The sequence below is a fragment of the Ricinus communis genome, chromosome 5, assembly GCF_019578655.1.
Source record: "Ricinus communis isolate WT05 ecotype wild-type chromosome 5, ASM1957865v1, whole genome shotgun sequence".
In the NCBI taxonomy this organism is placed as follows: domain Eukaryota; kingdom Viridiplantae; phylum Streptophyta; class Magnoliopsida; order Malpighiales; family Euphorbiaceae; genus Ricinus; species Ricinus communis.
In genome coordinates, this window is record NC_063260.1 from 9,067,827 (window position 1) to 9,135,903 (window position 68,077).

At 31.3% G+C, this 68,077-nt stretch overlaps 5 protein-coding genes and 1 pseudogene across 7 annotated transcripts; 3 read left to right on the forward strand and 3 right to left on the reverse strand.

Annotated features, from left to right (window-relative positions):
* Window positions 1-19,408: 19,408 nt before the first annotated feature.
* On the forward strand, window positions 19,409-20,407 carry LOC125369997 (annotated as a pseudogene).
* A 2,184-nt stretch (window positions 20,408-22,591) lies between these two features.
* Window positions 22,592-26,293, forward strand: LOC8285068 (probable LRR receptor-like serine/threonine-protein kinase At3g47570). The gene is made up of 3 exons (XM_025158600.2): window positions 22,592-25,404; window positions 25,509-25,879; window positions 26,024-26,293. Exons 1-2 carry the CDS (start codon window positions 22,728-22,730, stop codon window positions 25,862-25,864), a joined length of 3,033 nt encoding a protein of 1,010 aa, XP_025014368.2. The 5' UTR covers window positions 22,592-22,727; the 3' UTR covers window positions 25,865-25,879; window positions 26,024-26,293.
* Window positions 26,294-26,378: 85 nt separating this feature from the next.
* On the reverse strand, window positions 26,379-27,162 carry LOC8285069 (receptor homology region, transmembrane domain- and RING domain-containing protein 1). The gene is given in 2 exon segments (XM_002526069.2): window positions 26,379-26,540; window positions 26,542-27,162. Coding segments are annotated over 2 exon segments (699 nt in total). The 5' UTR covers window positions 27,154-27,162; the 3' UTR covers window positions 26,379-26,453.
* A 106-nt stretch (window positions 27,163-27,268) lies between these two features.
* LOC8285070 (UDP-glycosyltransferase 83A1) lies at window positions 27,269-29,121 on the reverse strand. The gene is made up of 2 exons (XM_015723527.3): window positions 28,498-29,121; window positions 27,269-28,392 (listed from the first exon to the last, which is right to left on the reverse strand). Exons 1-2 carry the CDS (start codon window positions 28,976-28,978, stop codon window positions 27,506-27,508), a joined length of 1,368 nt encoding a protein of 455 aa, XP_015579013.2. The 5' UTR covers window positions 28,979-29,121; the 3' UTR covers window positions 27,269-27,505.
* A 3,116-nt stretch (window positions 29,122-32,237) lies between these two features.
* LOC8285071 (UDP-glycosyltransferase 83A1) lies at window positions 32,238-34,334 on the forward strand. Its single transcript, XM_002526071.3, has 2 exons — window positions 32,238-32,940; window positions 33,323-34,334. Exons 1-2 carry the CDS (start codon window positions 32,442-32,444, stop codon window positions 34,198-34,200), a joined length of 1,377 nt encoding a protein of 458 aa, XP_002526117.1. The 5' UTR covers window positions 32,238-32,441; the 3' UTR covers window positions 34,201-34,334.
* A 14,173-nt stretch (window positions 34,335-48,507) lies between these two features.
* LOC8285072 lies at window positions 48,508-56,221 on the reverse strand. 3 transcript variants are annotated; one of them, XM_015723532.3, is made up of 9 exons: window positions 55,854-56,221; window positions 54,769-55,051; window positions 52,535-54,546; window positions 52,309-52,445; window positions 50,165-52,054; window positions 49,808-49,856; window positions 49,479-49,726; window positions 49,235-49,342; window positions 48,508-49,111 (listed from the first exon to the last, which is right to left on the reverse strand). In XM_015723532.3, exons 2-9 carry the CDS (start codon window positions 54,959-54,961, stop codon window positions 48,889-48,891), a joined length of 4,860 nt encoding a protein of 1,619 aa, XP_015579018.1. In that variant the 5' UTR covers window positions 54,962-55,051; window positions 55,854-56,221; the 3' UTR covers window positions 48,508-48,888. The 3 variants fall into 3 exon arrangements, with proteins under 3 accessions (XP_015579018.1, XP_015579017.1, XP_048229609.1); XM_015723531.3 differs by having other exon boundaries at window positions 54,769-55,077; XM_048373652.1 differs by having other exon boundaries at window positions 54,769-55,077; window positions 55,828-56,221.
* Window positions 56,222-68,077: the final 11,856 nt, after the last annotated feature.

The window sequence follows — 68,077 nt, forward strand, 5'->3', positions numbered from 1 at the left end:
TCTATTAAAAAATTCATTTAATGAAATGATAATTTTCTTTTTCATATATAATTCTTATTTCTGAAAATTAAGTGTTTATTGATTTTTCACTCAATGTTTATTAAAAATTAATATTTTATTGGGATAAAGTATCTGCCATTTTACTCAATGTTTATTAAAAATTAATATTTTATTAGAGGAGTCTTTTAATGATGAAGTAAATTAGAACCATATACATCATTAAAATTTCCTGCACGGATAAAGCGTTTTTAAAAGAAAAAAAAATGATGTCGAGATAATGAAAAGTAGTCTTAAGTACCAAAAAGCATGTCCTCCTATTTTATAGGAGGTGGTAAATATAGCTCTAAGACTTTGTTATTGAATTACTAAAATTATTCTTGACTCGTCGGTGATTAATGATTTCTGATTAGACAGAGAGGAATTCTTATCAAATCTAAGTATAAGTCTCTATTTATACGTTAAATTGATAAAATTAATTTTAAATAATTAAATATATATTAATCATTCCGTACCGAAATATAAGACATTTATTTATACATAGGAAATTAATTATTAGAACACAAGAAATGCTATTGCACTCCACCTCCTTCTCGTGTTCTTTAGCGCAGATATTAACTGTTCCCTTAGCTTTGCTCGTCTTTATGTTAATTTCTAGTGAATTGGCGCCAATGAATGAGCTTCTTCCCATTACTCCTGCACCTATCTTTACCCCTCACAATCACATGCTAAATTCAGGACCATGTTCCTTCACCAACAGAAGAATTTAGGATATCACATTAAACTCTTTTGTGTACTTTTTTCTGTTCAATCATGCATATATATAACCATATTTGATGATATTGATTCCTCAGTACATTACTATCATTATTGTGAGATAATTACTCTAATCCAAACAGATAATTGTGTACTCTCAATCATCCAATAAAAGAGAAAGCAGAGAAAAAAAATAAAGTCCCTTAAAATTTGGCTTTAGCACATGGGTTTTCTTTAGCAGCAGAGTAAGTTGTCACTATCATCACAATCACAGTAGTATGGCAGTTGTGCCACACCATGAGACAACAAGGGCAAAACTGGCCATTTTTCACTGAGATATTATGCCATTGCCACCCACCACCCACACTCTTTGCACTGCAGTAGTAATCATCTGTTAATATGTACAGTGACTGTCACCATGCTTACCACCCATACTTATTATACATACAATAACAATTCTGAAATATTTCTGCCATTTCATGCCTGTTGCTTGCTGCCCTTCCTCTTTTTTAAATCAACCTATTTAAGGAGAATAAGAAAGAAGAAACTATTTCCAAGCTTCAGACACTGTAGTACTATTATCATAGATGTGTGCATGTAACAGGTTGCACAAAAATAGAAACAATACTAGAACTAGAGTTTATTATTTCTTTTGTTCTTTTTTTATTGGGGGGCCTTAAAGATATAGAATCTACAAGCACAAACTAATAGAATTTCTAATAATTAATTAATAAACTCTCAAATCCCGATGCAAAGAACTGGGATTCTTCTCATTTTTGTCATCGCAAATTAATGTCAAAGCTATTTAAAGAAAAAGAAAATGACTAACCTAACTTGCATGTGATTTTCCTTTTTCAATCTCAAGTTTATACAATTGGACTGGAGCGTATAGCTACATTAGCCTACAGAGCTTTCAAATCTCACTGCAAGAAGTATTCTCCTCATTGTTGTCATCACAAAATTGAATGACAGAAGCTATAACTAAAGGGAAAAGGATGATCAAAGAAGCAAAGGGAATTAATTTTAATTTGAATACGCGAATAACATGAAGGGGAAAGTGAAAGAAAATTTGGAAAAAGCAGAAACAAAAAAGAAGCTAGCTATATAATTAAGTTGCAAACTTTCTTTCTCATTTCCCTCCAGTACTTTCTCTTCAACCAAACAAACAAAAAAAAAAAGAAAAGATAAAACATGTAAAAATCTAAAACAACAAGAGATCCTCTCTCTATTTGTTCTTTTTTTTTGTTCTGTCGCATTAGAAAAAAGAAACTAGCAAGAAGTACTATAATATTACAGCATTCTCATTATCTGCTTCAGTAGTACTAGATCCATAGAACTGAATTAATCTCTGCAAAACAAAGACTTGGGTTCTTAAGAGAACAATGTAATCAGCAGTTTCTTGGAACAACTGGTCAGCTTTTACAATCTCTCCATTGTTAGCAGGAATAAGATTCTTGAGAGCTTCCAGCTTGTGCGATACCTTTGATGATGAGCAGGTGCTGCTTCTTTGAGCTTTCTTGCAGAGACGACGTCGTGCATGTATTAATCTTCTTCTTCTTCTTTCCAAGATTGATGTTCTTTTCCTCGGTGTTTTCTTCTTCTGCTTCATAGAAATCTTGGAATTCTTAGAGACTGAACTCATGGTGGTGCTGAGTGAGCGAGCGAGCGAGTTAGCGTTGTAAAGAGAAAAGAAATAGATATATGAGTATGTTATAGGCAAGGAAGTTTAAGCGAGAGTCGAGGTTTAAGTAATGAAGGGTTGGGCAATTGCCACTTGATTTCTGGAAGTTTTACAAAAGTGCCACTCGTGGCCTTTTCTTTGTCTCATTACCACATCATCTCCTCGCTCCCTCTTTCTTTCCAATACTTTTCTTCTTTTTTATTATTTTAGGTTTCTTTTCTGAGTGTGTGCTCTGCTCTTTCTAGAGCTTATTATTTTCTTGAAAAATTTATTCAAGGAGAACTTATTAAATAATTTTTCCTTATTCCAGATATATGTTTGTGTCCATGTATTAAATTAAGTAAATAATTAATTTTTATTTATTAATTTTAATTATATTAAATTATTAAATATATTTTAATTATTTTATATTAAAATACGCATATATATATTATTTTTATATAATATTAATATTATTCGCCGTACAAATTATATGTATAAATTATTATTATATATATATATATATATATTGTATAAGTAAAATGATCTAAATCTTGGCCTTATGATAAAAATTCAAACAGAAAATGCTTTAAGAAAATAGAAAGGGAAAAAGTGAGAATTCAATGCTATTGCATGCATGACAGCTTGTAATCTCTACATTAAGGCTCTTTTTTCTCCAAAAGTGCAATAATATTTCAATCATTTCAATTATTTTCGTGAATACAAATATTAAATTAGCATTATTCATTTACCTTTATGTTATACACATATTTTAACCTGAATATTTCAAATTTAAATTATATTTTATTTTTAATAAAGATATAATTATAAACTTAATGATTTAATTTTTTATTTTTATTTATTATAATGTTTAAATTATCTTTTTTACTTAAGTATTTAAATCTGCTAAAGATCTTTAACATAATGTCTCTAGCAAATTGTATAGAATTATTTTGAATAGTAAATAGATTTAAACATCCTCTTTTAAAATAATGATACATTTTTTAATTTATTTTTAACACTATTTTTAAAAAATCTATTTATCTTTCAAAATATTAAAAGAAAATATAGTACCTTTTTTTCTTTTTTTTTCTCTTATTCAAACAAAAAATTTAAAAAAAATTAAATGTCATTTTTATATTCTTTTATTTTCTTGCATTCATCTCAACAAAAATAAAAATAAAATATATTCTTTTTATTTCAAAAAATATAATTTTTAGAAATAAGACGATGATGAGTATTTTTTTAAAAAAATGAATAAGAAATAAAAAATCTAGAAAAACTAATTTAATATTCTTTTAGTACTAAAAGAATATTGAATAATAAAAAAATAAAAAATAAAAAAAGTCGCAAGTAAGAATGAATAAGAATATTTAGCTCATTTCATATGTAAAATGAGTTAAATTATTACTTTAATCTTTAAAATTGATAAAAAATGCCATAGTATATATAAATTAACAGGTTTAAACATTTGATTAAATAAAAAATTAATTTAAATATTAAAATAGATAAATCTAAAAAATTAAATTACTAAATTTATAATTATTTTTTAGTAAATAAAGAAAAATAATGTTATGCAAAATACAGCTAATTTTAATTTTATTATCGAGTACAAATAATTAAAGATTTAAATCTCTACTTTTTCACTTTTCTCTTGTATAAGAATTACAAAGTCATAAATCAAAGTTTTAATGCATATAATTTTAATTAGCGTACTGTTCAGTGAACTTCTTTTTCACCTCACTAAATTTCAAATATGAGGATTATATTATTAGAGAAGTTTTCCTTTTCTTTATCTATTATTTGATTCTTATATAAATAATTTTTCAAAGTGGTATATATATGATATTATATATATATATATAATATTATATAATAATAATATATATTATAAATTATTTTCTTATGATAATGATTTACTTTTAAAGAATAGAAATGAAGAAAAAGTAATTCACATTGTGCACATGGCAATGATAAAGTGGTATACATGAAAATAACTACTCCATAATATAATAATAATTAAGAATGAATGATTCTATGCACTCAAACTTAAAATAAGAGACATTGAATAGCAACAAACTATGTAAATATATATAGTGAAAAATCTTGACATAGCCATTTACTTGATATTAAATAAAATTTATGTTTTTAAAAAATTATAATTTAATAGGAGTTTGAATAATAAAATATTTTTTGAATTTAATATTTAATTTTATTAGTGAAATGACACCTTTAACGTAACATAATATATATTTTCTAAGAGATTTATATACAAATATTAATATATAAAGGAATAGTTTGTTAAGATAAAATTTAAAAAATTTATAACTTATTACAATAGAGAATTTATTCTAATTTAAGACTTGCTCAAATTAAGACTGAAAGCTTTTATAATTATATAAAGTATTATTATAGAGAGATTTTATTGTATAGCAGATTAATTAGGAGAATTTAAAAAAATATAAAAATAAAATTATAAATTATAATCTATAATATATGAGCACGAAGCAAAAATAAATTTTTAAACTGGCTAAAATATTTTATTAAATTTATCCTAATCCTATATGTAATTAATTTAATTTTTTAATTCTAATAGAATTAATTAGTAATTAGTTTTTTAATTTTAAAAATTAATTTATAATTAATCTCATTCAATCTTAACCCTATGATTATTTCACATACATTTATAATCCTATAAGAAATTGTTGAATTACTCATATTATATAAACTTATAATGAAATTCAAATAACTCGATATGAATTTTTATAAAAAATTGAAGATAAAAAATAAAAATACATATACTTTTTAATTTTATTTATTGATATATTAATTTATAATTTATTATTATTATAGTACTTTATTAATTTATTTAAAATCTAAATATCTATTAAATTCATAAAATATATAATAATGCATGAATTTATATTTATATAATAAAAGTACTTATAAAATATAATATTATATTAATATCTTATAATTTTATAATAATAATTTACACTCCTAATAATACTAATTTTATAAATAAGTTATAACTTATATAACCCACGCACACCTTTTACAATTGATATCCTATAAATCAGCTCAGTTTTAAAATCCAAAAGGAAATTATTACCTAAATCCATATTTTCTTTCTAATAGTTTAATAATGGAGCATTTGCAATTTAAATTGAATAATTTTCAAATATTTATATATTATATCCAACAAGGAAGGCATAGGAAGGTGAGGTGGGGCAGGGAACCAGGAGATCATGCGAGATGGACAGGTTCAATGGTCCAGATCATTTAATAGCAAATTTGTCGTTGATTTATGGGGCCACATGATATTGAAGTGTGGGGTCCTGATTTAGTGGGATAAGGTCCCTACACAAAGCAGATATTTATGTATCAAGTGAAGGTTAGTATTGTAATTGCGCAGCGGAAAACGACATCGATTCAGGATTTTCACTTGAAAAGTTAAAAGCGGGAAGGAGGGCACAACTTGCGAGCCATATGGAGAGGGGACTCAGTTGGCAGCAAAAGCCTGCCTATCTGGAGTGGCACATGTGAAAACAAAGACTTTGAGATTCAAATTCTTCATTCCCATTACGCCCTCCAAATCCCTTAATTATTACCAATCAAGATAGTCTCTGTTAATTACAAGTTATGATATGTTGGACATATTGATTTGAATATGAGAGTCCACTTTTGGACTCATTTAAGAGATTGAGACACCAATTCACTTAAATTAAATTGCAGTTATTGTTATTATTTTAATTATAATATTTTTAATAAATAAAATTTAAATTAGAATATTATATATTTCAAAATTTTTATATATGTAACAACCTGATTTACACTAAATTAAATCTATACACTGACAATTTAATAAATAAATGATATAATTGTTAACATGTAATATAAATGAGGAAAACAAGATTATTATTTAATTAAAAATTTATTAGTTAATATGTTAATTATTTTATATTCTTTATAATTATAATTATTAGTATAATTCTTATATGTAAAAAATAATTATAGATGTGTCAAATATTATATATCTCAACCTTTTTTTTTTATATTGAAATTTAAGTAATGAAAGAAATAGTTGAACTTTAAGAATTTTATCAATTGGATTAGTACCTGATTGATTAAATCTTCAAAGCTAATAATTTCTCGAACTGAATATCTCATTTTATTAATGTAGGTACCAAATAATAATTGTTATCGTGAAAAATTAATCATAATTTATACATAATTCATTTAGCTTTATAATAAATAAAAACTGTAAGAACTTTAGTTATAAGATTTCAATGACCAACCATTTTATATTAAACATGTCTAATAGTAACTTGTTTAATGAAGTCATTATTTAATAAACTGGATTAATAAATTATTAACTCAACACCATAAATGGCACATGCAATTTATCTAATGATGCAACCTAAAGAAAGATTAATGGATAGACATATGAGATTGCCTTAATACAATTAATAAACAAGGCTGAATCAGAAAAGTGAGGTACGGACTGAACTGAACCGACAGGCAAATAGTAAAATTCCCTAATTCTGAATAGAAAATTGATCATAAGTGGCAAATGATTCAAAGCAAAAACAAGGAAGGCAAAAAAGAAAGAATCATGCCCTAATTCAAAGCAAAGAAAAACAAAATTTCCTTTTTTAAACAAAGGGCATGGGAGTTTAGGTGAAAAAAGGTAAGAATTGGAAGGGCAAAAGAGGCAAAAAGAATGCAGAACAAGTTGTATAAGATGATTGTGGCTTCCTTGAAGGGTGCATGTGAAGGTGATATGGGCCAGCAAAGACCCTCAATTGCCAAGAGAAAAAGAGAGGGAAAGAGAGCACATGGGCAAGCACATGCATTATCTTTGTAGAGAGAGAGAGAGAGAGAGAGAGATTGGCAAGAGGATTAAAGGGTTTATGAAGAAGAAGAAGAAGAAGAAGAAGAAGAAGGGGGTGAGGGGTGGTGGCTATAGGGGCATGTGACAAAGGGTGAGACAGTGAAGCAGCATGAAATGTACAGCATGTTCTGCACATTCCCTGCATGCAACTGATCACTTGGCAGCACCTCTGCAATCAACAATTTTCATGTCCTTAATTTTATAAATTGTTTTTTTTTTTATTAATTATTACACTCTTCTACACAACTTTGCGTTGTCAAATTCGAACTACAACTTACGTGTACCAATGCCGTTTGCTTTCATTCTGACTCCATACTGAATCAATTAAATACCCAACAATCACACTCCCAATTTAAATTTGAATCACCTTTTGCATTCAAATTAAAGTATTACCATCTGAGATTATTACATAGTTTAATTTTTTAATATAAAGACTTCTGTAATTTTATTTTATCATGTTTTAATATTTTAAAAAATTAAATTATTAATAATTTATATTTAAATTTATTAATACCATTATTTCAATAGTTTTAGCTCGTTGAGAATTCTTTATGATTCTATTGTTATTATCAATTTAATTTTTATTCAAAACCAACCATATTAATCCTTATTTAGTTTAAAAAAAAATTAAAACAGAAAAAAGTATTTTTACAATTTAATTTTTTGAAATTTAAATTAGTTTCAAAAAATTTTGAAATGATATAAAAATTAAAAAATTACTTTTTATTATCCATTTTATAAGACTATTCTTACAGTCATAGAATTTTATTAAAAGATATTTATAGCTAAAATTATTAACAGTAATTTATATTTCATACAATAGCTCCATGGTGATCCTAATCATTTTTGTTAAGAAGGTAATTATCTCCTAACAACTTTGTCAGTCCATTTTCATTGAAGTTAAAGAAACAAAGTAGGACCCGCTGAATAGCTTAAGAAAAAGTACAGAACCAGTTAAAAGGAAAACGTACTGTAATAAAAATGTCATTATGTAACCAGGCCTCCCTAATTATTAATTAATGCTAATGACTAAATAATTGGATTTTGTGATTTGATACACATGTTATTTAGCCTTATACTTCCCACCTGCATGTGTGACATGTGTCTTCAAAGTGCATGTGATTATATTTATTGGTAAAGTGGAGGATTAATTTGTTCCTTTTCCTTATAAAATGTTTATTCTAATCTTCTTTTACAAGAATTTATGAGTCTATGAAAGTGGGGTTTTAGAAAGTTGTCTTTTGAACATTCTAAAGAAATCACCCTTCCTCATGCCAGGCTGATTATTTTATATTAATATTATTTATCTAACTTAATGTTTAATAACTAAACATTTAAAGTTAGATCCCATTATTTATGGAAATAATGCAAATTGAAAATTTTTATAATTTAGGAAGAAATAATTAAAAGAGTTAAAGTAAGAAATATACATAATTAAATATTAATATTATTATTCTTTTATTAGCTAGTAATCTCTGTTATAACTAATCTTTTCCAATTATTAAACGAATGACTTCTATTACAAAATTAAGTCAATAATTAAAGTTTCTATATTCATTAATCTTTTTCCATTTCAAATCACAATTGTCTAAAATCTAACTAAAAGAATTCGAAATTATGAAAGGATAACCATTTTCCTTGTCTAATGATAACGAAAAATCATTTTAAAAACAGATATTAATAAAAATAAATAAAAAATGAAATTGCATAAAAAGTTGGAGCTAAAAGGGATTATGTCACCTGCGATTGATTCCTTAATTATTAAATCATACACAATAATAAATAAATAAATAAATAAATAAAGCCACTCAAATATCTCGTTATTACTGAAATTAATGTAACTATTTAAACCCCAAAACAATAGAAAAAACGAAGAAAAAGTTGATATTTATCATTCTCCTTTGTTTTCAGTAATAATAAAATTTACACTTCCTTTTCTTTATATTAATTAAAAAAATAATAAAAGAAAAGAAAAATCCCTCTTTTTTTGAAAGCTGATGTGATCTCCCTCTAGGTCAAATATAAACGAAAAAGATGTATCAAAGTGAGGGACAAAATGATAAAGGCCTAGTGTGGTCTTTGTTTCATATGTTACAAATTACAAGGAGATTTCTTTTTTTTTTTTTCTTTTTTTTTTCTTTTTTGGGTTTTTGAAATAAAAAGGAAAAGAAAAATAAAAAAATAAATAATCATGAAGAGAAATAGGCAGTGTGCTGCCGAGGCATGTGCTGGTTATAACTTTATTCCCCTGGTTTTCTGGTCGGTTCAGACTACAGAAATCAAACATGGCTCTCTAACCCTTTTTTTTTTCTTTTGTGACCCCATTCTAAATGACCCACTTGTTTTGTCTAACATGCTACATTTCGTTCATATTTGGGACCTTTCTTCTTTCTTCCTTTTTTTTTTTTTTTTTTTTTTTTTTCTCTTCCCCTTTTCCTATTTTTTCCATTCTTGAGTTTTGGTGTTTTGTGTATCCTTCTTATTCTCTTATTTCTTGTTGGGTACAATTCTATACAAATGCTTTCAAAACCAACAGTATTGCAGTTTTTCTTCTTTGAAAATGTTATTTAGCTTCGCTTTCTTTCTTTTTGTTTTATATTAGCTAAATTGGAAATCCCGGAGCTCAGGAGTTTTTTCAAGTGAGGATAGACCCAGACCCATTTTCGAATCCTTCAACTCTCACATTTTTATGTTATTAACTTCCTAAACTTTAATTGTATTGTACAAAGCTTTTGCACTTGTAAATGTGCTAAATCAAGTTCCTTCAGAAATAATTATTTTACTAGTTTAAAAAATTCAACCAACAAAATTGAAAAAAAAAAAAGTTTAGGAGCATAAAAATGGATTTAATTGACTTTTTATAATGGTATTAGTCAAGTTTTTTGGACCAATGAGATAAATCCGTACGGGATGCATAAAATATTTAAGCTTGTAACACAACTAAGAATATAAAAAGTTAATGCAACAGAATATAAATTTAAGACCTAATAAAATAAGTTTCCAAAGTTCAACATTAGGAGTAGGTTTTAACTTTTAAGTAATTTTTTTTTTTTTAGATTCATGCATTTGGATTTAAGATTTAGACATAAAACTTTAGATCTTACTTTAAGTAATGTATAATATAAGATGTGATTTGGATTTTATAATATAAAATGTCATTAATTAACTTTTTAAATTTATTATGGATTTATGAGAGAAAAATTTAGAGGATGTTTGGTTCAGAAAACTAGTTGTTAGCTTATTTGTATTCAACAGCTGGACAAAATCTGTCTGGCGAGGATTTAATATCAATTACTGATAGCTAATTTAAACTCAAAAAGCAGTTGATAGGATAAGTTCCTTTTAGAAGCTTTTAGCCAACTCGTGATGATATATTTATATGCAAGATAAAACTATCATACTATTTAAATTTTAAAATTGATGTTGCTTTTATTTTTATTCAAAATACACGGTAATTCTCTTTCTTATAATCTATTTATTATCGGTACGTAAAATTTCAACTCTGTCAATAATTGATCCTTTTATCTATAATATATATTTATATAATTTAGATCATCACGTGTTTAATTCTTGTTTCTTGTTGTTATGATTGACAAAATAATGATTGTTTTTTCTTCACGAATTAAGAATTATCAACAAATAATAATATATACTTATATGTGCTAGTGTTAATGGTTTTTGTGATGAATTAAAATCGTTCACAATAGTACAATTTTTATGTATCAAATATAAATTATAATTAATAGTTTGATATCTTTTTTTATAAATATTTTACTAATATCATCGCTATTGTTTTAATTATTTTGTATAATATAAACTAGATTATAGTTTATATATGAATTATACCCATATTAGTCATTTTACATACCAACAGCTACAATTTAAAAATATTATCAAACACTTATATGAATCATCTACTAGCTCCCAACTATTCGCTATCAGTTACCATGTATCAGCTATCAGCTACCAGTTATACTAATCAGCTGAACCAAACAGATCCTTAGTTACTAAAAAAAAAAAATTAAAAAAATATCTCGAAATTAGTAAATATGATTTTTACTGTATATTCTTTTAAAATAATATACTGTTTTTAACTCTCTTTTTTAGATTTATGATGTGAGTGGTTTTCCAGTTGCTTTTTAGCTGTTTTTTAATTGACCGGTTATCTTATTCAAAAAGAAATCAAAAGAAAATCAAAAATCAATTAAAACCATAAAAATTATATTTGTAATATTTTAATATAGTAAAAGAATAGAAAAATAAGAAAAACTTAAATTTAATACACAAATAAAAAATATGGATATTTTAATATATTTGCAGAAAAAAATTGTTAAGCCAAACAACTTTGCTGCATTCTTGTGTTTATACATAAGAGAGTGAAACTGATTCTAAGTAACTCTACTGATCACCATATGACAGCTCAGCTAATAGACTAAATGATTAAATACTAGATTGATAACAATACTAAAATTACAAGTTGTGAGCTAAGCAATGTAAACTAGTAACAGACTGTAGCAACTTGGGGACAGCTTAGTAGCAACATGGCATGTACATGTGAAATATCATGGAAGGAAGAAGAAGTAATATTGTGAAGAATCATAAAGTATGTAGAGACCATTAGTTTCTTTGCCAACAGTAATAAACTCATTACTCTTCTGCTCCTAAAAAGTACAACCATGGGAATCAAATGTAACTTTAATGTATGCTGTTGTGGTCAATATATTGACAAAATGTAAAATAAAAAATAAAAAAAGTTATATATATATATATATATATATATATATATATAATAATAATAATAATAATATTATTATTATTATTATAAAAATGCTTTGTCTTTTACTTGAAAATTTATATGAATTTATACACTAATTATCTAAATTGTGAGATGTTTTAAACTGGATGGAAAATAAGAAGAGCATCATATATATTAATACATTTATTATAATGTTAAAATATATTTAAGTTATAATTTCTCATCTACCATAGAAAATTAAAATTATTAAAACTTAATTAATATCCTTCATTATTACTTATAGTTTTTTTTTTAAAAAATAGTTAGTGCTCGACCTTAGCTTTAATGAAAATAATGTAATACTTTAGGCATAACTTTATTCCCATTGACAAATTTTCACCTAGACAATTCACAAATTGAGCATGTTTGTAAATTCATATTGACATCCCAATACAAAATACAGTTGTCATCACACACAACATACTTCATATATCCTAGACCTAGATTATTAATATATTTCTTAGCACTATAATAAGAATCTAGTAATGAGTCATTTCTATTTGAAACTATCATCCTTAAAAATTCAAGCAAGCCATTAAAAGAATTGTTTGTCCAACCATTTGAACTTTTCAAGTGAAGGAGTTTAATTACAGTAACCGATTTTGAAGATTCACAACCTGGTTATAAGTTCTCTTTAGCAGCATCTAGCAAACTGAAAAATTAAGTAGCATCACCACGAGACTCTTCATTTTCAGTAGCATCACCACATGGCTCTTCAATTTCAATTTCCTCACTAGCATAATCATGTACGGTACCATCTATACTAGATACACCATATACATCATGTAACAGCCCGAGCATATCATCATTAACACTCAATTCATTACCCTATGTGCCAAAATCTACTACAGGGTCACTAACTGTTTCTCCATGATAATTCCAAGTGGTATAACTTTCAACCATTTCATGCTTTAACAAATGGAAATGAATAGCAGGCCTATCCTTATATTATGTATTCCAACATTTTTTGCATGGACACCAGACCGTATCTTGTTCAACTAAATGCTGAAATACAAAATTAAGAAATCTTTTGACATCATTTCCATATTGAGGATGCTAAAATGTTTATGAGATAATAAAAGTGTGTCATAAGAAAGAAAATGATAAATGGGATGAAATGTTGAACAAGAAAAGTTGGAAGAATTCAAAGTTCAATCCTTAAAATTATAATTATAATCATGTAAGTATTGAGGAATTTTATGAGTTCTTTGGCTCTTTCTAAGATATGGTATAACAAGTTCATCAATTGGTAAGGAAGAAGAAGTAGGAGATGTAGAGTTACCAATTGGTTCAAGTGGATCATGCTCAACAAAATCAAAATGAACATGAGAAGAGTTTGGAGAAACATATAAATCATGAATGTCATATGATGTAGATCAGACACTGCAGTGGAAATGTATTGAATTCTATTGGAATTGTTGAAGTTATTAGATACCGATTCCTAAAATAGAATAAAAAATCCGAGACCAAGCCAAAATTTTGTCTGTTTTCTGGATTTGGAAAAGTGCGGATTTTCAAGAAAGGCATTTAAATTGAAAAGGAAAATATAGATATTTGAATAGCCTCTTCAAATTCTACTAATTCAGTTCTTATTTCGAGGTGAAATGCCTCGAAAGAAAAAATCGTGGTTGGGAAGGTTATAGATAGACTTTTCTTACTTTCACGCTTGATTTTTTTTTAAAATTTTTTTAACAATTAATAATAATATTAATAGCTAACTGTAGATTAAAGTTATAAAATTTTTTTATTGATTTTTCTCTATTTGTTGAGTTTAACAGCATAATTAATTTTTCTATACTCGGTCTTGATGTTCGCTTTGAGAGACAAATACCATATTTAATATGTGACATCCAAGAAAACATGAAAAACATGATGAATTTGAGAGGAAGCATGTAATTCAAATTTGTATGACACTAACACTATCTTACCAACCACTCTGTAAGGGCCATAAAACTTAGTAGCAAGTTTAAGGCATATCCTTGTAGTTATGCCTATAAGGTTGCAGCTTAAGCCAGACCATGTCTCCCTCTTCAAAAGTTCTTTCAGTTCTTTTACCATCTGCGAATTGCTTGTATATATTTCAAGCCTTATGCTAAAGGTCTTTGATAATGTGATTCATCTCTTATTGATGTTTAAGAAAATCATCAACTGAAACTACAAATGTATTTTAAGTAGGAACCTCTAGAATTCTTGAGGAGGACTTCTACCAGACAATGCTTGGTATGGTGACATATTCAAATTGGAATGAAATATGGTGTTGTACCTCACTCAGCTAGATAAAGCCATCTACTCCATAATCTTGGCTTCTGAAACGACATACACCTCAGATAATTTTTCAAACACATGTTGATTCTCTTTATTGTCAATCGTTCTAAGAGTGATAGGAAATGTTGAGTTTGAGTTTCAACCCTATAAATTTTTAAATAATTCTTGCTAGAACACACTAGTATATACCTTATATCTGTTAGTTGTAACGTCTTTAGGTAATCCATGAAGTTTATAGACATTGTTAAGAAACACCTGAGCTACCTTTGTAGTTGTGAAAGGGTGTGCCTATGGAATGAAATGAGCATATTTGTTGAACCTATCCACCACTACCATTATAAAATCTTTCCCTTCGGACCCTGGTAGTTGCTCAATAAAATCCCTAGAGATTGAAATCCAAGTTGTCTCAGCCATAGGTAATGGTTATAGCAACCTTGGAGAGGAGAAATGTTCCATCTTGCACCTCTAATATGTGTTACACTTCATTACCCAATTGTAAGCATCAAACTTCATTATTGACAAAAAGAAATATGAATTTAATATGCTATAAGTTCTCCTGACCTTAAAATGGCCCTTAATTAAGAAATCATGGACTACTTGCGAAATTCTTTTTTTGAGATCATCATTATCACCAACAACCACCCTGGTCTTATACCTCAAACCCCATTTGCATAGGTATAATTTGGCTTAGTAATAATAATGCTTTAACGATACTGGAAACAACCTTATCATTCTTGTAGCTAGTAGTTACCTTTTACATCTAAGTTGGTAAAATTGTGATGATGTAGTATAACAACTCCCCATTCCTTACTCATGCCACCCTTTTCTTGACAAGGCATCAACTACCATATTTTGCTACTCCTTTTTTATAATATACTATAATCAAGCTCAATAATCTTACAAGGCATCTTTACTAGATGTGAGTATGCAATTTTTATAGTAAAAGAAATTTAATACTATCCTATTCTTTTTTTTTTTAATTAGAAAGTGATCATTACCTAGATAGTGCATCCACTTGGTCACATTGAAGATTATTGCTATCAATTCTTTTTCATAAAATAGAGGCATCTTGATGCATAACACTCATGGTCTTGCTGATGAAAGCCAATGGTCTCTGATCCTGCATAAGCACAATACTAATTCCTTTATTACTAGCATCAATTTTTAGCATAAAGGTCTTGGTGAAATCATGTAATGCAAGCACTGAGGCATTACACATAGCCTCTTTCAATTGCTGGAAATCTCCCTCAGCTTCAGAACTCCATTTAAATGCATTCTTCTTTAGTAGTTATCTGAGAGGCACATTGATAATCCCATAGCTCTATGCACTTTTTGTAATAGCCTGTGAGGCTTAGGATTCCTCTTAAGGACTTGATATTGGATGGTAAGGGCCAATTCCTCATTGCTTCAATCTTAGTTGGATTTGTACTCATATTCTCTTAATTGATAATGTGCCCCAAGTATTCTACCTAATGCTAAGCAAAATTGCACTTAGAAAGTTTCACAAACAACTGATATTGCCTTAGAACTTGCAATGTCACTCACAGCTGTTGAATATGAACTTCAAAAGTGGGATTATATATCAAAATGTAATCAAAATATACCAAAATGAAATTTATAAGATAGGGTTAAAGATATTGTTCATCAGTGCCTGAAAAGTTGTAAGGGCATTGGTGAGGCCAAAAGGGATAACCAAAAATTCAAAATGGCCTTGATGAGTCTTAAAAGCCGTCTTATGCACATCAACCACTTTAACCCTGATTTGATGGTAGCTAACTCTAAGGTCCAACTTGATAAAGTAACTAGGCCATTTCAACTCATCTAGCAAGTCCTCTACAATTGGGATAGGAAAAACACAGAACTTTCAACTTCCATCCTTATTTTTCACCAATAACACAAGTGACATAAAAGGACTGGTACTAGTTTGATTGATACCACTTTAAGCATTTATGTGACTTGATTTTCAATTTCATTCTTTTGGAAATAAGGGGTACATGTCTAACCTGATGTTACCTGGCTCGAAATCAGGTTTTAAAGGAATAACATGGTCATGTTGTCTGTTTAGTGGTAAGTTTTCGGCTATTCAAACACATTAGTGTATTGGTGAAGTAATGTAGATAGTAGTAGGTATTTCAAGCCTGTCTAGTGTGGATTGAGGTTGTTGTTCAAGGGTGGAAACACAAGTCATAGAAAATAGTTAGCCAACATAATGATGCCATCTTTTCTTGATCATTCTCTGCAGACTCTTGCACGTCATGGACCCGAGGTTTGTTGTTATAGTAATTCCTGTAAGCTCAATACGGTCAATGCCTTTCTTGAAAGACAACTTCATGTTCACAAAGTCAAATAATTTATGCCCTCTAAAATCATATTCAAACTCATGATCATGCATGCACCATTTAAATTCCTCAGAAGCATGCTTGCTGATCATGTTTTGTCCATTAGCAACAATAACCCATAAAATTTGGCCTTTGATAAGGGTGTCCAACTTCCTTAACCATTTTAGTATCCACAAAGCTATGGGTACTGCCACTATCTACCAATACATTATCTTTTCCTCTTAACATACTTTTTTATCTTCAATGAGTTAGTAGCTTTAGTGCCCCAATGGCAAGAATTGAAATCTCACACTATCAATTGCTTTCTCAGGCTCTTTCTCCTCCACAACATCATCTGCAAGCTTCTTATTCTCCTCCATTCCAGATAATATATTCAATTGCTTAGTCTTGCAGGTGTGTCCTACAAAATACCTGCCTCCACACTTATATCACAATCTAGAGTTTCTTCTAGGAACAATATTTGGTTTACTGGTATAAGTTGAAGGTAGGTTGGTGAAATAATTTGCCTAAGGTTTCTAGTAAGTTTTAAAGGTGTTGGAGTTGTTTATGGATGGGGTCTTATTGGTGGTATAAGGAGGGTTACTAGGTTTGAAATCAGTTGTTTCTGTTTTTTAAGTATGGCTTGTATAGACTGTTCTTGTAATTTGGCCTGTAGCAATGAAGTAGGCTTAAATAGTTTGATCAAGGGCCTCAATTCCTTGCTTAACCTATTGATGAAGTTAGAAACAAAATAATATTCTCCCAACCATGGATGATACTCTAACATGATTGGTTGTTTCTATTTCTTAAGTACGGCTTGCATAGACTATTCTTACAAATTGGCCTATTCACAAGCCTGTAGCAATGAAAAAGGATTAAACAGTTTGATCAAGGGCCTCAATTCCTTGCTTAACCCACTGATGAGGTTGGAAACAAAATAATATCCTCCCAACCATGGATGATACTCCAACATGAGGATTTCAATTCATCAAACTTCTCTTAGTGCTCAACTATAGAACCATTCTGCTTTCAGCTTATTGAACTCCTCCATTGCATCTTCAATAGTGAGCTCCTAAAATCTTTTACATAATTTTTCTCTAAAGGTTTCATAGGTACTGGCTTGATTCTGAGCTTGCCAACCCTAAAATCAAATGTCTGCTTTCTCACTAAGGTAGAGAGAAGCCATATCTATTTTCTGCTATGCTGGAATTATTAACAACGTAAAATACCTTTCATATTTCCTAATCCACAATCTAGGATTAGATCCATTAAAACTATTCAACTCGATTTTAGGCATTCTACCACCAAAACTATTCATATTAGACTTCCAATTTGATTGGCCAGTATTAGTGTTGATACTAGTTTGACATCCATTTACATTTTTAGTTGTGATGGAAGGAGATAGAAGGATTCCTTTACCTCAAGAGCTGAAATATAAATCTGTCTTGGATTTACAGTTAGTATTGGGGTTGGATCTGGTGATGGTTTTGTAGTGGAAGCTTAGGTCGAGGTCTTGAGCATTTCCACGGTCTGCTCTAGTTGTTGCTGCATAGTTTGACTACCTTCCTGTTATTTTTGAATCTTTTGATCATGTATTTGCATATGACCAAAAATTTCCTTTTTGAAAACTTTTACCTTTTTGATCCATCACCTTGATATGCTCCTCCAGCAACTGAAGTTGTGAAGCTTCATTAATAGTAGCCTTATTTTTTCTTTTCTATGTCTCTAGGTGTAGCTAGATATAAGTTTTCCTCAGGATCTGATTACTCTAAAACCAAACTATTAGGGTCCTGGAGCATTAGAGTGGCAGAAGCCAGAACAAAAGATTAGGAGAATAAGAACAAAACAGAAGAAAGAAGAATGTGAGGAAGAATGAGAGAGAGAGAGAGAGATATGAGTAGAGAGAATTTTGAAAAAAAGAGGAAATATATCATTAATCTACTTGGATAATATTCTTCTATATTCTCGCTAACAAATAAAAGAGCAATTGACCAAATAATTAACTAACTACAAGAAAATAATAAATCAACAAAAACTAATAATGATATAATTTAATTCCACTAAATTGGCATGACAGTGGTTTCTTTCCCCACTGTTCCTTTAGTTGCACTCTAGACTTCTTCCACATGATGTTCATGCTGTTGGCTCAAACCTCTTCCATTAGCTAGGACCTTGCTTTTTAGATATCTTGATGTATAGTTATGAGGAGTAATATTTTCACCAAGAGGATGCTAAGTGGTTCTTTAGCGACTGTCTGTGCTGCAAATCAATTATGAGACTTGAAATGTGGCTCCTTTGAATTCTTGTTCCAGTTATTAGATTCCTTAATCCATTTTTTCCACTCGCCAGACTCTTGAGAATGTTTAGGTCGCCATTGTGGATAACAAACTAGCTTGAAATAAATTTCCTTTTTATGACCATCCTTTTTGCAGTAATTAAATGTCTAAAAGGATCTTTATTCTTTTTGTTTATGCTAAATATATATTTATGCTCCTAAACTTGTATTAATTGGTCAGTTTAACACTTTAACTTTTAATTTAACCTAACAAACATTTAAATTTTATTTTATTTAATATCTAAACACCTTCAACTTTCAATTTAACCTAACATATACTTAAACTTTATGTTCTGGTAATATTTAAACACTTTTGTGTTTATATATATAGACGTATTGAATAAAAATACAAATAAAAAAATGTTAAAGTATCACAAAAAAGCAGCTCATGTATTTGTTAGGTTAAATTGAAAGTTAAAGTGTTAAATTAACTAAATGGTCAAAGTTTAGGATTATAATAAATATGCATTTGGCATTTTGTTTTTATTTCCGACTTCTTTCATAAATTCCTTCTTATAAGGTTGTGACCTGACCAACATTGTTGAATTCTCTCCTAAATCAAGTATTAAAGTGCTCAACCTTCAGAATCATAAAGCAGCTGAGAGCTTCATTCATGGCTGAACGTGAAGCCTTGAAAAATATTAGACATCGAAATCTTGTGAAGGTGCTCACTGCATGTTCTGGCATTGATTATTAACACAGTGATCTCAAGGCTCTAGTTTATGAGTTCATGGTTAATGGAAGCCTGGAAAACTGGCTGCATCTAGCGATTGCAGCATATGGAGATCATGTGGTAAACCAAGAAGTTAAATCTTATTCAAAGATTAAACGTTTCCATTGATATTGCTTTTGCACTTGAAAATCTCCATTATCATTGTTAAATTACAATTGTTCATTGTGACTTGAAGCACATCAATGTTCTTCTTGATGGTGAATTACCGGCCATGTTAATGACTTTGGGCTAGGGAAATTCCTTTTGAAGGACATCAACAATCGTTCTGCCAATAATTCAAGCTCTGTTGGATTGAGAGGCACTATTGGTTGTGCTATGTTCATGTAAAATAGGCTGTGCCAGAGGGCTGGCTACTTACTAAATACGCTCTGTGCCATTAGGCTACTAGTCCAGTAATCAAGTGTGTCCTTCGTAGTGTGCACGAGATCAGGAGTTCAACTCCTTAAATAGGTTCTGTTGGATTATCTTCTTAATCGGATTTCACAATGTCTAATGTTTAAATTGCAGAATAGGGACTAGGAGGTGGGATTTCGACATTTGATGATGTTTATAGCTATGGGATTCTCTTATTGTAGATGCTCACAGGGAAGAGGCCTAGTAGTAAGGACTGGAACCTTCATCAATTTGCTAAGTCAGCTCCGCCAGAGGGAGTGATAGAAATTTGAGATCCAATACTCCTTCGGAAAAAAAAAGGCGATGCAGAGACGAACATAAAGAATACTCGAAATCGAAATGGAAGCAAAATGGAGGAATGCTTCCTTTCCATCAGTGGATTGGAGTGGCTTGTTCTGCTAAATTTCCAGGAGAGCGAATGAACATAAGTGATGTTGCCTCAAAGCTAAATTCTATCAGAAACAAGCTTCTCAGAACTTGAGTCAACCAGGTAGTTCCTTTGTAATTGATTGATCATCTGTTTTAGTATCTTCCACCTCAACAAAAGAAAAACAAATGTTTTCCATGAAATCTCTAAATCTTTTTTTTTTTTCCTGTCGAAGGGGCATTACAGGAGGTTGAATAACTTATCCTCAAGCTGCCAGTTGATTCAGTGGTCAAGAAAATGATGCTGAATAGGAATCTTGTATTTTTCTTTCTTTTTATTAGTGCACTGTTTGTCCTGTCTCGTTGCGCTTATATCTGAAACAATGATAGTATCTTTAATAGTGTATCAGGATTTTGGGTTGTTAACTGTCAAGAAACCTATTATTTGTTGATGCAGATAGTAAAATTCCAGGAACAGAGCGATTAGAACTTGCTATTTGTCCTTACAGGCTGCAGTGGTTGAGGATCAAGATCTAAAGCAACTTCCCATCTGTCCCTGACAATCTAACTTCTACTGCAACCTTTATCCTCTCAGAAATCACCTCTGTTAACATTTCATTGATTTTCCTCCTGCTTTTCCTAGCCAATATGAAGTTTTCATAACCTATAATTTCTTGCTGGGGAAAGAAATCCTCAATCAGATTTCTTTATTGATTTTGTGTTTTAGTCCGAAATCTGGAATTAGGATTTTAATTCAACAATTTTGGTTCATATGTTATTTATAAGAGAATTTTGATAGGATATTTTTTTGTTTGAAATACCAACTTAGAAATATAAGAATAACTATTATCCACAACCGAAAGATTGTTACGAATTTTTTGTTCTTCAGTTACCAGAAGATTGATTTGCATTGATTATAAATTAAACAATTAATCCATATACTAATCTTAGATATAATAATTAATTTCAGAATAGATAGTTGGTTCTTATTTAACTAAAAACAGGATTGTGGATCTAATTAAACAGTCTGAAAGATTTAAATATCAAATTGACCTCATCCAGTGTGAAAAGATGTTTGTCATCCTTTTCAACGCTCTCATTATCCAGCAGAATTCAAGTCAATATATTATTATAATATTGATGTTTATGTACTTAGCCATGCATGCTACCACGAAAACAATCTTAAATTAAAAACTGAACACGCCAACCATAGTAGACTTCAGCACTTTCCGCTGTCCAAGTTTATTTGGCACTTGCCAAGTTGCAGCCTGACACTTTCTGATAGCTTGGGAAGTTACATTTTCTAATTACATGTTTGTCACAGGGCATCAGTTTGTATTGTAAACCAGACATGCTTTCACAGCCACTTTGCATTAATGGACTTTCTTCTCCACATTTATCTCCTATTGAAATTAGTTTTCTTTTCTTTTTATTAATAAGTGACTATATAACAAGTACCTACATTTAAGAAAAAAAAATATATATATATATATCTAATACTTTCCCACATCTGCAAAAGTGGAGTTTGTTTTGTTTTGTTTTTATTTTTCATATCTTCTTGCATGTAACTTTTGATTTGATTATAAGTATTTTTAATTTATAAAATTTAAAGTAAATTTTTTTATTAAAAGATATTTATATACATAAAAATTTGACTAACACTGAATTAAATTCATGCAATAATAATTCAATCAAGAATATAATTGATAATATAGAAGATAAGATGAAAAAGCTTTGTTAATTTATTAACTAATATATTTATTACATTCATATAAATTTATATATAAAATATAACTAATATATTATTTTCAGAATTAAAAATTATTATCTAGAAAAATGACTTATTAATTAGCATATTAACTATATGCTATCTTTATGATTAGAATCAGTTCAGAAATGTTATACATATGAACAAGCAATACATCTGAAGTATAAACTGCGATGTCTTCGTATAAAAGTCAAATTTGCATATATCAGTATTCTATTAAATACAATGGAAATACAGAATATTAAACAAGTGGCCTGATCAATCCTAGCCGCTATACTTTACTATTATGGCAGAACATGGAAAGGGTAAGATTTGCCTATGCAACGCGGCTTGTTCATCTATATCAACTCAGCACCACCTACTACAGTTCAAAACTTGAACCTCCACTTCTAAATCCAGCAAGAAACTTAACCAGCAGAGAGATTGATAAAAAAAAAATCTGCCGAAATGCCTTACTCATTGTTTTCAAGCCAAGCTACTGTTTCCCTCATTTCTTTCTTTGGCATCCTTTGTTTGTCTACCTCAGGAGAGGCACATGGAAACGAGACTGATAAACTAGCCCTTCTCAGTTTCAAAGCTCAAATAACTGATGATCCACTTGAGCTTTTGCAGTCATGGAATGCTACGTCTCATTTCTGTGACTGGCGTGGTGTTACATGTGGTAATCGCCATCAGCGAGTTGTCAAGTTAGAGCTATATTCCTTGAAGCTTTCGGGTTCTCTACCACATCATATAGGAAATTTGAGCTTTTTAAGAGTATTAGATCTTCATAATAATAGCCTGAGCGGAGAAATCCCTTCAGAAATTGGATATCTGCGTAGACTACAAGTACTAAATCTGCGCAATAACTCTATTGTTGGCAAAATACCTGCCAATATCTCTAGTTGCTCTAGTCTTCTTCATTTCAATGTGGGGGGGAACAGACTGATGGGAGATATCCCAAGTGCACTTGGAAAATTGTCGAAGCTTGTATTCTTTGGTGTTGATCGCAACACACTGACAGGAAGTATCCCTTCTTCTTTTGGGAACTTGTCATCTCTTCAGGTGTTGGCTATACATGTAAATAAAATGAATGGGAACATTCCTGATGAGCTTGGCAGGTTGACAAATGTCTTAGATTTTATCGTGCATACCAATAATTTTTCTGGAGCTATTCCACCTCCAATATTTAATCTTTCTTCTCTTGTGCGTATGGACCTGAGCGTAAACAACTTTCGAGGGAATCTTCCATCCAACATGGGCATCAGTCTTCCTAACCTTCAATTTTTCTCCGTACTAATGAACTACGAATTTACAGGGCCTATTCCAATTTCAATATCCAATGCTTCCAATTTGCTATATTTTAACCTTGCTGGAAACAAATTTACAGGAGAAGTACCCACCTTGGAAAACTTGCACGAACTTGAGGCTTTGTCCCTCACCTCAAATCATCTTGGAAGTGCAGGTACCAATGACTTAAGCTTTCTCTGTACATTGACAAATGGCACCAATTTCCGCCGCTTGGCAATAAATTTGAACAACTTTGGCGGTGATTTACCTGGATGCATCGGCAACTTCTCAACTAGACTTCGACTATTGTCAATGTCTGATAACATGATATCTGGAAGCATGCCAGCTGAGATTGGTAATCTTGTTAGTCTAGACGTTTTTGACATGGGGAATAATCAATTCTCAGGTAGCCTCCCTCCCAGTATTACAAAGCTCCAGCAACTAAAGGTATTATATTTACAGGCAAATAAATTTTCAGGGGAGATACCTCATTATTTAGGTAATTTAACATTGCTGACGGAATTGATGTTAAATGACAACAGTTTTCGTGGTATGATCCCCTTAAGCTTGGGTAGATGCCAAAATTTGTTATTGCTTGATCTCGCCAATAATAATTTGAATGGCAGTATACCTCCAGAACTTTTCGATCTATCTTCCTTGTCAGCTTATCTTCGCTTGTCACACAATCATTTGGTTGGTGCTCTTTCTGAAAAGGTTCAGAATTTGAACAACCTTGGTGTGTTATATGTTGATCATAATTTTCTATCTGGGGAAATCCCAAGCAGTCTCGGAAGTTGTATCAGATTGGAAAGATTAAACATGCGAGACAATTCCTTCAAAGGATCCATTCCTTCATCTCTGAGTGCACTGAGGGGTCTTCAAGTTGTTGATCTTTCTCACAATAATTTATCTGGCCAAATTCCTGAATTCTTGGGTAGTTTTCCTTTTCTGCAAAGTTTAAATTTATCTTTCAATGACTTTGAAGGCTTAGTGCCAACAGAAGGAGTTTTCAAGAATGCAAGTTCTACCTCAGTTATGGGAAACAACAAGCTCTGTGGAGGCGTAAGTGATTTCCATTTGCTTGCCTGCAACATCAGAAGTTCTACGAATAGAAGATTAAAGCTTAAAGCAATAATTGCTTCTGTTGCAGTTCTTTTGGGAGCACTTTTGATGTTATCTTTCCTATTGATTCTTAGATCAAGAAAGAAAAGTCAGGCACCTGCATTATCTTCAGAAATTCCACTTCTGAGAGTGTCTTACCAAAATCTTCATGATGCCACAAAAGGCTTCTCCTCTTCGAACTTAATCAATGTTGGTGGCTTTGGATCAGTATATCAAGGAGTTCTTGGTGAAAGTGGACAACTCGTTGCTGTTAAGGTGCTTAACGTGCAGCATCAAACAGCAGCTAAGAGCTTCATGGTTGAATGTGAAGTCTTGAAAAGCATAAGACACCGAAATCTTGTGAAGGTGCTAACAGCATGTTCAAGTATTGATTATCAAGGGAATGATTTCAAGGCGCTGGTTTATGAATTCATGGTTAATGGGAGCCTAGAAGAGTGGTTGCATCCTGTTGTAGTAGATGGAAGTGATGAGCCACCAAAGAAGTTAGATCTTCTTCAAAGACTAAACATTGCCATTGATATTGCTTCTGCACTGGAGTATCTCCAAAATCATTGTGAAACTACAATAGTTCACTGTGACCTGAAGCCGAGCAACGTTCTTCTTGATGCTGAACTGACTGGGCATGTCAGTGACTTTGGGATAGCAAAATTCCTTCTAAAGGACAACAATAATCGTTCTACCAATCTTTCAAGCTCCGTTCAATTAAGAGGAACTATTGGTTATGCTCCTCCAGGTAACTTAATAATTTTCTCTTCCATGTGTATTTCTCTGATCAAATTATAGTTGATTTTCCTTGAGCATAATATCCAATTCTTCTGATATGTACAAATTATGCAGAATATGGAATGGGAGGTCAGGTGTCAATATTTGGTGACATATATAGCTATGGAATTCTCTTATTGGAGATGTTCACAGGGAAGAGGCCTACTAATGACATGTTTAAAGAGGGTTTAAATCTTCACAAATTTGCCAAATCGGCTTTGCCAGATGGAGTGGCTGAGATTTTAGATCCAGTATTGCTTCAGGAAAGCGGTGAAATAGATTCCAGAAGCATAAGAACAAAGAAGATTATGGATTGTTTGATTTCAATCGTTGATATTGGAGTTAGTTGTTCTGCTGAATTGCCAGGAGATCGGGTGTGCACAAGTGATGTTGCCTTGAAGCTCTCTTCTATCAGAAGCAAGCTTCTGTAAGGTGCAGGCATACAGGTAAATCTTGTCAATGTACTCGCGCAACCAGGATATAAGCATATGTGATTTAATTACGTTGATCTTTAAAGTTTCGGTGCAATACATGCAAGCTCAAAATCTTGATGCACAAGGTTTTTGATAAATTAATTTCTTCTGTTGAAGGTGGACGGAGTTGAGGACCAATCCTGAAATTGCTAGTTGGTTGGCTTGTCAAGCGTACAATCCTGCAGCATAGAGTTTGTTGTGTCTAGTTGCATTAATACTTGATTTTCTGGCTGTATCTTCCACTTTAAATCTCTTGTAGGCCACGAAAGTTAAATATAAGTGCAGTATATCAATGATTCTTTGCAAGTTATGGTACATACAGTCATATGCTGGGATCAGCACTGTTCTCATAGAATCCTTTGTTTGAAATTTCTTTTGCTGATAAATAAAATCAACTGGCATAAACATGTCTTGTGATCTGTTTCGGATCAGATATTTGTAATTGCAACTTTTTCCATATGATAAAACTATTCAACCATAAAATGAAACAGGCTATTCTAAGTGACTTTCTAGAAAAAACAAACTACAGAACTAAATGACTGATAGCCTACTGATCAGTTGGCAACTCATGGCGGCAAAGTGGACAGAAGTGGCTGACCTGCAGCCACGTGAGGATGCAATCCTGATGATAAAAAATGGGAGCATGGTAGCCGAATTATCTCCGGCCCAACCTCAATCTCTTCCATACACACCGTGCATGAGGTGGGTGGTGTAAGATTTTCAAGAAACACGAATCTTTCCAATGCATCAACAGATGATTTGGTAGCAGGATTTGTTTGCCTTCCTCTAAATTCATCCTCATTGGTTCGTAGAGCTTCTTCGATGTCCAACAACATAAGATAGACGTCATAATCATGCTTAAACCAACTTGGAATTCTCATTTCAACAACAATCCAAGCAGAGTAACCAGTGGCATGCTTAAAACTAGCCTCAGATGCAATTTTTTCCACAATCTCAGAATGGACTGTTTCTGGGATTCCCATCGCGGTCATGGTTTGACATTGCAGTGTCTTAGCTACTTTACGGATGATTGGTGATTCCCCAGCAGGCACCCAAATAGATACATGATTCACCAAACGGCAAGTTTCCGGTAGGATCAACCGTGGACCATGACTCGGCACATAGAGCCCGCAGACATTGTAGTGTCGAAAAGTCACTCTAATAGCTGCTGGTTCCAAGTGTTGATCACTGGACTGTATCTGCCTCTCCGATATACCTTTCACACTATATCCTATTTCTTCAGCCATAACTAAATTCGGAATATCGGGCTAGAAGAAACTGATTTATGTATATGATAGCTTAGAGAATGTAATAATCCTAATTAGAAAAGGAATAGTATTAACTATTAAAATCCTTTTCCAGTTCAAAAAAAGAAAAAAATTGAAATCCTTTTTCCTAATTGGAATTATGAAACCGTTCAGGATGCAAACCGACAAAAGGAACTTGCCTATTTTCTAGCTACACCTTGCTTGCCATTGACAACAGGAAGTATCCGTTTAATACAAAATTATTTCTGTAAAACTCCCAAAAGAAAAGGGAAAAAAATTGAAAAGAAAAGGCCCTTGAATGATCTGAATGATGTTTCATTGAAGAAACTACCTATTCTTTCATCCATTTAACAAAGTTCTTGAAGTTTTGGTAAGAGCTACCACTACTTTCTTTGACACTGTTTATCACAATTTCTTTGAGATCCAAAGCTCTTGTTTTAAATTCCCCAGTTCTCAATAGCTTCTCCAATTTATTCACGACTTCTCCTCGCGTGATCATTCCATTCTGATCTCTGTTAAGTCCTAATCCAGTCTTCCAAATATCACAGATGTAGCTCTGGTTAAGGAACTGGTCAGCAAAGTAAGGCCAGCACAAGAAAGGGATTCCATTGCTTACACCTTCAGTGGTCGAGTTCCAACCACAATGGCTCACAAAACAAGCAACTGATGGATGAGCAAGAACTTTCTGTTGAGGTGCCCAGCTCACCATCTTACCGCGATTGCCTACTCTATCTTGAAATTCTTCGAGGAAGCCATCATTTTTCTCCTTACTTGTATCTGGTCTTACAACCCAAAGGAATGGCCTGTTAGAGAGTTCCAATCCTATAGCCAATTCTTGGAACTGGGTTGGATGAAAAATTGTTAAACTCCCGAATGCAACATAGATGACAGAATGTTGCGGTTGCTGATCAAGCCATTGCAGACAAGTTGAGTCTTCTGACCAGAAGTTTCCTACTGAATCCTCTTGTCTGTTGCTTGCTGAAATTGGGCCGATTGGAAGTATTTGTGGAGCCAAGTTAAACGCTTCAGGCTCAAGTTCATAAGTTGAGTTGCAGAGGAGCCAGTCTGTTAGCTTCATTGCTTTGTTGTTCTTGACCATTAATCCAAATATATTCTTTTGTGCTTCCTTGTTGCCAAGACAGGCCCACACAAATTTGGCAGTGTTCATGGCAGGCATTGCTGGTGAAAGCCTTATTATCTGCTCTTTTGTTGGGGTTCCTGGAAAGAAAATTCTCAATCACAGAATGCTATTACCAACTACTAAGGAAAGATCGCATCAACAGTTTCAACTTTTTTCCAACAAAAAATCTGGTAATAACTCACCATGCTCATCCATGATTCCCTCTTCAATCAGCTTGGGGATGCTAAATCCCAAAACCAACTGTGCAGCTGCTGCAGGACAGAAGGCGGCTCGCCGAATCCCCTTCTTTTCTGCAATTTCCAAAGCCCACCCAATACTCTGATCAGCAAGAACACAACTGATCTTATCACTGTCGGATGAATTGATTTCTTCAATAAGCTCTTCTACTTTTCCTGGCATGACCCGTAAGATTGCTTCAGATGACTTCCCTGGCTTGTTTCTATCCTCTGAAGATTGAAGTCCATCAGGAATTGAAACAAGATGTATTTGATTATCTAAATAATCATTTGATGCGGATGCATTCCTGATAAGCTGATGATTAGACTCTGAGTTCACAAATGTGATTCTGAATCCATTTCTGGCCAAGCATTGAGAGAGCACCATAAGAGGAATGATATGGCCTTGCGCCGGATATGGTATGACTAAGATATGCGGGTTGCCCATCAATCCAGCTGATCTTTTGGTGCTGCAGAGTGATAAATTAGAAATGTTTACATATAGCTTTTGAACTTGAACTTCATGTCAGTCCTATAAACAGCTTGGCAGGAAATGGCTAATACCTTGGAGCTTGGAAATTGTATCCTTGCTGTTTGATGTTTATGGAATCTTGAAATTGGAATAATATACAGTTATACATATATATTCAACACTTGTTTCTCTTACTTTAATTTATTACTCTTAAAATTTGGTATAGGTTTTATTTATTTATTTTTTAAACTGTTGTTTCTGTCATTTTGCTCTTGTTGTATCAGTGTTGTTAAGGTACTATCATGGTGCAGTTAAGTATGTTTCTTTTTTGGAGTTTTTGTACTTCTATTTTACTTCAATAATTATGATATGATATTGCTAAACAAACTCTGTTGGGAAGATACAAATTAAAAATATAAGTCGCAGATCAGCAAAAACATAATTAAAGAACAAATTGGAGGAGAGCTCCACATCAATTTAGTCTTGCATTATGTTGGAATAATTGTATCTGGTGGACCATGTTTTGATAATATCAATTAAAAATATGGAAGACATTGATAATAAGAAAATGAAAAAATAAAAATAAAAAATTGTCCGTCGCCTATTTAGGAAAAGCTAATCAAACGCCTATCTTTTATCTCAAATTGCACCTTAAGCTTTTCTAGAAGAACTTAATTAATTTTAAATTTATAACATCATTAAATCTTCTATTAGTGGTGGACCTATTTAAAATATAAATTAATGATGCTATCCCACATTAAAAATAAGAAAGTCGTGTTTAGCGGCAAATCTAAGAACACTATTAAAAAGAAGCTGTTTTTAGCGACGGATAAAACACAAAAATCCATTGATATTGCTATTGCTATGGGATGCTTTAGCGATAGATTCTTTTTTGTTCGTTGCTAATTTAGCGATGGCTTTTTGTTTAGTGGCGAATAGTTCATTGCTAACTTAGGGACTAGAGTTGTTTATTAGCGACGGATTGACTCTTTTATGAAGATCTTCTCTAATTTTAGCAATAGATTATCAATGAATTTTTTAAAAATATAAATTGGCAATGGATTGTTTGTCGTTGTTAATTCATTGCTAATCCATCGCTAAAATCTTAATTCTTATAAAAAAATGCTTTCATTTAGATTAATTATTATATTTTTATTTTTAATATAGTGTCTATTAATTTTTTAATAAATTAACTGTCATTATCTTTTTATTTGAATTAATGTTGTTGTCCAAATAATATTTTAGATAATAATAATAATAATACTAATAATAATAATAATAAAGAAAGAGGAAGAAATAATTTACAATATATATATAAAAGTATGAATGTAAAAATTTTTGAACTGGCTAAAATTTATTATAATTCTATATGTAATATAACCCTTATTAATTCTATGCTAATTCTATATGTAATTAATTTAATTTTTTAATTCTAATAAAATTCATTAATGATTAATTTTAATTCTATAATAATTAATTAGTGATTAATCTAATTCAATCCTAATCCTATCTTAATATCATATACATCCCTAATCCTATAAGAAATTGATGAATATATATATATATATATATATATATATATATATATATAGGATTAAAAACATGACTGTTGCTTTCCAATTAGCTGTTTTTGCATTAATGGTTACTTCATCAATCCTAAAATCTCCAAGATCTTTTTTTGCTTTGGAAAAAAAATGGTTACCATGAATATTTTTTAATTTTTTTGAAAAAAAGAAGATAATGCCTTCTATATACTCAATTAATCCGAAGTTATGGTATGGGATGAGTGTCCCGTGGATGTACAAATGAAACAATTTTCTTCTATATATATATTATATATAATGGAGATCAAATAAGTTAATAAAAAATTTAAAAAATTGAAGACAAGAAATCAAAAAATATATAATACTCTTAATTTTATTTTATTGATATATTAATTTATGAAATCATTGTTATTATAATATTTTATTAGTTTATTTAAAGTCTAGGTATTAATTAAATTATAAAGTATATAATAACACAAAAGTTCTTACTATACAATAAAAAATACTCATAAAATAGTTAAATATTTTTAATAAATATCATATCATACACTAATTTATTAAATATTTTTATATTATGACTTTTATAATAATAATTTATGCCTCTAATGTGCGTGAAAAACAATACTAATAATAATAATATAATTCATAATAAATAATATTAAAAAATAATGGAATGGCGATAAAGAAGAAATAATAATAATAATAATAATAATAATAATAAAAGAGAAAAATAAAATAAAAAGAAGAGGAGAGAAGAAGAAAGAATAGAGAGAAATAAAAAATCTAAAGGAAAATAGAAATTATAAAGAAGAGAAACAAGAGAAAAAGTAGAAAAAAGAAAAACAAGATAAAAATGAATAGAGAGAAAAATTTAAGATAAAAAAATTAAAAAGATAAAAAATAAATAAATTAATGTCTTATAAATGCAATTTTAATCCTAAGCTTTAGCGTCTTATAAATACACTGAAAAAGGTCGGGTTACAAAAAAATAAAAGTCGAGCGTGTCAATTGCCAATTTTAAAAATTGTGCTACAAACTGGTTGAACCAATTTTTTCTTTCTGATTTAGCAAATTCGATTTGGTTCAATCACAAATTCAATTATTTTAATAATAAACTAAATTGAATACAGTTACCGACCGATCCAGTTTGGTTTTTAAATAATTTTTTTTCTTTTATGTGTTAAAATCTATATATCTTAGCTTATATTTTTTGAAGAATGCTAACATCACTCTTTTTTTAACTCTCTTAGAAAATTGCTCTCTTATTGATTCATTTTATCCAATTTCTCAATTTAATAAGTTGCTATCTATTTAACAAATTAAACTAATTTCATATTTTTTATTTTAATAAATAAAAATAAAATAAATTTATTTACTAACAATTAATTTTTAAAATATTTTATTATATAGGGGGAGCAATGTCAAAGAATATATAAACAAGCTGTGGAGGGTGGAGTTATAAAAGCAGTCACTTTTCGTAGGCCACACAGACAAGTGAGTAGTTGCATTAATATTCACTTAATGATTTATTATATATCCATAAAGTACGGTGACAATCCAGAATGGGCAGATATTGAAGATAATATAAGACTGTAACCAACAATTAAGACAAACTGAGGTGGAAAATTTGAGTATGTAATGTCCAAAACTAAATAGTGTTGCTGTTGCCATACAGGAAATTATGAATCCTTTTCATTTTATTTTTAGGTAAAGACTCTTAGATGGCTGCCAACTTCACCATGCAGACATCTATTAAACAGAGAAGAAAAGTCATTCTTTGCTACCCTTTAGTATATATAACTCAAAGCTCCACACATGAAATTCAGGATTTCCTTTTCTTCCTTTTTTGGGGGTTCTAGATCTCTCTTTCTCTCTATAAAGAATCGAAAGAGAAAATGGGCAGGAGGTCACATGTTATAGTAATACCATATCCAGCTCAAGGGAATGTTAACCCCTTGATGCATTTGTCTCAAAGAATAGCCAGTCTTGGATTCAAAGTAACATTTATCCATACAGATTTCAATCACAAGAGGGTAGTTAGTGCAATGGCTGAAATCAATGGCGACCCTTTAGGTTCTACCGTTAATTTGGTCTCAATCCCAGATGGGATGGGTCCTGAAGGTGATAGAAATGATCTTGGCAAGTTATGTGAGGCAATCTTGAGCACCATGCCCAAAAAGCTTGAGGAGCTCATACAAAATATCAACAAGACCAATGAAGGTGATGATGATGCCATCAATTGTATTATTGCTGATGGACATGTGGGGTGGGCAAGGGAAGTTGCAGAGAAAATGGGGATTAAATTAGCAGTGGTTTGGCCTGCATCAGCTGCCTCGTTTTCCTTGGGAGCAAACATTCCTAAGCTTATTGACGATGGATGTATTAATGCTGATGGTAAGCTCTTTCTTTATAGTTATTTGGTCACAGAAAAATATAAAATTATACCTATGCTTTTATCCAAGTTTAGATTTGCTCGTCTTAAGTTATGTACTTTGTGCATCTAATCTAGCTATGAATTTCTTTTTATTTCTTTGAAGTGGAAAACTGAAAACTCTAATGTTAAAATCTTAAAATCTTTCTCATCTAAGTACCGATCAGATTAATCCCTGTTGATGAAAACATGTATTCTTTTTCCAAATATACTAGTTCCAGAACTTGTTAGTACGCATATTTGATAATACTTATTTCAACAGCTAGCTTGATGTCACAATGCTGGATAGAACACTTGCCCTTCAGCACAATCTGAAAACAGTATCTAACAACTGTGCCATTCCAGGATTCTCAGCCAAGAAACAGATGATTCAACTGTCTCCGGGCATCCCCACCTTTGACACAGGAAACTTCCCGTGGAATTTAATTGGCGACTCAAATGCACAGAGAGCTATTTTCAAATACATCAAAAGAGTCGTTGAAGAATCACAATTGGCAGAATGGCAATTGTGCAATTCAACTTATGAGCTTGAGCCTGACGCATTTTCCTTGACAGAAAAGCTCCTGCCAATTGGCCCCTTGTTGTCAAATTACAATACTGGAACTTCAGGAGCTCAGTTCTGGCAAGAGGACTCTTCTTGCTTGGAATGGCTCGATCAACAACCATCCCGATCAGTGATATATGTAGCTTTTGGCAGCTTCACAGTTTTTGATCAAACCCAATTTGAAGAACTAGCTCTTGGACTTCAACTCACTAACAAGCCCTTTCTTTGGGTGGCTCGTCCAGGAATGACCACCCAAGAATCGATCAAAGAGTGCCCGGGTCAATTGCAGAGCAGGAATGGGAGAATTGTGAGTTGGGTACCACAGCAGAAGGTCCTAAGCCATCCTGCAATTACTTGTTTTGTTAGCCATTGTGGATGGAACTCTACCATGGAAGGAGTGAGTAATGGGGTGCCCTTCTTGTGCTGGCCTTACTTTGGTGATCAGTGTCTTAACAAAGACTACATCTGTGGTATCTGGAAAGTTGGTTTGGGATTTGAGAGGGATGAAAATGGAATCATAAGGAAGGAGGAAGTTAAGGGAAAGGTGGAGCGATTGCTTGGTGATAAAAGTATAAGAGAAAGGTCCTTAAAGCTGAAGGAAACAATTAGAGACACCATTGGAGAAGGTGGCCAGTCCTCAACAAATTTTATCAATTTCATCAATTGGTTGGGAGCATAAGGGATACACATTTTAAATCTTGCTTTGTATTAACCTACTTTCTATGAAAAGTTAAGGTTTTAGAGAGTGAATCCCAAGGAATTTGCATTTTAATGTGTTTTGCTACCAAACTAATAATCTAGAAACTTGTATCATTTTTGGCGGTCACTGTAGTTAATGAGGTCTAAATAGAAAAGGTAAGATAAAATTAGGGGTGTGCCCGGTTCTGCTATTTAAACCGTTAATTGACCGTTTGTTTTCAACTTTTTATTTTTCATTTTTTAATCAAAAATCAAACTAAAATATTCGGTTAATCGTTGGTTTGGCTAATCGAAACAATCAGTTTTTCAATTACGATTTTTAGTTAACTAAAATATTAAGAAAAAAATAAAATAAGAGAAGAAAAAATGAGTTCGGTAACGTAAGAAATTGTTTATAAGATATTTCTATTTTTAAATAATACATGTAAAATGTAAATATTGAAGAAAATATTTTTAAAAATTTATATTTATTCATAGCACAAATATAAAAATAAGTAAGCATTAATAATAAAAATATAACAGGTAAGTTTGATTAATCATCAAATTTTTTTAAGTTAAAAATAAAACTAATTTTATTAAATAATAAAATTAGAATCAAACCGACTAATTTACTTAATCAATTTTATTTACCAAATGCATAAAGATAATTTATATTATATTTATATTATAAATATTTATTTAAATTAATTAGTGAATATGATTTTCATTAATGACAAATATCCATTAATAAATTAATAAATATTATACTTATAAATAATAAATATTTATATCAATCATAAAAAATTTCAATATCTATCTTAAAAATAATAAAAGCTTTACAACCTTAATAGCAAGAGAGTGCTTAGCGTCATGCATGAAAGTAATGATCATGACATAAGTTCAATCCCCAGATGGAATGGGCCCTGATGATGACAAAATGAGATTGGAAAATTAGGCGAGGCAAGCCATGCCTAAAAAGCTTGAGGAGCTCCTGAACCAGAAATTGGACAGCGATGAGGATGCCATCAATGTATTGTAGGGGTGGGCATGAGAAGTTGGAGGCTGCGATTTGCCTGCATCTGCTGCCTTGTTTCTTTTGATAGCTAACGTTCCTAAGCTGATTGATGATGGTAAGTTCTTAATTCCCCTTAGATTTGATTGCAAGAAAATATTATAATACATGCATATGCAATTTTGCAACTAAAATAAAAATACTATTACTTAGAGTTAGTTTGACTAAAAAAAAAAACTTGAATAATAATTACAAATAGTAAATTACTAGCTTAAATGTATATTTAAAATTAAAATTTAAGATTTTAGTTAAATTAAAAAAATTATTATCATTTCATTTATATAATTTTAGATGAGATATGACTATATTATTTTTATAAATCACTTCTAGCTCTTATTACACGTGGAATATACCCTCTTCTCTAAGGATACAAACTATCTCAATATTTTTTATTTTTTTGTTTTCTTTAAAAAGAAAAAGAGGTAATCCCTATATTGGCTTGAAAATTCACAGAAAAATTTATATAAATTAACTACTGCGGAGTATATATATACTAAAGCGGAAATAGAGAGAAAATAAAATAAATAGCAATATAAAAGAAATTTAAATAAATAAACTTATTAAAAGATAAAAAGATTATTTCAATTTTTTTCAAATCAATTCTTTAAAATAGATATAACCAACCTCTCTCCCATTATTTTTTCTCAAATAAATATCAGATAAAGATCATCATAACCTTATAAAAAAAAACCATAACAATTTAGATAAACAAAATTATTAAAAAGTAAAAAAATATTATTTTAAAGGTAAATCCAATTTAAAAAGAGTTTTTTTTTTCTAATCAAATCTCCAAAAAAGTTTAATAAATTCCTCTTTTTCACTATTTTCTCTCAAATAAAAATGAGATAAAATCATTCATCACTAGAAAGATATTTTTGTTTTTCTTCTCATCATGATTGAGCTAATATATTATTCTATATGACTGATTTGTTGATTCTGCATGGATGAACAGGTACAGCAATTTTGTGTTTCTGTACCTAAATCTGTATTCATATTTTGATATTGTCTATGGAATTGGATTGTTGTATATTTTTTCAGATATAATTCTGCTGGAGCAATGGACACAGTATGTAATTACAATTCCTCAACGCAAAACAAACTTTAATTTCGGGACAAAGTAACACGAAAGCTGCCAGAAATACATGTTTCCCGAAATTCGTGGTCCCTGTATTATGTCATGAACGTTAATGATTTTTGGGTTTGTATTATTACAGGACGGACGAGCTTCTTCTCTTCTTTGTAGACTCCTGTTAGGTTTACCCTGTGCTACAATGTATTTCCTTCAATGTACTTTCACCATGGCAATCAATCTCAACGGTTGACTAATATCAATGTAATAACAATACAGGAGGAAACAGCCGTTTTGGTACTTTCACATACTTCCTCTTTTTTGTCTGTGCCCAAACCACCCCTGACAGCTCCTTCGCATCCGCAATTGCATCAGAATTTACAATTTTTTTTTACGACTACTTCTGATAATTATTTTAAAAAATAGGGTATTGCTCGAATTAAAAAAAATCTTTAATAAAAACTCTATTTCTTTAATAGATTTTAATTTATTATTGCCTGATAGATCGTTTTTTTGGTGATATCAAAAATCAATTGCTTATTAAAGAACTAAATTATAATATTCCTGAATTAAATATAAACATGGTAGCTTGATTATGTTATTATTAGTATCGTTGAATGCAATAGAAGAGAATTATTTTTTGTTTACGGATATCGAGGAACCGGCAAAACGTATTTATATGAAGTTATTATTTCAAAACTTATATCGGAAGGTAAAATTATTTTAGTAGTTGCTTCGTCTAGAATTTCGGCATTATTATTATCAGGTGGTAGAACAGCTCATTCTAAATTTAAAACACCAATTAATATAGATAAATTTTCTATATCTGAAATTAAAAAAGGGACTCAAATAGCAAGGTTAAAAGAAGAAACAAGTTTAATAATTTCATATGAGACTCCTATGAGTCATAAATATTATTTTGAAGCATTAGATATTTTATGCAAGATAGAAGAAGATAAATTAAATAACTTATTCGGCAGGAAAATTCTTTTACTATGCGGCGATTTTAGATAAATATTATTGATAGCTATTAATGGTAGCAAAAAAGATATTATAAATATGTCAATAACAAAATCTTATATAACACCCGGAATTTTTTTTTTATATATATTTAATAGTAAGTTTTTATTTAAGTTAATTTTAGCTTTATTTTTATTCAAGTAAACTATTTGAGAAATGATTATATTTTGGTTATTCAAATTGTTTTTTTTTTTTTCCAAATGCATATTTATATAAGTAAAAATTATATATTGAAAAATTTTGGAAGAAATTATAAAGGATGTTTTTATAAAAGAATTTTGGGAGAATTGGTATTATAATTGATTAATAGTATTAAATTTTAAGTTGGAAATTGATTATTTAATTTAATTGTGTGTAGGATTTAATTGGAGGATTATTTTGGAATAAGGATTAAAAGTATAATTTTATTTTTATGGGGTTTTAATGGAAATTTGTGAGTTTGGTATTTTCGTGAAATAAATATGTCAGTGGGTATTTTTGTAATTGTATATTTTCAATAATTCGGATTTGGCCCAAATTAAATAGTTAGGGGCTTAATTGAAAGGCTAAAAAGAAGTTTGGGGGTTAAATTGGAGTTCGCAGGGATGAAATTGTAAGTAATTAAGAAAGTTGAGGGACCAAATTGCAATAAGGAAAAGTTCAGGGGTCAAATGTCGATATTGAAGGGAAAGAAATCGGGGAAGAAGAAGGGAGGAAGAGAGATGTCGGGGGGAGAGAGAGAGGCCGGAGGAAGGAGCCGGGGCCGTCGTCCGGGCGCTGGCCGTCGGCGGCACGGCAAGTAGATGGTCAAGCTTCCTGCCGGCGTCGGTGGTCGGCCGATCTTGGTGCCAATCGACTCCTCTCGGCCTCTCAGCTTTGTTTTGGCGGTGTCAACAGTGGTGGCCGGGAAACGGAAGATCCGGTGGAGAGAGAAAATGGTGGCGGCTTTTGGGTTTTTTTCGAGATCCGGAGGATGGACGATCGGAGGACGTATCCCGACTCTCCTCACCAAGCTTCCGTGATGGCACTGGTTTCGTGGCGATCGGGCTTCGTTTGCGAATCGACGGTCGAGATCGTCCGCAAATCTCTCCCGGATGATCGGGTGTCGATCGGAAAATCGGAAGCGGGATCGCCATCGGCCGTTGGAGTTCGTTGGTGTGTTCGGATCGTCGATCGGACTCCCGGCCACGGAGGGCGAGTCGACCGAGTGTCTCGGTAATTTTCTTTGGCCGTTGATCTTAGAAATCCTTGATTTTAAATTTGTGTCTATTGGATTATATTGAGTATTTGATGATTTTTGTGAGTCAAAATATTTGTCTGTCGATTTGCCATAGTATTTTGTCTTTGTGTGAGGTCGGGAAATAGTGAAGTTTGGGGACCCGACTCTATTGTTTAAATCGTTAAGTATTTGAAGTGTTCTTCCCGGCAGTCCCTGGACCCGCTTTACGGGCGGTAATGTTCGTGTTGTAGGGGAGGTTCACGGATTTTCGGTAGAATTCTCCCGAGTCGAGATTCTAGGAGTCTAGACCTAGGATTAATGATGGATTGTCTCAGTATTGATAAATTGTTTTCCGTGATTAGATGATCTGTTCGGCTCGCTCCTACCGAGGCACCGAGCTAGGAGGTCGCCCAATCCCGAGTTAAAGTCATTTAATCTTTCGCGCTATTGCTAGTCCGATTTTAATATGCTATTTAGAATTTGTGCTTAATATGATTATTAGTATCGCAAAATAAATGATTTCACTTGATTATTAATATTTGAAATAATATAAATATTATTATTAGTATGTTATAATAAGACAAACGTTATTATTTTTCCTCTCACAAATTGCACGTTGTTTTATCTTAAATATTTAATCTTTATTTCGATATGTGTTGGATGAGTTCATCAGATAATGATATTTATTATATGTGATGATTGCGAATTGGAAAATGTGGCTTGTAGAACATGCCGTCTGATGGGTTACATCAGGACCGTGTGCACACCGGTAATGATCATGGACATGTAATAAGATTTTCATGGGTTTGCCCTGATCGAGCATGGCTCTCTGGGCTGATTTGTGTAAATTGCCGGAGGTAAGGTCCCTGGTCGAGCATTGCTCTCGGGGCGCCGGCTTATTTGGATACTTAAGTGACTAGACTGGAGGTAAGGTCCCTGGTCGAGCATTGCTCTCGGGGCGCCAATCTTATTGGATTAAGAGAGCCGAATGGCTACTAGATTTCTTATTTGGATACTTAAGTGACCGGAGGTAAGGTCCCCGGTCGAGCATTGCTCTCGGCCAGTCTTATTGGATTAAGAGAGCCGAATGGCTACTAGATTTCTTATTTAGATACTTAAGTGACCGGAGGTAAGGTCCCCGGTCGAGCATTGCTCTGGCCGCCTTATTGGATTAAGAGAGCCGAATGGCTACTAGATTTTGGGGTTTAGGGTTCTACCGAGCCACTCGTCCCGTAAAAGTAAATATATATTTTTATTTATTTATTTATTATGGTATTTGATTATAATGTGATTTGTATTTACGTGCATGGTTGATATTTTGATTCGAATGATTAATATTTTATGTGAAGGAAATAGTAGGGTATGATTATAGTATGATTTGAATAATCTATGTTTTCTGAGAAGAAGCAATAGTCCCTAGATTATTTGATTTTAACTCACTCTAGACCGGTCTCCATTTATGTTTTTTTCGGATTCGTGATCGTTAGTTCTCCCGCGACTCTTATTCAGTAACCCGACTCCTTCATCATCGGGTGATGTATTTGATTTGGTATGTAAATTGGTAAATCTTAGATTCTCTGCAGTAGTAATAGTAAATGTATCAGTTGTAAATTTTCTGAGCTTCTGGTCTCGCCTAGTTTTTCTGGCAAACCGAAGTATTTATGTAGAATGTAGCTATTAAGATAATTTTTGGTTTTAATAATATTAATTTGAGATGAGATTTGTTTAAATCAGTGAGTGTCAGACTTACTACGGGTTTCGGTGGCCTTAAGCCTACCCATTCCCTAGTGCCAGTCACCGGCCCACGGGTGGGGTCGTGACATCTTATTCATGGAATTTTTTCAAAGTGTATAAGTTAACTATTAATATGCAGCTATGTCAAATGTCGGTAATGCTAATAATGAACTTAGTGATTTTACAAAATTGATTTTATCAATTGGAGATGGAACAACACCAATACAAAAAAATAAAAATAATGATGATAAAAATAGATTAAATTTTAACGGTGTCCCACAACATGAATTAAGACTAAAAAAAATACCTTGACTATGCTGCTACGAAATATTGATCCTAGCCTCGGTTTATGCAATGGTACAAGATTACCGATAACTAATTTAGGTGCGAAAGTCGTTGAAGCTATTATAATAACTGGTCTGCATTCTGGCAAAAGAGTTTTTGTACCTTAAATTGTTCTTTTTTATGGTGAAAATAAGTTTTCATTTGTAGTAAAGAGAAGACAGTTCCGATAAAAAGTATTATATATTCTAATAACTATATATTTATCTTTCAGTCTGTTAGTAAAATTGTATTTATTATTTAAAATTTATTTGTTTATAGGGTGATAGAATGCAACGAAAAATACCAAATATTTTTCCGATGATTTTTAACAGCTACTAAAGGAAGGAAATGTCTATCATATATCTGGCTTTATAGTGATACCTGCGCAGACAAATTATAAAATAAGCAGTCATTCATTTTGCATTAGATTGCCTAGAAGCACCTTTATTAAAACTATTGAAGTTGCTGATTTGCTTTTCCCAATTTATTGTTTTGACTTTATCAATTGTGTTGAAATCAGAGCAAGGGGAGGGGACAGGACATTGCTCCTAAGTAATATGAATTTAGAAATACACAATTTTATTTAACGATAACTTTTTATTGGTTGTTATTTTACAGTTGTCTTAAGATAAATAATCTCAATTGGAAACGTTGAAGAGATGCATATTACAGGCAAAATTGCAAAAAGATGTCGCATTCAGATAAAGTGTTTAACGTAATTATATCTTAATATATATTCATTAATTTTATCTATTTTAATATTTTGTTAACATCAATTACATATCTATCACTATTTTTCATAGCAATGAGAAATTAGATATCACTTTTTAGGATAAAATGATAATTTAATTTTTCGAAGATAAAGTTTTTTAAGAGAAATCCAATGGACCTACAGTTATTATTTTCCTGTCAATGATAATAAAGAAATTCAATGGTCATTTGGTTAATATACATTTTCTGCTTATTTTATATTGAAAATAATATGTTTAATAAAATTTATTTTTTATTGATGCAGATATGATTTTCATTAACAATTCTTGGGCTACAAAATTTGTATTAATCTGGATATCTCTGATTTCAATGATTTTAGACTAAGGTAATCCCAGCATTATTGTGCCTTTTTCCATTGATGAGTTGCATTTGGATCTTTTTTCTGATGACACACCTGCCAAAAAATATGCACTAAGTAAATATTTAAAACTCATATATTAAGCAAAAATTTTAAAATCCTTTTAACAGTTTAAATTTATTTACTATACAACAGATACTAACTTACAAATATTTGACTCCCTTGATTTTCTTTAATTGTTGCTTTGCAGTATCCACATCAAGTTGAAGCTCACAGTACCGTCCTATCATTTCATCTATTTTGCATTATTTTGTGCCCTATTTAAACAACTTAGTTTTCATATTATGCCTAACTTTATTTGTAATGTAACCCTTTGCAAATACTTTACATTTTACGTTCTATCATAGTATTTAGACTAATTATACTATTTGATGCTTTAATTTATGTGTTATATTTTATTTTATCTTAATATATCTTTAGAATCTAAAAGATTCTCAGTTTTATTATTTTTAGATATTATTTATGTATAAAATAATAAGTCAAATATAAATAATTGTCTGGTATATATATATATATATTATTTCAATTTTTGGGATAGTTTGATTGGGGGCCCAAAAGAACTAATATTTCTTCCATCTAAACTCATATTATGGCCCAACCCAATTCAATTGCATGGCCAATCTAGAAAACTTATTATCTTGACCCAAGTCCACATTTATTACCCATTAAATATATTTGGTTAAAGTTAGAACATGTGTGATCATCATTGTTGATTTGGTTTCAATCATACCAAAATGGTCGCAGTTGGCGGACAAGAATGTCATCAAGGTCTCCTTTTTTATGTATAATTTTATATTATTAAATCTCTTATACTAATTCATGTAAGAATATATTATTTTTCTAATTAAAATTAATTTTATTATTAATTTATACATGTAGTCAACATATCAATTAATAAAATTAGAAAAAAAAGGAGAAATTTATAAAATCTTATTTGATCTTTGTATTGTGAATTATGTCATCTATAAAATCTTAATATATATACTTAATTTAATGGTTAGTCATGTTTTATGTATATACTTTTTTTTAAATAAAGAAGTGCAATTCCAGTTTCTCAAATTAAAAAAAATTAAAATCAAAATAATAGCAATACTTTTTATTGATTTATATAAAACTTTTAAAATAAGAAATGTAATTTAAGTTTTGAATTAAAAGGTACTTAATTATAATAATACTAGTGGATGCATACATGAGTAAGCTATTAATATTTTAGAAAAATTACAACGAGTTTATATACACATTTAAAATACACTAATCTTCTTTAAAAAAAAAGAAAAAAGAAAATTGGAGGGCTCTATTTCCCAAACCTAACTATTCATGTATTAATTAGAAGAACTAAAATATATATATATATATATATATATATATAGCATTGAATTTTTTTAATTTATATGTTTAAATTTTGACACATAAGATTTTTATTTTTACATATATACTTATATATTTTAACATATGAAATTCAAGTTCATATGTAATTTTATAATTTTTCTATTAATTTAATAATTTCTAATTAAATATTAACTCTAATTCTAAAAAATAATATATTAATTATATTTTAATTGTATTAACTAATAAATAGTTTTCTAATCAGATAATGATACTAATTCTATCTTAAAAAATAAGATATTAATTATGTTTTAATATTATATTAACTAATAAATTAGTTTTTTAATTAGACAACAATTGTAATTCTAGAAAATAACATCTTAACTCATATTTTTATTATTATATTCAATTTAGCTTGCTATTATTTTTTAAAATATTATAAATTAATGTTAAATATTGAAATTTTATTAGATTATAACTATTAACTTAATTTTATAATCAAAATAATAATAACGGTCGTGCAATGCACGGATAAGCGACTAGTATATATTAAATTTTTTAGACTTAAAATTTTTTTGACATGTATATTTAATTTTTGACAGATAGAATTTTTATTTTGACATTTATACTTATTTTGACACATGGGGTTCAAGCTTATGTGAAATTTTAAAGTTTTTTTTTTATTAATTTAATAATTAATAAGTTACATTCCTAATTAAACACTCATTCCAATCTTTTAATTCTTTTTATTAGTAAATAAAGCATGTCTTAGTCTCTCTTTTTATTTGTCCAAAAAAGAGTAAATCGATCCAAATTAACCAAGTTTTTTAGACTAAAACCACCCAAAAATATCAAAATGAGTTATTTGAACTTAGGGGCCAAAGTGAACCTTATTCCTGCTAAACTAGCCTGAAAAGCAATTTTTTACACAATCTCAAAATGGATAGTTTTTGGAATTTCGATGGCAGTCATGGTTTTGACATTATAATATTGTAGCTTAGCTAATTGAAAAATAAGTACAGAATACAACTATTGATAATAATAATAATAATAATAATTTTTTTTAGAAAAATAAATTAATAAATTTTAGTTATTAATGAGAGCATAATATTTATTTACTACTGCAAAAATAATTTATACATGAGTCGAGTTGGTAGATCATATTTTATATAATTTGGCATATGCATTATCAACCAGAATATAAATGACTGGAAGACTCATCATCTAATCAAAACTTAAAATTTCCATTAGTTGTATTTACTATTATTTTAATAATTATTTGATTGCAAATACTAATGCCCATCAAGAGTAAACTTATTTATAAATTATATTTCACATATCAATTATGTCCATATTGTAATATTTTCTGTGTTTTTTTGTTTATGTTTCCATGCAACCTAAGTTATAATTACTCCTACATTCTTACATTTTAATCCTTATATAATTCATACCAGATTAGAACAGTATCTATTCACAAAATTGGAATATTAAGGCAGATTAGAAGCAACTTTGATATGAAACTCTATTTCCAGCCCTAAGAATCTCATCTCCAGTCAACCGAAGTTTTCCAAATTCTTGGGGATCACAAGCAAAGTGCACCAGAAGTAGAAAATCCAAATGAAAAAAGAAAAAAGAAAAAAGAGAAGAACTTGAATCTAAGTAGAAGAAATTGCCTTTTCAGAGGAAGCAAAGAGATGATTTCTGGACCCGATTCCCATGAGGCGAAAAGCATGTGAATGTGATGGTGGAATCGTACAGGAATTAATAATATCAATAAATAATACAGGGCATTTTTATTAGAGATTATTAGATAATGTTTGCATGTCTGATTCTACTTTCAAGGATGTTTGCCTTTTTTGAAATCTCTTTCTATGGAACCTTCCACTACAACTCTTCCTGCTTATTCACAAAATTATACATGGGTCACAGTGGCATCTTGTTCTTTTCAGTCCAGGAATTATTCACTATTCTTGAATCTTTCATAACTCCTAATTCTGATTTCAAAACCTTTCTTTTTCACATTTTTGCAATAACAACATCATTATCAGTTTTTCAGTTTTCAGTTTTCAGTTTTGATTATGCTCTTCCAATGGTCTTAGCCTTTTACATGCTTAAACATGGGACGTAGATTGCATCTCTATAGAGTAATCAAAAAACATTATCTCTATCTGGTAATCATTGTATTTGTCTTTGCTTCAAAACGGACAGTAAGAGTGTCTGACCAAGAAATAGAAAACCAAAAATTAATTGAGAGAGCATAATACAAACAAGATTGACACAACTGTTCAAGTGAGAAAAAACAACTTTTGAAAGTGAAAAAGAGGGAACAGAAAATCCTTGAGATGAAAGATACTATTGAGAAGTGATTGATTGGAAAATATAGGGAGAGGGAATTGTCAAAGATTTCTGTCAATAGATTTCAAATGACTGAAGAAAGATTATTAATAATTTATTATTAATAATTTTTAATAAAAATAATGTTATTAAAAAAAATTTAAAAATCAAATCAACTATTAGCTTATAAGAAATTTTTTTAAAATAAAGCTCATAGAATGAACAGCTGATTGAGATTAAATTAGCTATTAGTTGGCGATTTTTAATATTATCAAATCGTTTAATCTAGCCGTTAGAGTATAAAAGAAACAACTACCAATAGCTACCAGCTGTATAAAATTTATAAACTAAATACCAATTTAGTGTGTAAAATTGAAAGATATTTATATTTAAGCATGTGAAAACGACCATTATCTAAAAGAAGCTAAATAATTAGAAAAAGATGTGTAAACTTGTCAAAATTTGATAATTAAGGATTTAAAAATTACAGTTTAATTTGTAAACCTAATAAATTTTGACAACTAAATATAGATAGCATGTCAATAGCAGTTGATGACCTAAAACATTAGAATCCATATTATTGGTTTAGATAGATTAAAAATAATAGAATAATAAAAAATCCTTAAAAGCTCTTTATTTCTAATGAAGTTGTTATATCGTATTCTCTATCACCATCATTACATCATTATCACTAAATTTTCATCGATTTTCCTAGAAAATATCTGTCCAATATTGATCAACACCACGAAAAACATTCAAAATAAAATCAATTATTAGAGAGAATGATAATCTTACTTATAATATAAATTATTTATACTTTTGTTTATGATATATATAGTAATTATATATATATATTACCTTTTCATGATTTTTAGTGTTTTAATAAAAGATTTATTTTCCACTTTAAAAATATATTGGGGTTTAATTCTTCATAGCAATTTTTTTATACAATGATTGCTTTCATACATTTAAATATTAATATTTTTATATACTAAATTGTAAATTTTAAAAATTTAAATATTTAATTATTAAATTTATATATTATTTTCATAATTATCTTTAATATAAGCTGGCATGAACTAGTTGCACTTTATTATTAAATTTTTAATAAATTTACAACCATTTTCATAATTCTAAGTTGGTCCGGACTACTTACAACCTGCTATATATATTCAATTAACTATTTACCAAGTTTACATATTAAATTATAACTTTTAAAAAATCTAAATATTTAATTATCAAATTTTAACAAGTTAATTAAATTTTGATTTTCTTTTCATTTTTTCTTCTCTATCAAGTCATTTGTTTTGTTCTGTATAACACTAAACTATTTGTATTTTCAGAAAGTAAATCAATTAGATGGCTAATTACTTTACAATCCACAACTCCGTTAGTTAGAGTAGAGCACCTCTAAATAAATAGCTTTCATATAAATATTTTTTCAGGATTCCGTTTTTTCTTTACTTACTCTTTCAATTTTACAGTGACTTTCCTCTTTATCTTTTTTTTTTTTAAAGAAGAAAAAAATAACAAACAGATGATGTCGAGAAATGTTAAATGTGGATCGTGGCACTGGAGTCTCGTTGTGGTGAATTTCAAGAAGAGCAGATGAACATTTTAGGGATGTTGCCTTGAAGCTATGAGGAACATGCATGCTTCTTTGCAAACTATCTTAAGTTTTGTTAGAACATGAATTGCTGGTTAGAAAACTTATGATATACAATGTCCGAATTATACCATAAAAAAATATTTGTTGTATCTTCGGCTCTCAATCTTCTTCATTTATTTTCCATCCTCAGGATTCTTGGAGTGAGGGACTAGGCAATCAAGAAATCCAAAGGACGAGGCACATGCTTTTCCAGATCTAAACCAGAGAAGGAAAAGAAACAAAAACAAATCCTTTTAGGACCACAAGATAAATGCAGCATCATAGTATTCAGTATAAATACAAAATCTAAATGAAAAAGGGGGGAAAATATCAAAGTGCCCTTTTCATTGGGCAGGTAAGGAGGTGATTTCTGGGACCCAATTGCCATGAGGGGAAAAGGGTATTACTAGCTCCATGTGAAGATGATGGTGGAATTGTACATAAATTAATAAGTGATCAGGGGGTATATTTTTTTGGTTTTGTTTATTTGGACTAGAGAATGTTCGGATGTTTGAAAACAAGAACACACCCCACCAGATATTGTCAGCTAGGGAATGCTTGTTTGTTGGGCAGACACCAATTAGATGTTTTGGAGGTCAGGTCCAGGTATATATATATATATATATATATATATATAGAGAGAGAGAGAGAGAGAGAGAGAGACAACCCCACAAAAGTGATCCATTTATTATATAAAAAGCATTGACCAGTTTTTGTTTCTTGTTCTTTATTGATTCAGCTTCTATTCAGCTATCATGTTCTCTCTCACATCACTTTCCCAATCATGAATGGAGGATCAGATTCTGATACTGACAAGAGTGGATATACAGTTGGTTATTAAGACAAAGTATAGTACCCCAAAACAACTGACGTGTCCCCTGCTGCTTTCAGTCAATTTGTTTTGGAGAGTCGAGTACTTAGAATCCTTCCAACCTCCAAAAATAGCCATTTTCTTGTCTTTTACTCCATCATAATGCATTGTATATTCTATATCCTTTGGGGACATGCAGGGTCAAACAGAATCAATGTCTCTGATGATACCTTGTACTTTTCATAGAAAAATAAGAAGATACGTCATAGAAGCTTCTCTATCCTTTTCAGTGAAGATCTTTTTTGGGTGCTTGCCTCCAATAAAATGCATAGTAGGAGGTGAGAGGATAATATCTTTTTAAAGAGATGTCTGAATCATGGAAGCTTTTTCCCACTACCATCGAAATCCTATTATTAAACTAGGCAACTCCTCAGGTGGGAACTGCCGTGAGAAATCAGATTTTGTAATTTTCAAGTATACACGTGAAAGTAAAAAAACCCTTCATCAGTGGCCTGATTATTAGCTTTAACTTCAAGGTGCCCAACTTTCTGTTTCTTCCAGCTTATAATAAGAAAGACCTGAAAAAAAGGTTAAAAGAAGAAAAACAGAGGAGGAAACCAAAAGAGAATACCACAGGAAGATATTGCTAGACAATTGCAGCCACAAATTATATATAAGGCTAAATTTAACTAATTTATGTAACAAGCACTAGAGAACATCCACACTACTGATCCTCTGGCTCTATAAAAAGTTAATTTGAATACTCCTATTCTCCTTGGAATTTCATTAAGATATACAAGAAACAATATATACTTTCTCAAAAATGACAACAATTGGCCTTAGTCCAAAACTAACAAGCTGCCTGGTTACTTGAAGTTGACCTGTCCACCATTCCATTTTGCATTTAGCCTCTTGCATGCCAGTATTTCAAGTTAATAAAGTGTTAACAATTGGGCACAAGCAACAGTATGGAATGCAGAATACAGATGACAAAAGAGGATTCAGTTTCCGATAAATAGTTGAGTCATAGTGAGAGACATTGTACCCCCTCAGGCAGATTCCGCGGCATGGGAAAAGCCAGCACATGCCTCTGTGGAATTGGTTTTGGAGCGGCAGAGGATGATGAGGTTCCAGAGGCATCCATTTGTCCACGAACATGAAATTTGGCAAAACGGTTAATGACAGCAAACCTTTCCAATTCCTGAAACTCTGCTCTTACATCTACAACTGATGCTGTCATGTCCAATCTGCAATTCGAAATGGTATATATTTAGAGGATATAGTGTAATTGTTGCTAAAACCTCCAGTTCATATTATGGACTGCCCAAAAGTGTCAGAATGCCCCTATAACTGGAAAAACTTGTCTTTACCTTTGGAAGTCATTATCCAGCTTATTTGCTCTATTAGTGAACTCTTCCACAACTTCCATAATTTTCTGGTCACCACTTCTTTCAGAGATTTTGAGCTTCTCAGAATTCCTGGACAAAATTGACACAATAAGTTCCGGATGGGCAAAAATATCCCAGTCAACACCATATGCCTTCCACAAATAATGCACATAACATTGACTCTTCTTTTCTGAACTTAATTTATAATTATTGAAGAAACACTCACGTTTTATCATTGTTTACAGGCTTTGGGAAATCATTTTTTGTGCAGTAAGCAAGGCTACAAGCATCCCCCAGTGATAATCTAGAAACAAAGTATGATATGATGCCATAACTTGAGGCAGCGTCTCTAGAGAAAATGGATGCTGGTGCAGGACGAAACAATTGTTGCACAAGCTGTGTTGTTAATATAAGCCTTCTCTTTGTTCGGTGCATCGGTTGTAGATCCTCGATAACTTCAACCTCATCTTCCACCTGCAAATTGAGAAGGAGGTAATTAGAAACAGTTGATAGAGACAAACTTTAGTTAAAATCCTTTTTAACTAGAAAGTGCACCTTCTCAATTAGCCGGTTTGTAGCTTGTGCCCAGTCTTGTTCTGCCAAACTGCAAAATTGAAACTAGTCATCTAGAAAGAAAACAGTAGAAGGAACTGATATCTCAATTCAGGTAATATGGAAGTGAGAAAATTGAACTAGCATCAGCCTACATAAAATGCTGAGTCTACCAGAATGCCAAGTTTGGTCCCAGAGAAGATAAAAGAGTTGGGGAAGACAAAAGCAATTGCAATCAATCCAATTATTTATTATTTTTAAAATCAACTTCTCAGTACATCCTGGAGCAACCAAAGCTATGTACATTGACTTGAAGAGAGGAGAAAGGCAAGTGTAAATATTATGCAATATGAGAATCACCTGATATTTTGAAGCCTTTTAGAATCTTGAGTCACTTCTTTGTGCCACGGTAAAAGGTCAAACTCTGTGACTTTGCGCTTCTTTGTTCTCGTAATAGCCATTTGATTGGCAACTTCTGGAGGCAACATATATGGGGATGACAACTGCTGACTTGCTACCAAGGCTGCTGCTGCACTGGGCCAAACCCTGCCACCCTGACCAACATTAGCCACATCTAACATTTCCAGAGGGGTATGAATATGCAAATTCTGAGAAGGCTTTCCACGAGATAGTTGCAATGCAGCAGCTGTTGCAAGTCTAGCATCAAACATTGGTGCCATCTGTCCATTTCTAAGAGCCCCATACTGCTTCATCAAGGAGTGTGCCATATGCAGATTAACATGGCCATGCTCCATATGATTAGATAGCTCATTGCTGCTGCTAGATTGAACATGAGAGTCATTATAACCAAATCTGGCCATCTCCTGAGAAGGTCTGGATTGAAGAGCAGTTTGCAGAGGAGCTTTTGCAGTTACACCCTCCCTTGCTTCTGCTGGGAAGCTAAGCATTTCACCATCCCCAGATGGAAAGGAATTGGATACTGATGTTGAATTCAGTCCATCATCTCGAGGGCGTCTGAACCTTGAAATATTATCATGTAACTGTTGTCCCCCCAAAGCTGCAGCACATTCTGCGCCATTATTCATTGCCTGGACTTGGTGCAGAAGGGAATAGTTTTGCTGGTCATGATGTGAATGGCTGAAGGAGTCAAGATTTTTTTCAGAAGTAGCTAAAGCCATGTTGTTGCTATGCCTTGCTTTATCAAAGCCCTGTTCTTGCTGCTGAGGAGTAGATACCAACAAGCCAGATGTAAGAGCAGTTGCATCTGAAACTGGTTCTTGTCCTTGAGATGCACCATCTAACCGAGAAAGTACCTCAGATGATATTCGTTGTTGCAACATTTCCTTTCCAGGATGCTCTTCCTTGTGGTCAAAGCCGTGTGAATGAGAAGATGCACCAACTTCCAATAATTTATATCCCCCTTTTAAGGAATTTTGATCATGCAACCCTCTTGAAACCTGTGAAGTGCTTATCATGCTAGTATTTGTTGGATCCTTGGAGGAAGGCAAATTGGAGAACTTGACAGGTTCCACGCCAAAAGGTTGTCGCTGGGTTGGCACATTTCTCCACACATTGTATGGCCTTGCGGAATTCTCACCTGGTTGAGACATGCCTGATATGTTGGGATGCTGAGATTTAGGTAAAGTATTTAAAACTGGAAATTGTTGATTGTCAGCATTGCTGTGCGTCTGTTGAGAAGCATCTTGTGACAGGGCGTGGTTAAAAGGTGGAAATCTGGTAGTAGCACCAGGTAATGCTGCCTGCAAAGATTGAGAAGTAACAGGTACATTGGATAAGGGACGCATTTGAGGCTGACTTCTTGCTTGAGTAAGACCTGGTGAAAATGGTGCAGCAGTGCTTCCCTGCATATTCATGTATCGAGAAAAGTTTGCTTGTCCCAGAGTACCGGATTTATTATCCCAATGTGCTCTTTGAGCCAACTCATATGGATGAGGTGAAGACTGAAATAAAGATGGAGTTAGCCAAGCCTGATTTTTATCCCCTGACTCGGGATTAACTTGTCTAGAACTCGGATTGTTTGTAGTCTGTGGTAAACCTGGAGGGTGAAGAAAACTGTTTGAATTGGCCAACCTTTGAGATGGAGGAGCCAGCCTCAAACCAAAACCTTGGGAAGCACAAGACTGAGCATACATTTGAGTAACAGATGTATCATGTGAATCTGCTCCAGGCATTTCAGCCAATGAATTACAGTCGGTTGATTCAAATTGTTTTATAGTGCTATCATCCTTTAAATGGTCAACCTTGTGAAGCAGCTCAAGCATATGTTCACTGCCATGTTTATGATAGTTAAAGAAGTTGTTAGATCTACAAGTAGAAAAAGCATCTGGGTAGCAGACAGCTTTAGATTCAAGCAATGGAGCTTCATAACTATGTTTTGCTACATAAGTAGAAAGAAAATATACAGAATGCACCGGGGGCCTTCACAGTTATGTAAACAAAATGGACTATAATGACAAATGAATTGAGAGAGAAAAATATGGTAGATAAGCTTCCAATTTATAAAAAGTATGCACACCAGCTACCTTGTCTGACCAGTGGCGTTAGAGCCATCAGGGAGAACCGATCCATGAAAATTCGTGGATGCATTAGAGCCATGATCACCTCTAGAAGGTACCTCGTCTGGCGCTCTGGAACTTCCTTGAAAATCAGGTAAAGATGCCTGTAAGAAGAAAGATTATGTTACTACCTAATGATTTGGAACAAGCAATCAGAAGAAATACTCTTGATAACTATTGGAAGCACAATTACCTTATCTACACTCACCACACTGCTGGGAACATTACCAAAAAACTTGAATTGTTCAATATGTCCTTGCTCATGACTACTCGAGCCTCTTGAGCAGTCATTAGAACTCTCTTTTTGTTGGTAATTATGTTGCATTTCACGTGTTTCATTGACCCCCCTAAAAGAGTTAAGTGCAACATGGGGGCCATTACTCATCTGATGTTGGGTTCTTGCTATGCTCTTACTGCCCTTGTTGTCCAATGTAATATTACTTGAGGATCCTTTCTGATGCAATGCAGCATTTTGTGAGTGTTCAAACATCTGTCCAGACCATGCATTATCTGAATGAATTGTTTGAACCTTTTGACCATCTTCAACTAATGATTTCTGCTGAGGGTTGTAATTCTCAATGGATTCATGAGAACCATCCTGGCAAATATCCTCTCTTTGTTCAACTGATATTTGGGTTCCTGGGTGCTGAAAGCCAGGGAAGCTAGAGTTCATGCTAGAATCAGTAATCATAGGAAAAGGTTTTGAGCTAAAGGAGGAGGCACTTTGCAAGTTGTTATCAACCCAGCCCGTCGGTTGCTTCTCACTATCCACAAAATTTGAAATTTGATTATCGGTTGACTGCTCAGTATTTTGAAAAGTCAAGCCACTCCACTCTTCTTGTAACCCAGTATCACTGCTGGAAGCCTCTGCGACAGCAGACTGCATAAGTGCACTCCAGCTCCCACTCTGAATAGAAGGAAATGCATAAGATGAGTCTGGATGTTCCAATGTGTTGCCCAAGCCTCCCGCACTAGTGTCAGGGCGACTTCCAAAAGCATCCCATATGTTATCATCCATATTGTACAAAATCTTTGCTTCCATCGGGTCTAAAGGAACCAAACCCTGAGAAGCACCAAGTTGTTTCGTTTGCTGTATTGCAGGCCAACCAGCTTGTTCATGTCTCCCGCTAAATTCTTTCCCAGAAGCAGGCACCTGTGGAGTATTAACCTCTGGAAGGTTTCCTGTAAAAACTCCACTGTTAAGACCCTGAAAAGGAGCTTGTCCAGAATTATTTTTCATCAGAATTTCCTGCTTGGATATCAAAGCTCCTTGGGTTAAGCCTATCGGATCAGGAATAGCAGGCTGATCCCCTAAATAGGGGCCGCCAAATCCAGACGACTGCATCATGGATTTTTGTACTTGACCACTAGCCTTGGCCAATAGATTGACAGATTCATGTGATAGTCCTTGGAGATGGGCATATTGACTCATGTTGCCTCTAGTGTTAGAAGTAGGAGAACCATATAAAGAGGCATCAAGCTGCTGAGGAGTAAGACCCATGGAACGCAAAGCCTGACCTTGCTCTTGGGAGAATACAGCTTTATTCGATAGTCCTTGTGTAGCAGGAGATGCACCTCGGTGCATCCAGTTCCTGAGCATTTGTGATGCATCATGAACAGGTGTTCCATTTATAAGGGGTGAAAACTGACCCCCAGTTGTCTGTCTAGATATAGTAGAAAATTGGTTTAAGGAGTTCTGTGGCCTCAAATCACCTAGCTGCTGAAGCTGCTGCTGTCTCTGAAATTCTTGCAACTGCTTGAACATCATGTGCTGCTGCAACAACTGCATGTCATTATAGCCAGGCTGCTGCATTAGGTAGTTCTGCGTAGCACTCAGCTCTTGATCTCTTGCAAGTTGTTGCTGGCCTGTAAGAAAGTTAAAATCACTAGAAGCTTCAGTAATCTCTGACCTTTCTGAGTTTGTTGTCAAGGTGGGACTGTCTGCACACTCATTTTCATGTTGCGATTTAAGGATAGGGAAGCCTTTAGAATTTAGAATTCGCTGGTCATAACAGGTGTTTTCACCAAAAATTCCTGGCTGGTTCTGCTTAGACAGGAAATTCTGGCATCCAAGCAAAAATTCATTTGCACTCAGGGGATTACTTAAGGTGAGACTTCTAGAATACTCTGACCTTGGAGTCAATTGGGAATAGTTCTTGTCAAATGGCACATGTAGTGACTCAGAAGCATGCCCCTCCACAGTATCTGCAGAAACCGAAATAAACATGGCATGAGCTTATTCAAACTACCTTCCAGAGTTGTGCTTTCACAAACCAAATTTTCTTTTTTGCATTTCTTGACAGATAAGCAAAAAAGGCACTTATAGAATCTCAATTATCAAGAAGCAATGTAAACTTTTAAATGATTATAGTAATCCATTTTGAGGCACAGCCAAGAGAATAACATATGCAGTTCCTATCATTGTACCTAATCGCTGTAAGCTGTAATTCTTCAGATTGAAATTTGGTGGTGTCACAATTTGTGCCGGCTTTCCAACCCACTGATTGTAATCATGTTCTGGCCAACTGCCACCAACAGCTTGAGATGGATGCTGGCGCCGGGAACAGTTATCTAACTCATATATATTGTGAATCCCGTCTTCAACTTTGTTACCAGGCATTAAAAATAAAACCACCAGAGTCCTTCGAACTGATTATTTGAGACGAATAGTAGGTCTATCCATACATAAATAGATACTTAGTCAGACCACCTGAAAGGATGCCTCAAATTATCATCCTGCAGTAAGTTCATCCTGATGAATTAAGCTACAAAACTTCTGAGAATGATAAATGCAACCAAACCGAAATACTAGAAGACAGGGTTGCAGGCTACAGAGGTGAAAACCCAATAAAACAAACAAAATCATTCATTGACGCTTACTAAAAGGACAGATCAATAGCTAGCATTTACAAGAAACATAAACACAGGCAAAACCCACAAAAAACTTGAACTAAAACAGTAAACTGTTGCATCTAAGGTGCTTGAAACAACCCCTAACTTATCCATTCAGTTGGTTAGGATAGACAAACGTAAAAAAAAAATTGGACTATTAAACCAACTGAGGTTATTACAACCAAATGAAAATAGGCATGCAGTTCCAAATTTTAATGTTCTTCTCCATCTAATAGCCAAGTGAACAAAAAAAGATAGTGCAAAGTCTATTATCCAAAGCAAATTATACACCAAAAAATTAAAAAAATGAAACCTAACCCAAAAAGAAAAAAAAAAAAAAGCAACACTTTACCCAAAAATTATAAAGCAAAGGATATTAGAATTTCATATGTCATAAACTAATCAAAAGCTAAAAATTCAGGATAAAACAAAACTGCAACTTAACAAAACATACACAGAAAAATAACAAAATACTACATCGAATTAAAACCAAACTCAATACCCTAAATAAAACTTCCCTCTCCCACCTCAAAAACCAACTATTTCAAGCTAATTAAGAACAAAGACCACAAAGTTCAAACTAAAATTACTAACTTTCAGCTATAGCAGAGCATAATTACCAAAAAAAACCCAGAAGCTCCAAAAGAGTGTACCAAACTTTTTGACAGTGTATTGTGATCTGAAGAAGCGAGAATTTAGGGTTCTTTTGACACAAAGAGAAAGAGCTTGACAAAGAAATGACGTAAACGGCCTGCCGTTTTCTAATACACTGATCAATTAACAAAAAAAAAAAAAAAAAAAACCGCAAAATTTTGTAGTGTGTTAATGTTTATATCTTGGCTTTTTTAAGCTCAAAAATTACACTTCTAAAAATTAAAAATAAATAAATAAAGCACTATCTCTTTCTCTCTCTAAAAACAGTAGTGAGAAAATTTTTGGAAATTCGGACAAGAGAACAAGCGAAGCGATCGATAGATAGATAAATACAGTGACTGACTGTCCTAAAAATTTATATATCAACGAAAGCTATTATTAAGCTTCTTCTTTTTTTTAAAAAAAAAAAGGAAAATAAATTAAATTAGAATTAAATTGCTTTGCTACGGCATTAGGTGTGGAACCGAGCCTTACGTTTGGAATTAGGCTTGAAGAGTGATAATTTTAAGCAATATCTCGAGTGTATGCATATGTTAGTCTTGGACCGTTGGATAGAGATATTTAGAGAGATTGATAGTAAGAGATCTAAGGACGGTGGATGGCTTTTGAATAGTGGGTGGGTATACTATCAGTGATGGTGTGGAAAAAAGTGGGAAAAGGGATATGCGGATTCCACGCGCCTTTTCGTTACGCGTGAGTTTGCTTACTTTTTTCTTTTCTTCACCTCACCTTTTCTGAGTTTTTTTCTTTTCTTTCTTTAAGTTTTTTCCTTTGTTTGGCTTAATTTCTTCGGTGTAGTATTTCTTTTTTTTTTTTTCAATTATTTTTCTACATGATCATTACAAATATAGTGACTAACAGTTAATTCAGTTTAATTCAAATTAAAAATTAAGCAGAATATACTTACTTAAGTTTATAAAAAAAAAATTGATCGAGCTAAATTTTTATAAATTGATATCTTATATCTCTATCAACTAATTATGGTTCAAACCTCCCCGCATCATTTCATTTTAATTTTTTTTTTAAACAATTCAAAATAATTGAAAAGGTAAAATTAAATTAGTAAATAGAATTAATTTTTATTTTTATTTAATTCAATTTAAATTTTTATTTTAAACGGAATGGTGTGTGATAATCAAAACTTTAAAATAAAATTAAGAACTAAAAATTATTTTTAATTTAATTTGATTCGATTTATTTAATTTAAATAGAATATTGTTTTTCTAAAATAATATATTGATAATGAGCAAAAGATATACTTAAACTTTCCAAATATTATCAAATTTAGACTTAAGTATTAATTAAATTTTAAATTTATATTTTTTAATAATTTATTTAATTATTTTAAAATTTTAAAATAAATATCTATATTTTTAATTGTAATTTTAGTGGCAGCCAAAAGAAAGGTAAATTGGTTGAAATTAAAAATTAAAAACCAAAACTAAGCAAGAAAAAGTTCGAGCACAATCTTACAGGACAATAATTTTATAGTGGTTCGACTAATACTTGCCTATATTCACTCATCAAGAACCTCTTGAAATTTTTACTATCAAATAGAATTATAATCTATTCTATTTGATTTCTTTTTAGGGAAAACGATCACAGATATCCCGACCTTTAACCAATTTCGCGAATCTATCCTCACCTTTAAAATTTATCAATTTGGTCCACCATGTTTGCGTATTGTATCATGTCTACCTAGCCTCATTTTGGCGTGTGCCACTAATGACATGGCGTCCACACGTGGCTCCATATATTTGTCTACGTGGCTAAGGACATTGAAGGACTTCAAAACTCACCGTTTCTTCCTAAGATTTCCCCAATTTTTTCCCAATTCTAATTTCTAAATAGGAATTAAAACCTAGGATTTTCTTGTTCCTCTCATGCAAATCTACATAAAAGGGGCATCATCAAGATCTTCTGTTGTCAACAATTGATAGTATTTATCTGGGAGTGAAGTAGCATTTTATGAATTTGAGAGACCAGCAAAGCTGATGATATGAAGGAGAACGAAAAATTCAGGGTGTCTGTTACAAGGTTGCTCTTACAATGAGGTCATCTTTGTTAGCAATGTTAGGGTTTAGTTGTTTTACTTTGGAAGATTGAATAATGTATGATGATTTCGTTTCAATTTGATCATATAGGAGCGGAGCTGTATTTTGTTTAGTTGTCAAGACGATTGGGTGAATGAGAAGAAATTTGACAATTGGGGCGGAGTTGTGCTCTTACACTGACGATTGTACAAAATGTAAAGGAACATTTGATGCTTTTCAAGTTCGGTTTCTGTATTATAGTTGAACATTGTAATGAATAATTGTAAAGCTGAAAATATAAAGAGAAGTTTGATGAAGGAAAGTTTGATGTTTGATGATCAACTTGTGCCTGTTTCTGCCAGACAAGAGTTGCACTGCCAGACAGGCTTTATGGTTGATGTAGCAAGGTGTAGGATTTGGTTTTGTAGTAGATGGATGGGTTGAATCTTGTAATCAATGGTGAATTTAATTACCAGCTTTTATAATTGATTATACAATAAAGCTCTTATTTTTCTGTTATGATATTTTGTATGTATTACTTAGGACTTTTGATTATCTTGCCTTAATATATATTTGTTTCATTATATTAATGGTAATGAAAGAGTTCCTATTAATAATAACAACATTAAACAAGATTGTTAGTAATAATAATATTTTGCATCATCAAAATCACATATGAAACTTTCGAGTCAACATTCTTTTCTTTTTTTTATGATGACAAAATATTTGATGTAATAATTAAAATAATTGTCCTCCTTTTTGAAATCACTAGAAAATGATCACTATTATAATATGTGTGAATGCAAAATTTAAATGAATTCATAAAATCAAAAGATACATGTATGCTCTCATTTTTTTTTTATGACTTGAGGATCTTCATGATATGTTTACTCCCCTTAAAAATATAATATTTGCATCACTAAAGACATATCTCCCCTCAAATCATAACTTTAGGCATAAATTATGAATTTTCATAATATGTGGAGAATGGTATTAAATCATTTAAAATAGCATTATCAAATAAATATCAATTAATCCCCCTATAATATATGACCATTTGAAATCCTGGGGTATGAGAGTGTATATTTAAACACTTCATCTCTAAGATCTAGAATATATTTAAAATAAATATACTATGATAAAAAACTGATGCACGATTCTCCTTTTCTTATGGCAAGATTTGAAGAGTAGATAATTTAGCTCCTCCAACTTTGTAACTTGATTAATTGATATTTGAATATTGAAAAAAAAAATTAAGCTTAAATAGTTTTCCTATAAATAAAAACAACTACCTTTCTACAAGTGTAGAGTTAATTCATTTATATTTCCCCTAATTTATTTATAGATTAAGTAGCCTTTAAACCAATAATCCTTTTCATGATTAATAAGTACAAGGGCAATACTAGTTTTTATTAATAGAAAAAAGAATCAGAAATTAAGGGTTGTTATTAAAACATAAGCAATTTAGCAAATAAGCATTTAAGTATACTCAATATAAGGATTTACTCACAACTCATAAGATTCATTAAAGAGTGAAGAGTACATACATTTAAGAATAACATTGCAACTTAACTTCCACTTCAATAAGAGGAGAGACTTTCTTGCTAATTATTCTAGTGCCAAAAATCTTACCCTTGGCATTATCTCCAAAGCTTATCTTGCCTCCATTTTTTATCTCAAGGTGTGAGAATAGATATGGATTACCCGTCATATATTTTGAGCAACTACTATTAAGGTACCATTTGTTTTCATTTTTAATACTTTTCAAAAAACACCTGCAAAATAAAGAACTCACCTCTTTTTAGGTACAAAAATGTACTTAGATCCTTTATTATTATTCTTTGATGTATTTCAAAATAGGTATCCTAAATGGCTCATTCTTATTGGACAATTATAGTTTATATGTACATTCATACAACAATAAAAGCAAGTGACATTTTTAAGATGATGATGATGTTGATGTATATACACATTGCTCGAAGGTCTAGAGTATGAGTGCTTATAATCATACTTCCTCCTTTATTGTGAGGTTTTAGAGTTTTGAACTCTTTGCCTTTGCCTTCCTTGACCACTAGCCCTATTAGGTGGTTCTTAGGATGTAGAGTTTGAGCTTCTTTAGGTCTAGAGCTAGGAGCTCTTTTGTTAGAGTTGGAAGAAGAAGTGAACAAATCTTATGGTTTACAAAAATTATTTTGTTCTTACTAGAAGAACTGTATACAAATTCCAAACCATGCTTGACTAGTGGTAACCTTTGTGCATTTATCAAATCACTAAACTTTTCTTTTCTTTTTGAAAACTTAGCAAGTTGAGAATTTATTTTTGAAAGCTCATTTTTCAAACTCTCATTTCCTTTAGAAGGCATCAAGTTTTCAATGGTTAACTCCTCATTGAGCTTTGAATATAGAAATCAATCACTCAACTACCCGAAGATTCAAGACCTCTTTTGAATCTTCAATACAAGAAAAATTTAATGAAGAGCTATAGGTTGTTAAGAGATATTATAATAGGAGGCTCAAGTAAATTCTATTGCTTGACCTATTACAATTAGAAATGAAGTTTAAATAGTTTTAGGTAAAATAGAGACGTTGTACCCTCATTAAATACAAGTATAGTTGTTTCAACAACCTTTTTAAATACAGCTTCACAGATATGAAGAATCTTTTACAGCTGTGAAGCCTCATAGTGAAAAGTAAATTTAAAAAACTGAAATCCGTCATGGGCGTGAACAAGTGTTCATGGCTAGGAAGGTCTACTTATCATGGCTAGAAACTTTTGTTTGCTGCGAGGAACTTAGCTTTCACAGTTGGAAACTTTAATCGTGAACCCTATTGTGATTTCTGAAGATTTAGGAAGTTGGTATTTTTCACGAGCATGAATCTTTCTTCACATATGGGAATCCTCTCTTTCACGACTAGGAAGATTTATTCATGGCCGTGAATTTTCAGTTTCACGGCTGGGAATGCTGGCCATGACTTCTTTAGTAGTTTCTTCAATTTTTGGAAAGAAATAATTCTTCACGAGCGTGAATCTTGATTCACGGCTGGGAAGCTTTCTATCATGGCTAGAAAGATTTCTTCATGGCTGTGAAAGGCTACTTTCATGACTGGAAATATTAGCCCTTAATGCTTCTGTGGATTTTCTCACTTCTTCAAGCTAGACAGACTTCACGGGTAGGAATATTTGTTTAAGACTGCAAAACCCTCTTTTACAGTTGGAAAGATTTGTTTATGGCTGTGAATCTATCATGTAAAAGATAAAGAATTTCGATCCCTCTTGCTTTGATATATATTTGCTTGATTGTATCAATGATAATTAAAGAATACCTACTAATTATAACAACATTAAGCAAGATTATTAGTAATAATAATATTTTGAACATCAAAATCGCATATGAAATTTTAAGATTAACATTAATTTATTTTTAAGAATACTTTTTTGATAAAGGTTTTTAAAATTTTACAATAAAAAAATAACATGAATAGTTAATTCTGTTTATAAAAATAAAAATTAATAAATTAATAAAAAAATTGTTGTGTTTAAATATAAGATGTGTGAGGTTTTTAATTGCTAAATTATTTTTGTTGATTCAGTAATTATTGTTCTTCTAATAAGCACGATCAATTTTTTGTGTCAGTATTTTTACTGTGAAATTTTAAATTTATAATTGAAAAGTATATTTGAAAATAAATTTAAAATTTAAAATAATTAAAGATATAATTATTAAAAAATATAAAATTAATAATTAGAACATAAAATTACAAATATATTTCTAACATCAAAGTATTTCGAAACGGATGTTAATATTTCTTTCTAAAAAAGACAAGCAAATGGTGTTGCTAACGCTCTTGCAAAAGACAAAGCTGCTTATTTTCATGCCACTCTAGTTTTTGGAGGAAGCTCCTAAGTTTATTAGAGCTTTGCTGCAAAACGATGTAGTTTTTCAGTTAATGAGATTTATTGCTTTTCCTGGAAAATAGAAATTCAAAATTTAACCTTTTCTTTAATCACCTCCAAATAATTAAATAAGTAGGTCTATGAATTTTGAGTTTGAATCTTCGACTAACTAAAAAGGCATCCCATTATATATTTAAGAATTAAATGTTTATATATGTCACGACCCCACCCGTGGGCCCGTGACCGGCACTAGGGAATGGGTAGGCTTAAAGCCACCGAAACCCGTAGTAAGCCTGACACTCACTAACTCAATCAAATCTCATCTCAAATTAATATTATTAAAGCCACAAATTATCTTAATAGCTACATTCTACATAAATACTTCGGTCTGCCAGAAAAATTAGGCGAGACCCAAAACTCATAAAATTTACAACTGATACATCTACTAATTACTACTGCGGAGAATCTAAGATTCACCGATTTACATACCAAATCAAATACATCACCCGATGATGAAGGAGTTTGAATAAGAGTCGCGAGAGGATTAACAACACGAATCAAAAATAAGAAATGATACCCGAGAGTGAGTTAAAATCAAATAATCTGGGGACTATTGCATTCTTCTCATAAAATATAGATTATTCAAATCAGTATATCAAACCATGCTCGTAAATACAAATCACATTATAATCAAATACCATAATAAATAAATAAATAAATAATATATATTTACTTTTACGGGATGAGTGGCTCAGTAGAACCCTAACCCCAAATTCTAATAGCCTTTCGGCTCTCTTAATCCAACAGGTCTGGCGCCCAGAGATCAAGCTCGATCAGGGTCCTTACCTCCAACCTGAACACTTGAATTCCAAATAGGCCGGCGCCTAGAGAGCATCGCTCGATCAGGGACCTTAACTCCGGCAATCAACTGAACTCAACCTAAAGAGCAATGCTCGATCAGGGCAAACAAATCCATAATAACCTTATGTCCATGATCATTGCACTCCGATAACCCATCAAAGTGCATGTTCTACAAGCCACATTTCCCAAATCGCAATCACCACATTTAATAAATATTATTGTCTAAAGTAGTCATTCAACCATATCAAAATAACGATTAACAATTTAGAGTAAGACATCATGCAACTCATGTGGAAAACTGATAATATTTGGTATTGTCATAACATTACTATAATAATAATACTTATATTACCTTCAATAATTAATAATTCAGTGAAATTATTTACGTTGCGATACTAATAACCATATTAAGCATAAACTTTCAAAATAGCATATTAAATTCAGACTTAGCAATAGTGCAACAATTAAGTGACTTTAACTCACAGGATTGGGCGACCTCCTAGCTCTGCTCTGGTGCCTCAGTTGGAGCGAGCCGAACAAACAGATCATCTAATCATGGAAAACAATTTATCAAAACGCTGAAACAATCGATCATTAATCTTAGGTCTAGACTCCTAGGACTGACTGTCTAAGAATCTCGACTCACGAGAATTCTACCGAAAATCCGGCAGAACCTCCCCTACAACACGAACATTACCCCCCGTAAAAACGGGTCCAGGACCTGCCAGAAGAACACTTCAAATACTTAACGATTCAAACAATAGGAGTCGGGTCCCCAAACTTCACTATTTTCCGACTCCGCCACACAGCACAAAATACAAGGCAGGCAAACTGACAGACAATTATTTTTGACTCACAAAAATCATCAAATACTCAATATAAACCATTAGACACAATTAAACCAAGAATTCCAAACTTAACGGGCCAAAGATAATTATCGAGACGTTCGGCCGCCGGCCGACTCGCCCACCACGGAGTCCGATCGACGATCCGAACACACCATCGACTCACAACGACGCTACCGATGACGATTCCCGCTTTCGATTTTCCGATCCGACACCCGATCATCCGGAGAGATTTGTGGACAATCTCGACCGCCGATTTGCAAACGAAGTTCGATCGCCACGAAACCAAAGGCTATCGCCAAGCTTCGAGCCGAGGAGAGTCGGATACGCCCTCCGATCGTCCATCCTCCGCCGGATCTCACGGAAAAACCCAAAACGCCGGCCGCCACCATTTTCTCTCTCCACCGGATCTTCCGCTTCCGGCCACCATCGGCCGACGCCGCCAAAACAAAGCCGAGGCCGGAGGAGTCGACGGCCAAGATCGACCACCGACGCCGCGGCAAGAAAGCCACCTCCTCCTCCTCACAGCCGCCACTTCACCGGACAGAGACGGCCCAGCCTCCTTCCTCCGGCCTCTCTCCCCCGACATCTCTCTTCCTCCCTTCTTCTTCCCCGATTTTCTTTCCTTTCAATATCGACATTAGGCCCCCGAACTTTTTCTTATTACAATTTGGTCCCTCAACTTCCTTAATTACTTACAATTTCATCCTGCAGAATTCCAATTTGACCCCCAAACTTCTTTTTAGCCTTTCAATTAAGCCCCTAACTATTTAATTTGGGCCAAATCCGAATTATTGAAAATACACAATTACAAAAATACCCCTGACCGACATATTTATTTACGAAAATACCAAACTCACAAATTTCCATTAAACCCTCATAAAAATAAAATTATACTTTTAATCATTATTCCAACATAATCCTCCAATTAAATCCTATACACAATTAAATTAAATAATCAATTTCCAACTCAAAATTTAATACTACTAATCAATTATAATACCAATTTTCTCAAAATTCTTTTATAAAAACATCCCTTACAATTTCTATCATAATTTTCCAATATATAATTTTATTTATATAAATATGCATTTGGGAAAATTTGAATAACCAAAATATAATCATTTCTCAAATAGTTTACTTGAATAAAAATAAAGCTAAAATTAACTTAAATAAAAACTCACTATTAAATATATATAAAAAAAAAAATTCCGGGTGTTACAATATAATTTTAGAAAAGAACTTTTTATTTTGGTCATCTTCCTCACTAAAGACAATTCAAAGAAATCTAACACATTTACAAATCAATTGTGGTCCAACCTTTAATATACAACAATTAGTATATTGATAATCTTATTAATTAATAAATTTTGAAGGAGTCAATTTCGTTATAATATTTAATAATTGTTTTTCAATAACTAATAGATTTTAATAATAACAATTCTTAATTTTTATTTATTAGAAGATATATTTTTAGAAAATTAGAAAATAAGCCAATATGAATGATTTTATTTTTATTGACATAATAAACTATTATTTTTTTAGTATTTTATAATACAATATCCCTTTAGTATATGGGATAAGGACTATCCTAAAATTTTGATTATGTAAATTTAATAAGTTAATGTTTATAATATTCAATAATTTTTTTAATCTATTAAAACTATTAATTATTTAAAGATCCAGTACAAATTTTACTCGAGAAGAAAGAGAAATTTTTGGAAGTATTCTAAAATCAACAAAAAAATATATTATTTTTACTGTGTAAAATTTAAAAAAAATATTATTTTTTAATTTTTTTTTAAATATAGTGTGATTGTTTTTTATTTTTTTATTTTTTAAAATTTTTAATGCTAAAAAATAAAAACAACTAATGTTATGTTTTTAAAAAAAACTAAAAAATTATATTTTAAATATATTTACACAGTAAAAAATAAGAAATAAAGTTTACACTATATTTTTTATAAAAAAATAAAGAAATATGAATATATTTGTTATTTCTCATAAAGAAAGTTCCACTTATTCAAACATGCCCATCCTGGTAAAACCCATGCTCTGCGTACCCGTGGAAGTTCTATGAATCATAGGCACTGATAGAACCCCCAGTAGCAGCCGCCCCATAGCCAGCAACCATAGGCTCGCCATCAGCGTTAATTAGATTTATAATTAGAAGCCGTAAAGTTCTCCATTCTGCAACGTTCTTTTCTTTTTTTTCCAACGTAAGCGGAAACTCATTTGTTTTAGGGAAAAAGGGTCAAATTCCTGTTGAACTCTGTGTCAAGGGTCAAATGTACCTAATTTTAGTGATTTGGTTACTTTGATTTTAAACCTATTTTTTTTCTTTTTAAATTCGCTTGCATTTTTATTATCATTTACCTTCATTATACTTTTCGTCTTAAAAAAGTAAAAAAAAAAAATTAGAACCTCAAACTATTCAGAACCAATATTTTCTTAAATTTATAAATAAAAAATCAATTAACTAAAATTTTTAATTTAGTTTTAAAATGGATCCTAATATAAAATAGTTTCCAATGAGGAGCTTAATTATGATTTTTTAAAATTTATTTAATAATAGAAGAAATATTTAATAATTGATGGTAATAAATATTGAATGGCTATTTATAAAAAAGAATTAACTTACTAATATAATTTAAATCATTAATTATTGAATTAACAAATTAAACACACATAATGAAATCTATTTATTTATTTAAATGCCTTTTATAATTATAACTAACCAAAATGCAAGAAAATACTTTAAATCATAAAAAAAAATTAAAATGAAAAGAGAAAGTAAATTAAATACCTTAATTTCATATACAGAAAGATATATATAAATATTAGGTTTTATTAATTACAATAGGGTACAACATAAACATAAAAAGAAAATAAAAAATTAAATCATATATATATATATATATATATATATATATATATATATAAGTTGCTTTCTTCTTTCTTGTAAATTTTTATGAAAATCTTTGTATTTCAAGGAGTTTAATATATTTTATTAAAATTATTTAGATAAATAAATTAGTTGACTTTTCATAAATTATTATTTCATAACCATCATATTGATAGTTTAATTTTAATTCATTTTGTTATTAAATACTCCAATAACTCTTTATTTGAGGCTTTTTCTATTATGTGAGATGAATAATATTCTTTCATTATATTCTTATCAATGTTTATAAAAATCTTCTTTTCTTATTATATATATATATATATATATATATATATATATATATATGTATATATATATTCCAAAATATTACTTCTATTCAAGGTAAAATAAATCTTATTATAATTTTTCATTAAGTTAAATAAAATATTACAATTTATTCTTTTATTAATACTTTTAATCGAGTTTGATTATTTTAAATATAATCTCTTTCTTTATACTTTCTTATTAGTTATGTTTATAAATTTTAAACTACTTATAACTTATAGTTTGAAATACTCAAAAAATATTAATTGACTAAAATTATTTTAATTAGTAATTTTTATTGATTATATTTAAGAAATTTCAAACTTACTTTCTCTTTCTTTATCGATTTTTTATGTGAATTTTTCACATACAATAAAAAGACTTTTTATATTTATTTATTTATTTCAAAGTGTAAAATTTAATATATAGTCATATAATTTTTTTGGAATTTTACAAATTTATTTTATATGGATTTATGTAATCTTATTTGTAATTGATAATTTATTAAATTTATTTTATATGAATTTATGTAATTTTATTTACGTAACTTTATAACTTTTATTCTTATTAAAATAAGACCCATGAAACGGGTATTCATGTAGTTCTAATGTAAAAACCTAAGCAAGCATGCCTTTTTTATCTTCAAACTTTATCTCTTGCTTCCTATATAGTTCCTATGCTTAGGATTTCTGGTTCGTCTTGATCTCACACTCCCACTAGCTCGATCCTTTAGGATGCTATGGCGATGAGATTGAGAAGGATATGGTGATGGCAGAAGTTCTCGATGAGTATTTTCGAGGTTCATCACTGCAAACAACACTAACGATGGAGTTTGGACAAATTATGGTAAAGATTTTACATCACGGTGGTACTGATCAAGGCTATAAATGAACTGAGCTGCTTGTGAATTACTCAAAGCTCGATTCAATAAAAGTTCGTTTGAGTTCGTTTATCAAAATAAAGAAACTGAGATCGAGCTTTATTTTCAAGCTCGTTTATTAAACGAGCTGAGTTTGAATTTAGTAATGCTCGGCTCGTCTGAGCTCGCGAGCTCATTTATATATTACTTTAATAAATAAATAAATAATATATTCTAATTAAAATATAAATAAATAAAATAAATAGATCATAACACCCCAATTTTTATTATATTAAAGTAACAATATATATCAACAAATTAAGTTTTAATTATAAATATTCTAATTGAATAATTTTAGTGTTAGTTAAGCAAGTATTAGTTTAATAATATTATTAATTAAGTTGGTATTTAATTATGTATATTTAATTATTATTAATATCTTTTTAATTTATTTTTCTATCATAAATTAATTTAAAAAGAATAACAAAAT

Excerpts from the sequence above, each read along its gene's own strand:
- LOC8285068 (XM_025158600.2), top strand. The coding sequence starts at position 22,728 with ATGCCTTACTCATTGTTTTCAAGCCAAGCTACTGTTTCCCTCATTTCT. Across the intron at positions 25,405-25,508 it reads TATTGGTTATGCTCCTCCAG|AATATGGAATGGGAGGTCAG; the intron begins GTAACTTAATAA and ends CAAATTATGCAG.
- LOC8285070 (XM_015723527.3), bottom strand. The coding sequence starts at position 28,978 with ATGGGCAACCCGCATATCTTAGTCATACCATATCCGGCGCAAGGCCAT. Across the intron at positions 28,393-28,497 it reads GGGAATCATGGATGAGCATG|GAACCCCAACAAAAGAGCAG; the intron begins GTGAGTTATTAC and ends TTTTCTTTCCAG.
- LOC8285071 (XM_002526071.3), top strand. The coding sequence starts at position 32,442 with ATGGGCAGGAGGTCACATGTTATAGTAATACCATATCCAGCTCAAGGG. Across the intron at positions 32,941-33,322 it reads TGGATGTATTAATGCTGATG|GATTCTCAGCCAAGAAACAG; the intron begins GTAAGCTCTTTC and ends GTGCCATTCCAG.
- LOC8285072 (XM_015723532.3), bottom strand. The coding sequence starts at position 54,961 with ATGCCTGGTAACAAAGTTGAAGACGGGATTCACAATATATATGAGTTA. Across the intron at positions 52,446-52,534 it reads GTGTGGTGAGTGTAGATAAG|GCATCTTTACCTGATTTTCA; the intron begins GTAATTGTGCTT and ends TTCTTCTTACAG. Across the intron at positions 49,727-49,807 it reads CAAACCGGCTAATTGAGAAG|GTGGAAGATGAGGTTGAAGT; the intron begins GTGCACTTTCTA and ends CTCAATTTGCAG.